The sequence below is a fragment of the Carassius auratus genome, chromosome 28, assembly GCF_003368295.1.
Source record: "Carassius auratus strain Wakin chromosome 28, ASM336829v1, whole genome shotgun sequence".
Lineage (NCBI taxonomy): Eukaryota > Metazoa > Chordata > Actinopteri > Cypriniformes > Cyprinidae > Carassius > Carassius auratus.
Window position 1 is genome coordinate 9243494 of NC_039270.1, and position 71815 is coordinate 9315308.

A 71815-nucleotide genomic window follows, 5' to 3' on the forward strand; every position below is an offset into this window, starting at 1 on the left:
TATTCATTTTATTCACGTATTTGATGTTAAGTGTAATTAACATGTTTATGTAGTACAAAACCTAAAGGTCCACTAACTTTTAAAATCTGTATTTATAAGTTTACAGTGAAGTGTAAAGTTAGCATTCACAGATTCCTGTCACATGTAACGTGTATTATAATAAAGTCTATTTTGCTACTTTAAAAATGATAATAATAATAAATGATAAAAAAAACTTTAATATTTGCGATTTTTTTATTCGACCTGTTTGTCTACTTTAGAATTTATTATTTCATTTGTAATTGAGTAGATTCAGGTCATTATTTGACCATTTGTAACTAATCTTTCCCAATGAGTAAAGTTGACGAAACTAGCATATTTAACATACATAGGCCTGCTTGGGGAAATGTGCATCAAGTTGTAACTACTGGCCGAGCAAATTCAAATACATCACCATCAGCAAACCTTTTCGTGAACCCTTAGTTAAAATGGCAAAACAAACAATCTGATTTTTTTAATTAATCTAAAAGATTATGAGGCCTTACTGATCCATCTGGCTAAACAAAAAGAAATCTTCGCTCTTTAGTTTTGCCAACATTTCCATCTAATACGTGAAGAAGTGATGTCAACAACAGAGCCCTTTACCAGACTCCTTTTTTATTCATTCATATGACTTGTGCCAACTTAAGTTAAAGCATTAAAATTCCGAGAAATGCTCTCTGGCTTAAAATAAAATCATATGTCACGTGTTAAATAAATAATGCATTTTAGTTTTTACTTATCTAGAGAATTCTGAGCATGGCTCTACTGCAGGAGAAAAGATGGACAGTGTTGTTTGATCAAGGGATTTTTTTTTTTGCGTGAGAAGCATGATCCTGGCAATGCCCTTGATGTCTAATGTCACAAACATTTATTTATTTATTTAGCTCCAAAACAAACTGTGTAATAACTAACCACACTTGTTATTTATTTTTATAGTCACAAAATATAGGTGTGTAGTGAGTGAATTAAATTATTGCCAAAAAATTGTTGAGGATCGTTTTTCATTTTAAGGCTTTGAGAGAAAGTGATTTCAGTTATTAATTATAATCTTGATATTATTATCTTGCTAATACTGAACAGAGGAGCAGCTTGGTCACAGCTCTTTACTTGGTGGAAAGAAATGCCAACCCGCCTAAACAGACATTAACATAACTGTATGGCAGTAAAATAACCAAATGTATTGGCATGCAACATGCAACTCATGTGTGAAATTTTACTGGGCACTACAATTATGCTGACCTTATAAATCGGAGTTTTGGAAGAAACAGAGTTCTCTGATACTGTGAGCTCTAATTTATTCCTTTATTTTCGGTGACACTGAAATCATTAACACCTTTATGTCGAGCTTTATATAGTAGCGCAGAATTGTTTCAGAGACAAAATACACTCGAAATATCCATTCTTTGACGCTATGGTTCGGTTGTGTGTGAATTAAAGCGCATTTTCTTATTTTTATTTTTTTTAAGTATACGGAAGTGTTGTGAATGTTGTCATTTTTGCGAGACTTTCTGACGTGAGGTCCAATAAATTTCTCACTTGATTGTAGACACACATCTCCATATCTCAGCTCGACGTTCAGGAACATCTGGACGGTTGTGCGGGGATTTGTAATGGCCAGCTGCGCTGCATAAGCCCGCTGGTACTCCAAGGACGCGATCCTAGGTCCATTTTTTGTCATGTTTTTAAGTACCAGTGTGTTTTAGGATAAACACGTGACCTGTGCGAGCTGGGTGTATTTTGCTTCAGGATTAAATGAAACCGTGCGTTTATTTTGAGCTGCTTTCATTCATCTATAGCCCCCATATCTTAACATCTCAAAATTAAACATCAATATTTATGAAACAATTTATACCAAATCCGACATTTTTAATTCGTAAATATTTAACTTCAACTTTACCACCTAAAGACGTGCAGATTTTATATATCACATCATGTTAGCAATATTTTCATGTTAAGAACTTGTGTTCAGATATAGCGAAATACTGACATCACAAATTTGTTTTAATTTAAAAAAAATTATTGATCGGTCAAATTTGTTTTGATCAGATTATAAATAAAATGACAACTAGTGAGAGTAAATATCTATAGGCCTATGTAGGTAAACTGAATATGTTTTAGATTTTTCATTACATAATGCTACTGCTCTAAAATTAATTCTTTTTTAATTCAAGAACTCTTGTCTACGTTTGAAGTCAGCGAGATTCTGTACAGTGTTCACATTATAACATTTATAAGCTCTACATGGCGACATAATAGAACTAACAATACTACCTTTTTATTTTATTGTATTTTATTTCATTGTGTCTGATAAACATGCCAGTTAAAAATTATACATAATACTACTACTACTAATAATAATAATAATAAATAGATCAGTTAGGCAAATTAAGATATGAAGACATAATTTATTTATTTATTTTTTATAACAAGAAACACTGACAGCAAAGTGTTGTATCTCGGGACATGTGGAACTTTTGGCATAATTTAAACTCCTTTGGACCTGACAGCACCCATAACCCCCCCAACCCCCCCCCCCTCCCAAAAAGGGATAACTCCAAATTAAACATGTAATCATCATTTCCTTTCCTTTGCTCCAGCTCTCTATACATGATCTGTAGAAATATGCTCACAAAAAAAATATATTTAGAAAAATTAAAAAAAAATCATTTCAATGCCAATGCTGTGTGGACTCCAGTGTTTTTGTTTTATTACTATTATTTTTTTATATATTAAGTTATGTATTCTGCAGAAGACAGAATCCATATAGGCTTGGAACGACATGATGGTGAGTAAATAATGACAGAATTTTAATTTCAAGTTCTACTTTGTAACACGTTATAGCCTATATAAGTGTTGGCTCGGGGGAAAGTCGTATTATAACGTGTGATGTCAGTTAACTGTCTGCGTTACTCATTGTAATTGCGGAGTAGTAAAACTGCGGAATTTACATTGTTGGTGAGTTTGCATGAACATTGCTGACATCTACTGTTGACAGAGTGTTACTGCTTACAACTCAGAGGTTGTCCCATTCCGATTTAATTCACACTCTGCTTTTCTTTATGTTGTGTAGTGCAATTTCAGTTCTTTTAATTTTTGAAAGCAACTTTTGTCTAACCCTGTGAGTTGTTTCTGTCTGAGTAGTACAGAGAGGGAGGGAGAAACGCACAACTTGTGGTTTGTAATGGTGAATTCTTGGAGGTTTGCCCTTCACAGTGCAGCAAGGTCACACCGGATTTCATTGTGGAGCCTCTGATTTGAGCACGACTAGGAATTTTACGATTCTGAACAAGGCGCAGTCTCTCGATGACGACAGCCACTGGGGTTTACGGGAAGCCTCTTTATTGAATTGTTCTCGCTCTGATAGGCATCCGGGACATTGGGCGTCTGTTCTTCGACTTAATTGTCTATTGGCGGCTGTAAGCGTCACTGAAATACACAACAATAAAAAAAATCACCCATGTCCATTGATAGAGGTTGTCTGTCCGCATATAAATGAAATATTAAATTCGAAGCGTTATTAAAACGCATTTTTAAAATAATTTAAACTTCGTTTACATGATCAATTTAGTCTATGATGACGCCTTTTTCCCCACCTCTCTGATAGGTCTATTATCTTTTCTTTTTTTGTTTTAAATCATCAATCCTTCTGTAAATTAATTAAAACACACACATATGAGATTCATGCCATTAATAACATAGCATTCTATTAAACGAGTTCACGTGTGTCATGTGTCAAAAAAAGTTCAGTGAGTTTCCGTGTTTAGTAAAGTAAACAACAATTCAAGTTTATTTGCGTAGCGCTTTTATGATACAAATCATTGCAAAGGAACTTTACAGAAAATTAAGTTTCTTCAATATTAATTTGTAGCTTATCAGTGGTGACTGACAGTTTTTGTGCATGTGACTGAAATGTACGGAAAAATCTATTAAAGACGTAATCAAACAGAGGATGCAATCACACTTATAGCAAAATTTGGTAATTCTATGTTGTTTCAGGGTTGGCATCATCTGAGGTCATCTGAGGGGTTGGGATCTTCTCTTCTCTTCTCTTCTCTTCTCTTCTCTTCTCTTCTCTTCTCTTCTCTTCTCTTCTCTTCTCTTCTCTTCTCTTCTCTTCTCTTCTCTTCTCTTCTCTTCTCTTCTCACATAATGCATTGTGAAAAATAAGCTGACATTGTCTTATTTTCAGTCTTGTTGTAGTATTCTCTTTTTACTAGACTTCAGTGTAATGGCTCCACCATGTGGTCGTTGTATGTAACGACATCACTAATTTTTCCGGGTTGTCATTTACTATCAAGATGAGGCCTATTCATTTAGTTATCTTTTTTTTTTGCGTCTTTTTGAAAGCTTCAAGCTGACCTGTCGCTGTTTTTCAAATAAGCTAGTTGATATAAAATAGACATGTTAAATGTTTCCACTCCAGTGGTTGTTGTAAACTGTTGCAGGTGTCAGTGTCTTAAATAGCCTATTTACTTTTCGAAACATATAGGGCTTTATTTCTAGCTAGAAGAAAAACTTAAAACAATTATAAACACTGCACGTATAATGTCAGTACTGTGCCTAATACTAACTCAAATAACTGCAAAAAACACTTTTTTAGCACCTTTTTTTTTGTGGTTTACTGAAAGATTTAATATTCAATCTGATTATCCAAAGCCAGTCCATTAAATTCAAATTTTGGTGCAGCACAAAACAATACTGACATTACTTCTCATATTAATATTTGACAAGAATGCAAAACTTACTGACATCCTAGGCAGACTATCACTGAAAGTCAAATGAAACCTGGCTGCACACTATACGTTTTTTTTTTTAAGAATAACATTTCAATGAGTTAAAAGAACAGTTCCAGTATCTGGTCAAGAACAGATGACTGATCACAGGTGGCGCTAATATGGAGCAGAGTTCAGTTTCTCTTTGGCATATGGATATGGTCTGCAGCATCCTAAATCATAAATGTTCGTATCCAGCAGAGAGGGAGGCTCTCAGTGCATTTTTCCCACTTGTGTCAATAGAGGGTATTGACTGGCCTAATGCTTGTTTCCCACAACTTATTTAGTACCATCCAGTTGTTTGGCAGCAACTCAGAGTGGTATGAATATGTTATTGTTTTATTCTATGCAACAGTGTACCTCAATAGAACTAACTAAGTTAGCAACTTTGTTGGTTGCGCTACAATTTCTCATTGCCAACCAACTAAGTTGCTAACAGGGTACGCTTTTGGGAAACGCACCCCAGATTGACTTTATTGGAAATCTCTAGTAGTTTGGCGTCATGTTCAAATGATATAGTTTACAAATTAATCTGGTTTTAACTTGTGTTTGGTTATTAATTATTCATAATATAGTGTTTGATGTTTATGACTGGGTTTCACATTTGAACGCATAATGCACCATGACACACACGCACTTTCTTTAATGGTTTTCTTTCTGTTTATACTTATATTGTTTATGCACATTGTATTCATAAAAAATAAAACAATACAAATAAATTAAAAATAAACAAATCTTTGACTTTTTTTGTGTGCTTACGCTGCCTCCTACTGTCAAAAGAAACCAAAAGAAGTCGGCATTGGAGGTGTATCGTAGGATAAAATACAATACAAGGTATCGTAAACTAATATAGTGCAAGGTAACTGTTCTTCCTGACTCCAAAGGTCAAAAAGATTAGCAGATAAAAAGGGTATGGTGTATGAGAAGCACTGCAGCGCATGAATTACTCATTTGAAAGTAATATTATTATTGTATTACACTATTCACTATTGCATTTGATTCCTTGCTTTTTTTTTTTTTTTAATTAGCACACTTCGACTGTAATCAATATAAACAACAACAACAACATCACCTCTTTTTGCAATAAGTTCCATAATGTTAATGTGAACGTATTTGTATTTGGATAGAGCCAAGGCTTTTTTTTTTATTGTCTTTTGACTTATTAATTTAGTTCTAAGGCGTCTGTGCACTCATTCCAAAAATGCAGGTTTTTATAATCCCCCGGACATTTTATTAGTTTCCCAATGTTACAGGCAATCCTCTCATGAAGCTCAGTTATTTTACAAAAATAGGTTTGAAATACTTCACTGAAGACAACAGGACGTACATCTGACGTTCATAGCTGAAAACATGCTGCTCTGATCAGATATGTAGCTTAATGCATTTGAACTTGTAATTGCTTGCAGGACTGCCAAGGATCCTTGCGCAGTTGTCTGTATCACCGCCAAGATATTCATACGCATCTTTGGAGAATTACATGCAAAGCATTAATGGTGCGCTTTTTGTGCACAGATGTTACTGAAATTATGTGTTTTGTGATTCACATTAACAGCTCCTTCCTCTTTTAGCCAATCCCTGTGTGGTGCACGTTTTTTTTTAGATTCAAAAGGTAACCGTTTGTCTTAAAAGCAATGGCTGACGAAACCAGTTGCCAGCGAGATTTATTTATTAACAACAGACGCTTTTATCCATGTAACTTATGCATTGAGGTGCAAGTTATATAAAATACAAAAATGCCACAAAAAACTGATGCATGGCTTAGAAGTTCAACATCTGGACCTCTAATCTAGGCTTCTCCAGTCAGCACTCACAGCATGTGCCTTTGTTGAAAAAATAAACTAAAATAATAATATAAATATGTTGATCTTTCCTATTCTTGCTACACCTTTATCTCTGCAGACTAGAACAGCCTATGGAAAGAAGCTGTTAATTATTCAACCACAATCTTGAACTTTAAGAGAGAAAAATAGAATTAGCTCACTCCCCTCTCCTCTCCACACCAGACACATGCTACTTAGAGACGGCTTGGCAGTAAAACTTTACAGCAAATGGAGTGGTTTTGTTGTCATGGCTACAGTTATACGAGTTTGACCGAAGATCCTCTCACCATCTGGAAAGGGCCAGCGATTCTGTTTGTGATTATAAAACTGGAATGTGTAGAATATAGGAAAAATTCGATCGGGGTTCCTTTTCTTTCTGGCTATTTGCAAGAGAAAAGGAGTCGAGGAAGAAAGGCACACGGTTTCTGGGATGCTCTTAAAATGCGTTAGGCATGTCAGTCTGAAAATGTTAAATAGTTTTAGTGCAGCACGCCAGACAAAAAGTAAACAATTGCTCGAGACAGGTGACGTCAACGTCAAATCTTTACAGGAATCATTCTTGAGACGTCGAAGGCCAAAGGCCTCTTCGCGCCGAAGCTATTTGGATTTATGAAAACTTATTCAATTTTTCCAGTTTTTATTCCAGTTGTGAAAGAGGGTCGGCTGGAGAACAATGTAAGTATATATTACATTTATACACGCACTGATTTGTAAGTTGTTTATTTAGGCTATCACCATAGTTAATAAAGGGATTAAGATCGTGAGCATACTCTTCTGTGAATGAAACGTCCCGATGTGTAGCCTACTTTTTAAACTAAATACATTTGGCAGTGTAAAAAATATGATCATATCTCGGTGATAGGCATTCGAGACATTATTGTATCATATTCATTTAAACTTTTTTTTAGATTTGTTATAAACTAATTTACTTGAGTTATAATTTTTGCACTTGAAAAATTACAAAATACAGCACCTACTTTAGCAGAATATTGTACTAGGCTATTTAAACTAAAAAGACATCATTTACAACCAGAATGTTTGATTCAGAAAATATTAAGTTATTTATTTTGATTTTAAAAGCTGGACACTGAGCGTGGACTCTACATTTATCAGAAAAACGGGTTTCGCCCAACCCGAAACAATAATGACATGCTAATAGTGGATTATATCATAAGCAAATAACTAATTGGCTCACAAAAAACAGTCCTGCAGTTGAGGAAGCACGTGGTTTGGCCATGAGGTTCACGTGCTTGTATTGATGAAAGCTGCTATTAAATGCGCAACGTGTCCAGGTCCAGGCCAATACATTCGCAATGGTGCAGGCTTCCACTTAGCTATGTAAAGTTTTTAACAAATGTAACATTTGTTGATTTGTGGCTTGATGTTAATTTTATTCACGATGCGACAAAATAATTGTTTGTTGTGTATAAAAAACGTTTTTATTATCTAAAATAAGATTTTTTAAACGTCTTTATATAGCCTATCTTAATTAACATCTCGCTATATATGTATATATATATATATATATATATATATATATATATATATATATATATATATATATATATATATATATATATATATAATTTATCATTGTTCATCTACAGCATAATGAAAATTAGGACAAGCCCATCTTTCTAAATCATTTCATTGAAGATATATTTTTAGTGTGTTTGCTATACTCCGTAACAATATTTTTGTGCTCTTATTCCTATCTTGTGTTTCTGAAACAAAACATATACACACTAAAACCTTTTTACTAATAGCTTTGAAATATCTGACCCTAGCTAAATTTGACCCAAAATAGGTTGCAATTTTACTTACGCATAGAATCCGTTTTGTTCCTCTTATATTTAAAATATAAAAAACACAATAACATAACAACGATGATAAGTTAAACATAGTTAAATGCACACCATAGCTGCAGTTATGTAATAAACTAAATAACTAAATTAATTAATTATTGACTGCATCTATTATACTAAAATTATAACTATGTTATAATTGTCATTATTAAATAGCGGCAGCTTATAAATTAATTTGTATACTGGGAATAAAAACATTGCGGCAATTTAATCATGGGTGTTGCTTATTTTAGACTCTCATCATCCGCGTTATTTGATATCTATTATTATTTTTATTTTTACTTTTAATGTCAGCAGATTTATTTAGTTAATATTTTTGGTTAAATATTTATTACCAGTATTTTTGTAACAGGTGTGATTGACCTCATTCGCAAAGACAGTGCTAAACTTTAATTCACCTTGACTTTAATTTATTATTTTTCTTTAAATAATCAATACGATTAATACAATTGTCTCCATGGGCTTTTATTCAGACATTTTCCCATAATCTAGTATAGCATTAATTAATATATATATAAATAAAAGATTTGGGATGGAAGCTTGATGAAGCACTTGAATTAAGCAGTTCTGGAAGGGGAGGAGCTTGCCCGTGAACCCAAGTCTCTTCTGAGCTCGCAGTAGAAGGAAATGACCGTGCGCCATACTGCTCGAAAAACCAATAGTAAGGAACTGTTGCCTTGGCCCAAAAAATGATACAGCAATGTCATTCTCCGAAAAATTCTCTGCGGTGATTGTCACACTGTCTGAAGGGAAATCTTTCGATAGCCCGAGTCTAAAGGATCCTTTGCGTTGGGGCGAACGGAGGCTTACGTCCTAACCTGGACTGCCAAGTCCAAAATAGCGGGACCACCCACCGAATTCGAACGCGCTCCAGACAGAAATTCCCCGGTAAGCCATGTCTCTGCCGCGTCACCAGTTTCTCCATGGAGCTGTGAACTGGGATGGAGCGCACTTGAGTCCTGTCCAGATTTCTCATGTCAGCGCGAGCCCCATCAGCGCTTCAGGTCGAAAAGAGGACCCCTTCTATTTTTCTCTGGACCCAACAGGGCAAGCCAGACAGTCTCTGGACATCTCCGCTTTCAGCAGATTCATGACAGATATGGGCTCCCTGAACGGCACTGACAACCATCGTCCAGAACCGAATTTTTACTCCGGACACAAACTCTTATCTCTCCATACCGACACGGATCCAGAGAGTCCGTCGCACTCTTCCCACTCAGACTCCCAACAGTTGCACAGTTTGTCTTTCTCCGCGCCTTCCTGTTCAGAAACTGACAATAAGCCCTTTACGCATTATTTAACGATGGAAAGCACTAAATCCCCAAGCCAGTGGAGTGAAAGCAGAACCAAAGGGAGCATCATCACCACACTGAGCATCAGTCAGAGAAGTAGAGACGACACAGAGCCAAATAATCTCCAGACAGACTTTCCCGGGAGCGATAAAACTCACAGAAAGGGAACGCAAGGTGGGTAAACAAGGTTTAAAAGACAGGAGTGGGTAAAGCAAGCCCATCGAGATTTTATTTTTTCCACTTCCGAAAGCAATTGAAGGGTGTAGCCACTAAGACACAAAGAGAGCCAGGGCTCGAAAATGAATTTATTGCACCGAATTGCCCCAGACAGACTAAATTGCACGTCGTTTCTCAGAACATCAAAACAGCGGAAGGACCCATTGTCAAACCTTAGTGTGGGCCAGGTGTGGCAGTGCATGTGGAACGAAGAACGTCTGAACTGGCGGTTTGGTATAATAACACACTTCGTGTGTATGGGCTATCGAGGCTAGGCCTATCATGCAGGCTAAAGATAAACGTTAGCAGATTCAGAAAAGCCATTTTTCAAACCAATTCACGCGTTTTAAGGACTCTAATAAACGTGTCAGAGGCTTACAATTTCTAAAAGCTACAAGTGTTTAATTTGTTTGCCATTTTCTCTAAATAGTCTATATCTTGAATATTCACTTATTTATTTTATTTGTTTAGCCCGAAATGTGCAGTTGTTTTTACTATGCTAAACGTACAAAATAAAAAATAATTAAAAAAATAAATAAATAAATAATAATAATAATAAGAAGAAGAAGAACTTTTGAAAGTTGCATTATAAATTTGAAAACTTTAAAGGTGACAAGTAAGTGCCCCTTCAGCCTCTGGAATGTGAGGGCCAATAGGCTATTTTTTCTTTTTTCCTTGTTCTTTTTTCGTAGTTTTTTCTTGGCTTCTTTATGAACCAGTTATTGGTAAAATATAATTGGTTAAATTCGCTTTAGTTAAAATAATATTTGAATGAATTTCAAATAGTTTATGCAATTCCTATCAAGCATCGTTCTCTCCCTTTCTGCTCATTTTTTTTTTCTTCTCTCTCCCCCTCTCGCCGACCAACACAGACACAGTGCGCAGTCTGTGCTGCTGACATTATTTCCTGTCATAAAATGTCGGCCACAGCCAGGTAATGGCCGCGAGCGTCTGTTTGCTCACTGTGAAGGGCGACTGTATAATAGCCTTGTCTCTCTTTCTCTTTTTATCTGAAGACGTGACTTTAGAAAACGCTGCAAATGGCTGGCTGTCGGCGAAAGCAGGGAGGAAGAAGCGATGTCCTTACAGCAAACACCAGCTCTTAGAGCTAGAAAAGGAATTCCTATTCAACATGTACCTGACTCGCGAGCGCCGCCTGGAGATCAGCCGGAGCATACATCTCACCGACCGCCAGGTTAAGATTTGGTTTCAGAACCGCAGGATGAAACTGAAAAAAATGACACTAGAGCTCCAGACAAGGGACCCTGGCACAAGTTTCACTGTCTAGTTTGCTATGTAAGACAGTTAAAAATACCGAACTCAACGAACAAATCACTGCGGCTATCATCCGGAGCACGTGGATTGACGCGACTGCTGCTTCTGATGGATTAACGGGAGGAAACGATCAGTCAAATCTTACCACGGTGTTTCACAATATGTGTTCTATAAGACAAGTGTCAGGGAGATTAATTTAATACCTTGCATGAGGATGAACAGAAAAGTGTAACGAAAGAAGAAGATACGTTTTTGGCAATTCGACAGAAGCTTGTCGTATTCACACAAGGCCCATGGACAATGTTTATTGATGTCGTTTAAGTTCTGGTCAAATTTTCAGCGCATTTATATTTAGCAATCGTCGATATTTTAACTATGTTTTCCCATTAGCCTATGAAAACGATTTTTGTAAAAGGTTATTATTATTGTAACTAGGCTATGTTAACTTACTAGGCCTATGTGCGGAAACTCCCGAGTAAAACAAAAATCAAAAAGGGAATCCATTATCAGAGGAGCAGTTACATAAAGCACAGGTACTGTTTTTTTGTTTTTAATATTGTTTCTTGTGTTGTCGTTATATAAGCTGGAGTGAAAAGGCACAGTTTCTTCTTCTGCTGCTGAAGTATGGTTGAATTTATAAATTAAACTGTGATTTTAAGAGTTCCTTTTTTGAAAAGCAGTGCATTTTAAATAAAAGATTGCACTTCGTGACCATAAAACCTTTATTCAGTAGAAAGTACTGTGCACGCTTTGAAAAAGACTTGATTGGCAGTGTTCTAATTTAGAAGGCCTATTGTGACAAAGCGTTTTGAAAAATAAGTTGACCTATAATGGTCGAAACTGAAGTTGTAATAATGTATTTATTATTATTATTATTATTATTATTTACATTTTTGTTTCAGTAAAATTCAAGAATAAATTTTATGCCATCTATAGCATGGAGAAGAAGAACGTGGCATGAAGTTTTCTTTAGTCTTACAATTAAAGGGGAAGGCATTTGGTATTTGTAACAATTCCAAAACTTAAATTGCGGTTTTGAGTTGATTGTGAAATTTTATTAACTGATGTATGAACAGATTTTGGATACGTGATTTTTGTCTTAGAATAAATTGTATCAGAAAAAAATAATTTGAGTTTAATTTGAACAAAACTTTTGGAAATTCAAATGCATTAATATAACGTGTCAAGTCATCTTCTTAACACACTTAAACAAGTCCAAAATATTTTTTTTTATTTAATTAGCCTAACCCAGACAATTAACCAGGTATATATGTTACAAAACAAATAACGTAAGTGCATCAAAAATGCAAATCAAATTGTCCCTGGGAATAATTTAATGGAGCTATTTGAATTTTAGAAGTTAAGGTGAAGTTAGCCTATAATAACCCATCTGGATTCATTTTACGTTCTGCTTTCATCTGCATCTCAAATATCTCAGGGTTGCATTAATAGACCTGTATTTGAATGGCCGAGAAATATAGTGAGCGCTTTCTTGAATGCCTTAAATATGTGCACTCAGAAGAAATAAGCGGATATAAGGGTAACGCATGTGAACGTTATGAATGTTTGAAACTTTTGTATGTTAATTCGCACTGTGAAGGATTTTTATTATTACATTTGTGTTGTGTTATGAGATGTGCTATATTTTTGTAGGTTTCATGAAGATGAAATGTTAATTTATTTCCATTCTTAATTTATTTCCATTCTTTCCGATATTTTTCGGCGCGTAAGAAATAACTCTGAACAGATGCTGGTGTTTCTTGACTTGTTACAGTTCCTCCTCTTTTGTCCAAGCGAGTCTTTGCTTTGGTGAACCGCCATGTTGAGATGGGACAATCCCCAACGTCATTGGCCAGGCAGGGGCCTCTTTTTATAACAGGGGGCAATAGACCCATTTATTGCCGACAGTCTAGAGAGAACCGGACATGCTTGTGAACTTAAATTACTTTATTTCAAGCCACGTCTTTAAACAATTCTCGCTATCTCCTTTCCCCGCAGTGGGTCAGAACTGTTCCAGTCGATTTCTTGAGATTTTAGCTCTAGTGCCCTGTAATACGGTTCCTCAGTTAAGCAGTGCTCTGTTAAAAGACAGCACTGAAATATGAGTGCTCATCTGGTTCAGTACTTTTGGACGCTAGACTGCTGGCAGCCTTTCAGGTCTTGCCTTTGAACACGGAGAAGAGCAAGCTGGTCTGTGATTTAGGTAGTTTCAAGTTGTTGGGCTGGACGTTTAATTTCACAGGAACCTGAAACTGCCTGAATTGCTCCAGTTAAACACACCATTGTCCGTTCAACGTGGGATTAGGATATAGTGTCGACTCCATTGAAAATACTGATTTAATAATCCTTGCCAAGCGAGCGATTCTTACTGATCGTGCTTATGTTATTATTGCAGTCATCACATCGTGTTGTTTCTTTCTTTAAAATATTACTTACACACTCAGTAACTGGCATATAAAAGGTTTTTTTTATGATGAAAACATGGCTACAAGCGTTGGTTGTGAATCTGTTCATCCACAACATTGCATTTCTTTGATAGCTTTCGACCTCCTTTTTCAAAATGGCCCGGTTTTCGATTTATTTATTACTTCACACACAGTGAGTTGGAAGATACAAGTCCTGTTAGGTTTTAAAACACATTTTAAATTCCAACATAATGCCTCAATTATATAGGTTATTAAACTATTTTATATATATTCCAATGTTTTAATGTGATGTTAATCAGTTGTGATCACCTGTAAAATTTTTCAGAGTAGAATAAATACCTTTTCATGTTGTATAAAACACACACATATATCATATATTTTTTAAAAACATATATAAACACATGATCTGTGAAAAAAGCGTTTCTTTTGATCTCACCCGCGTAGAAAGTTGATTATATAGCCTATTTATTGTTGCACTAGATATATTGTGTGTATTCCTAATCAACTGAACAACTGCTGTCTCTCTGGTTTAATTTGTATTTTCACTTAAAGTTTTGTGTGAAGCTTTGTGTTATTGTTATTATTATTATTATTTATTTATTTATTTATTTTTTTACATTTTAAATACAGGGAGGGATAATTTTGCTAAAACAGCAATAAATTGACAAAAAACAAAAACCTTTACAACATATCTTCTCAATTCTGTTGTTTTGGAAGCTATTGTGTTAAGAAATCCACAATTAGTGAAAAAACGCTATATAGCCTCTCTCTCTCTCTCTCTCTCTCTCTCTCTCTCTCTATTGTTATTTTTTTTTTATTTTTTTTTTTTTTTTTTGTCACATAGGCCATATCATATAAAAAATCTGGGGTGCATTTCCCAAAAGCATAGTTACGAAGTTAGCAACTTTGTTGGTTGCAGTACAATTTCCCATTGCCAACCAACTAAGTTGCTAACAGGTTAGCAACTATGCTTTTGGGAAACGCACCCCTGGTTGACAATGATATTTCTCATTAGAGCAGTAGAAAACGTCGTTTTGATGTAAAAAACGTTAAAATCGCATTTGTTGATGATTTGAATTATACACAGTAACGTTTCCAGAGTGCCTGCTTGTGGTCACTAATAGCGTGCAACTATTTTGGTCAATACGCTATCATTGCTGAAATCATCGGTTGGCTTTACCAGCAAAAAATATGGCGAAATTCCAAATTTTTTCGAATTCTTGCTAACATGTAAATTTGTATTACAGCACTAGCCCACTCGAATCAAGAAACTCTCCATGTTGAAGGTGTGACGTGCAGTTTGACCTTCCAGTTAAGGTCCACTCTTTTATACTGAATAAAATAAGAGATGTTTAGGGTAATTATAAATAGTTATAAAACGGTGTTATATATTAAGACATTTTAAACTTTGCTTTGAAAATGATACATTAATCTCTCTGTTGCTGATGTCTTAATTAGGCCTACTTGAAGAAACTTGATGGCAAAATATCAAACATATCCAGAATGTGGACATAATAGGATAAGTTATTCTTGTAAATAGATATTTATTTGCAAATAGGTGTGCTAAGATGCATCTCGGTTAACATTTGTCTTAAAGAGGGGTTGTTACAGGAATATGTTAAATAAAATTGCATTTTCTGTGGTCACATACAGCAAAAAGTACTTAAACACAAATTTCACATACAAAAATAAAATACTTAATACTTAAAACGTGTCTGCTTACCAGTAGGCTATGCCTGTTTTTTCTTCTTCTTTAGATTATCACATCATACATTTTAACTAGTATGATAGTTTGTAGCATGATTCATGGTGTGCTCTTATTATGCCCAATTTTATGTAAGAAAATATAGATCCAAATAGATTACAATAAAGCTTAATGTGTAGCTTTCCATACGTTTTTTTTAGATTATGTTTTCTTTTCTCTAGTAATTCTAACAGAAAGAATAAATTCTTTAATGCACAGTGAATTATTGCACAGGTGACGAGTTGATTTTTTACAGGGTGTTGTTAAATGCTTTTAAAACGGCTAGGTTGTAATTTAAGTGCATAGCCTTTTCCTGATGTAATTAACATTTTAGTGGTTTTATAGATTCTTTAGCGCAACTTACTGCACAAATGTAGGCTATCTTATTATGCAACATGCTATGTTTACCCGTGGTTACGGGTGTTGTTATAAACTTAGCACGAAGCTTAGTACGGGCTATCTAAACTCACATGAAATAAGATGGTAATAGTTGCTTTAATATCTTTTTTTTTCAGTTGTAAAGACTTTTGTAAATGTATAAACATAATTTGCTATTGTCCTTTTGCTGAGGCAGAACAGCATAATTGGCTCTATTCGTTCTTGTATTTTAGAGGCAACTATTTATTGGGGACGGCCAAGACACACATCAAGTGCTGAATTCACTGGTATATTATATTACATTGCATAGATGGTCAAAGACATTCCCCACAGACAGTGAAATCCTTCCTGAAATATCTGCGTTTTTGCAAGGATAATTTAGAATTTCTGTTGCAAAATGTTGCAGAGAGAGTAGAATGGACTGGTGTGTATCTGAATAAAATAAAAATGAAAGTGAATCCTGTTTATTTGTGTGTGTGAAATGAGCGACTGGATGGAATACTACAGCGGAGTCGTTCACGGTCCTCGCCACAGGCAGTATATCAGGCCTATAAAAATATAAGCTGCCTGATGTACTATTTTATTATAGTATTAAACGACCAAAAAAGTTCAAGTAGTTTCTTCCATAAATACAAGGGGATTGTCGCACGGTGGTGTTTAATACCCTCGTTAACAAAAAATGACTGTTAATTTCCCAATAAAGCTGTTCATTATCTCAGCATACTCCTATTACTCCAAGAAGGAAGAGGTTTGCCTCCTCGGAGGTTTAGACGTTTAAACGAGTGGGGGGATACAATATTTTAGCGTAAAAATCGGTTGATTAAACGTTATAAGCAGCCGTCACAGCCTTCATTTGGTTTCTGTGGTGTCTTTCAAAGTACTGTTAAATATCTCGATACATTGCCTAGCTATATTAAATAGTTATTTTCATACATTTTATCAAGGAAATATGATCAAGCTCCCATTCAGCACTAATGCTGTAGATCACGATATAATGCCACATCAATTCATAGACAAAAATGTTCTCTCACTTATTACTGTGGGCCATAACCCTGCATATGCATTTATTTTATACATATATAATGTCAGAACGTTTAATAATTTAAGCTGACATTTTCCCGACTGTTGATATCTGGAGATATATGGACACGCTCCCATTTTGCATATTGCATAAACAAGACAATTTATTTAGATGGGAAATATTGAGAACGCAAGAGGAGGAGAGCTCCGTACAGCCTCTTGGCGGATTGATTTACACCCCATTGACGCTTTATCAGGCTCGCGAAAAAAGTCTGACCAATCACTTCGCTCGGAGCGCACGCCACAGCAGCCCGGCTCTACTTCGTTGGCGAGCGAGTAGAGAGGAGTACCGTAAAGAGGGGAGTAAAGCACATTTCTATTGTACATGTTTTCCCTTTAATGAACAGTGCGTTATATAATGTCCGAGAATGTCAATTTCTGGAACTCTAAGCAACTACTATGTCGATTCTATCATAAGTCATGAGGGAGAAGATCCGAACGCGTCCCGCTTCTCCAATGTACAGTACTCCAGCGCCAGACAACCGGGACCCGGCGAACATCCCGAGTTCCCCTCTTGTAGCTTCCAGCCCAAGCCTCCAGTGTTCAGTTCGTCATGGAGTCCATTCAGTTCCCACGCGTCCAATGGCTTACCCGCGGTCTACCATCCGTACATACCGACGCAGCCAGTGCCTTCAACGGATACTCGATACCTCCGCACATGGCTCGACTGCGCCCCGAGAGCAGAGCCTCTACCAGGGCAGGGACAGGTCAAGATGGAGCCGCTCCTGGGACATCTCGGGGAACCACCGAAACTAGTTGGGCAGCATGAGTATATCTTGGAGTCCTCTACAACACGGGAGATGAATTCTAGCCACAGCGCCGGGTTTGAAGACAATAAGGACATACGCGAAGGCAGCGAGGACAAAGAAGGACCGGATCAAAGTAAGTTATAAACCTAGGAAGTGAACACTCTGTAAAGCGTTTAATGCTGTCATAAAACTAGAACAAAGCAACGGAGAGCAACAGACACCTCACGCAACCAAATATGAGCATAGCATTCTCAACTCTTCGCTAGCTTCTTCTAGTTTTTTGTTTTTTTTATTTAACGAATCTATATTTTTACCCAGATATATGATTTAGCCATGGTACACATAGAATATAGCATCGCTGAGGACTATTTTGCTTTGCTCGGTTGGAGTAACGTAGAGGTTTCACACATTTATAAAACTGGCTTTATTTTCCCCATCATATTGTTTGCGTTTATTTCATTCTTGAGTAACATTTAGTATATTTATTCTCTCTCTATCTCATATTTGCGTATCAGTCACTTTAGTGCGCCAGGTTATTTATTGTTTTGTTTTTTTCTTTTTTGGAATGACTCTCCAAAGCCTCTATTACTTCTACTATAGTGCAAATGTTAGTTTTATGTTTAGTAGCTCTTGGCTAGCAAAAATATTATGTGGTTAAATCACGTTTCATCTGAAACTTAAATTTATTTAGTTCATCTAATTCTATTATTGTGTGTAAATATCATTGATTGTATATAAGCCATGAGGCCATGGTATAGTTTGAGTACCACAAAATATGTAGTACTGCATAAATATGTTTTTAGTGGTAAATCTGGTTGCTGGGGGGATTGTATGTTTTTCCCTGACCTGTTTGCCTGTTCTTGAGCTCCCTCAAGAGTGGGTTTGAGCCGGTGCAGAGAATTACCCATATAATAATTCCAGCTCATAAACCGTGTGAGATTATTCATTTCCAAAGTATTACAACCTGTTCAGAAATGCAGGTTAATTCTTAGGGATTTTTCAAAGATATTTTTCGATTTTGTCCAATTAATTTGATAAGGCCGTTGATTTTAATCCGTGAAATAGACTGCAGCTCTGTCAACTAATGGAATTGTTCGCAATAGATATCCCCAATGTGCTACCCCGGGCGGCTTTCCAGAGTAAACTGTAGGCTAAGGAAATTATGTTGGGAGTTACACGTCCAGCTTTGTGCTCATGGCTGCCCATGAGTAAGGAAAAAGTTATAGCTTTCAAGTATATTAAGTTATCAGAGGAGTCAACATCCCCATTAATCGTACCTGAGTTCTTTGGGATATATGTTGCGTTAAAAAAATCTCAGAGTAAAATACGATTCAGTCCAAATATGAGCAAAGGCAATCCAGTTCAGAGGTGCATTGTCTTTGAAAACGTTTTGATCAAATTGCCTTCATGTAATAAATTAAAGTCTAAACTCTGTGTAGCTAATTTGTGGATTTTGATTAATGTGTATTAATGGAAACGCACGTCTCTTTCCTCATCATATAGCATGACCCTCTTAGTGTTTCATTGTTAGGGATCACACCTCGGTCCTGTCTCTCAAGTCGCAAGTTACACAGACGTGTCCGCGAGGCCTCTAGCTGACACGACACGCTCATTAATCATTTTATATGCATCTCATTCCATCATTAGGAAAATACAGTTGCGCCATAAGATTTGGGATACCGTAGAAACCTGGTGTTATTTCTTGAGGCAAAAGCAATGGGTGTTTCCACGCATAGGAAGGGAAACAAATACAAATCTGCAAATATTTGGCTTTTTCTAACATGCTAGCATGCACCTTCAGTCTGTGTGAGCCCCAGAAAAGTGGAGTTATGTGCCAAACGAATGTTTTTCATTCGACTAGTATGCACTTTAGGAGCGTATAAAGCACCAGCATGGTAGAAATTTTCCCTTGACGTCACTGAACCCACACAGATACGGAAGACGTGCACAGGTGACATCAATTTCGTCATCATAGTGTGTCTCGAGTCGCTGTAACATTCAGCTTTTCCATGTGCATGTTAACAAAAGTCAGCACAACGGAAATTTTTCAGCCTCCCATCTGCATTCCCGACCAAACCACTGAGGGAGAAGACGCCTCGTTAGAGATGCTCTTCCTCCGTAATTCATCCCACATTTCTCCCTAAAAAGGAGATAATCTCATGTCACATGTGACCACATTTTACAGTGCATTCCAGCATGGTTAAAATCCCTGTAGAGTTCAAAATTAAACCTTTCTTTCCCCTTCAGTCCTTTTCTCATTTGATTTTATTTGTCCTCATTGCTTTCACACTCTCTGTTGCAGGGAGATGAATGTAATGGATAATCACAGGTGAAATTAGATGGCTTCTGTACAAATGTGTTGCCTACTGGTGGTTTTACAGTTTAAGCGTAGAGACATTATTTTTTATTATTGCGTATCAAGTTAATAGGATGAAATTGCTTTGCTTTGCTTTCTTTTGTTTTCATCCATCATGGTGTTGGTTTTCATGCATTTGTAAGCGATGGCGCCCCAAGGCACTTTATTTTAATAATATCCAGTCTTCGTGAAGGCTGTAACTTTGAGTGCATTGTGAAATGTGTTTCCTGTTTCATACTGGAATGTGTTTTAATATTACGATCTGCTCTTCTTGTTTTTGACTGTCATTTGCAGACGACCCATCTGCCAACTGGTTACACGCTCGATCATCCCGGAAGAAGCGATGTCCATACACCAAATATCAGACGTTGGAGCTGGAGAAGGAATTTCTGTTCAATATGTACCTCACCCGAGACCGGAGACACGAGGTAGCTCGCCTGCTGAACTTGACAGAGCGACAAGTCAAAATATGGTTCCAGAACAGAAGGATGAAAATGAAGAAAATGAATAAGGACCATCCCAAAGAATAATAACGCAGACTGGAGCCAGGCGTTCAAGCATTTTACAAAGAGTCTTTTAAATCTGGAAGCTGATGCAAGAAGGTTTTACTGCATCAAAGAGAAAACGCACACACGCACTCACAAACCATTTCCCGCATGACTGGACAGTGTTAAGCATATAGAGTATAAGGGAGAGGTGAGATGATGCAGAAGAGGGGGAAGACGTCGTGCCATCTCTCCCTTCTTTTATTGCGTTTTATGACTTAAGCGTAAGAAGCACTTCATCAGGAAATAAACAGATGATAAGGAACTGTTTCAACATAAGAGCAGCAGAAAATTTGTTCTTTTTGTAAAGTTGTTCTCTATAATTCTGCATTTTCATTATTCCTTTTTTTCCACAGACTTGTGCTGATATAAAATGTATTTAAGAAAAAATAAGCCTCATTCAATATACAAGGGGAACTTTTGCTCATGCTTAAGACGTGAGCTCTCTTTTACAAAATTATTATTATTATTATTATTATTATTATTATTATTATTATTATTATTATTATTATTATTATTATTATTATTATTATTATTATAAGAGCGGAATAAAACAGCCTTTAGTACATAGTGTCTACCGGTTATTAAAGTGTGCTATGCTAACGTTTTCAAAAACTTTATTTAAGTTTACGATATTATAAAATAGCTCCTTTTGACATTTATTTGGGCGCAGAGATTTGTATTAGACGCACACTTATAAAATGTCTTGGTTAGTTCGGATGTATTAATAATAGTAATAATAATGTCTAAAATTGCTTTTAAATCTTTTCCGAAAGGCTATAGCTTCTACTATAGTTTCGTTTCAAAGAATCAAACTGAAGTAATTAAACACGAATGAAATGAGTTCTTTCTTTCTTTCTTGCGCGTTCACATATCCCCAAATAATCATTTTGAAAATTAGAGAGCAGGTTCTGAGTGTATGTATTTGTAGCGTGTCAGTAACCATAGAATTAATTCGTGCTTAAACGTATATCATCCTTTAATACAGATTTGGTCGCAGTTGTTTACATACATTTGCGCATGCCTCGTATTGTGTAGTTTTCTTATGTACGTGTTATTGAAAAAGCTAGTATTAATTCAAAGCTGTTTTATATACGGTCTAAGGATTGTTGTTTTAATTTATTGTAAATACGTTAATAGTTTTTTTTTCTCATTTTGATTGAATGTTTTATATGTTGTAAAAAGGATTTCAACAAATAATTAATACTTGAATGAGCTGATAGACGTAACCTTTCATTTTTTCCTATTTTGTTTACAAGTTCCATGTATAGGCTATGTCCAGAATCATGCCCGTTGTCCATTGTCAGTGATGTTTTTTTCTGTATTTTCTCGTATCTTCATATGGCTTTGTTGGTTTAGAGATTTGTTTTGTTTTTGTGATCTGACTTAACAGATATTGAGCGTGGCTATCTTCATATGTCAATTAGCTACTTCTTAAATGGTTAGATACAACAGTTTCCCATTCTTTAACGCACGTCCATTCAAGAAGGCGCGAGCACACACGCACACACATACACACTTTTTGTGCTAGTATCTAACACACTTGTTTTATGGCTTCTGTAAATGTATTAAAACATAAATAATTAGGCCTATATCACTGGACCTTAACCCGTAACATAAGATCCAAACTGTATTTGTACACGACTGTTCCGTCTCCTTATGTGTTATTGTTTTGTGTTGTTAATCTGTGCTATTGCACTGTTGATGCTGGACTCATTAAAAGTTTACACATAGACCACACACGTTTTGTCATTCTTATGTTCAGAGCTAATATGCAGGTTGGTGAAAGATCCCCCAAAACAATATAATCTAAAATGTAATATTTTATGTTTCTTCAAAATGAGTGCTCAGGGTGATGTATCACTGCAACAGAAACTCTCTCGGAATATAAAGGTTTATCATATAATTACAATAAATATGCGTGGCAGTGCATGACGTTTATCTTTGTGTATGCTATTGATAGCTCTACACACGTTTTGTCAAATTGAACTATTTGCTGATTTTTATCATTACCATTGTTGTTGTGTTATTATTGTTATTATTATTATTATAGCACATGTCAACTCTTTACCTTATTTGGCGTGCTTGCCAATAATTGCCCTTTGTTTTTCATTGTTAACAGCCAGAAGTTTATCTCATCCTTTCTGTGGACATGCTGTAGTACTCTACTTTAATGTTTACTCCATTTTATAATGAGAGTCATATGTTGTAAATATGCCATCGTGCGCTCGAGCATTCATCATGAATCGGAATGAAGAAACGTGCAGCTCATATGTGGAAAGAAGAATTGCCGAGAATAACCATGACTCTCACTCATCTTTGCTTCGGCTCTCTTCTTATCGTATTATTTGACTTCCCTATGATATTTGTGGTGTTATATTTGGCTATACCGCATCCTCCAGATGCAAGTTATACATCAAGAAGGATTTTTTGCCTGAAGAGGCGATGCACGATACATTATGCAAACTAAAAGGGATATGTCTAAATGTTTCAGACTCTGAAGTTCTAGACACTCAATAACGTGATACCAGAAGCCCACTGTTAGCAGAGAAAATGCGATGGCAAATATGGTTAAATGTAGTTTTATTGGATTAAAAAGATAGAACAAGATTACTAAAAATTCAATGATTTGACAAAGAATTTAGACGGTCAAAATCCTAGCAATTATGCAATTGCAATTTAGAAGAGAAGAGGACACAGATAAAACAAGAAAAAAAGAAGAAGAAAAAAGATCTGCATTCAACATATTTTAACAATTAAATATTTTTGAAGACATTGCCAGTTGTCCTGGCTCACAGATGTGTGCACAGCCTTCGTCACATATTAATTCAGCTTATGTCTGTCCTGGTGATTCTAGAACTGAGAAGAGATTTTTAGTCCTGCCACACCATCTCTCTTTTTCTAACGCTCTTTATTTTGGTGGTTTGAAAGGAAACAAACTGCAGAAAGGATGTACGCTCGATGCTCGGAGGAAATGGGAAGTCGACTGTCATAAAAAAAGAGAAAGAAATTCAATGTGGTGTGCAGCAATAAAATAATATGACTGTAATAAAACTTTATAGGGTATACATCTCTGAAGGTTAAGAACTAAATGGCTGTAAAGCAAACACTACGCAGAAAAAAAAAAGTTAGAAAATGTGAAAAACGTTTCAGGATTCTAATAACTGTAAGGCAAAATAATTTGCGTAAACACTGTGTCTCCGTTGGGTGAGCCTGTTCTTCTTCTTTCCCTTTCTCGCATTTGTCGTTTATTGTGTACAACGCGTTTGTTCTTCAGCCGTCCAGATTCCTCGCAGAGCAGGGGGTCGGGGTGGGTGAGATCTGGACTTCCACATGAGAGCCCTGAGTCCAATTCAATCGAAGCCTATCCTTTGTTCCATTTCCGAACGTTCCACAGCCCTTATAGCGGGCCATAAACTGCCACGAAAAGGAATTCTGGCGAGACGTCTGGGATGACCAACGTTAATGTGTTTACAACCTTTGGGAACGGGCTCCACTTCGCCAGTTGTTGGTACACATCCGATTGTGCCTTGGTGATACAAAGGCCGACTGCTAAAGAGAAATATTTCATTCTCTCAAAAACAAAACCACACATTACATTAAATCTCACCAACTATAGCTTAGATTCCCTAAAATGTAGCTCGAGGTATCATCACTATAGTTTATTATTTTAGTTTAAAATTCAGATAGATTTGCTTTATTGTTTATATTAATAGCAAAAACTTGTTAAGATTTATGGTCGTGTCATAGTGTGTAGTGTAATGCCTACCTACATTATCAATTATGTGAATACTAATTTCATAAAGCTTTCGAATATATAATAATCTAAATATTTTTGTTTAAAAAAATATCTCTGTAATTGAACTCTATGATCAGAAGCTTAAAGACTGTCAGTATTGACAACTATCCAATGGAAATGCACCATGATAATGGTGATAATGATTACTAGTAGTGTTTTAGTGATGCTTGTGCTAATATTACACAAGCACGTAGCCCAAATGAGGTATGTATGCATGGAAATGTTATTTCGTGGATTTAATTCCTTTCTAACAGTGTGCAAGTAGGCTAATTAAATTTAATACGAGGCCGATAGCATAAGTGTATTTTTATTAGCCTGTTGTTATCAGTGCTAGCCTAGTACCAGCAGCAGTAGGTTTGGTGATGGTAGTATTAATAGCGGTAATACTAGTTGTACATTAAAATAAGCAAATTGTTACCCAAATAAACAATGCATATCACGGACGGAATTCTGTTGAGCCTTATTCTAAATTTTAAGGTCAATACAGTTTAAATATTAACAAAATACTAGTAAGACCGAAGTAAATCTTTTTTTTTTTTTTTTTGGTTTAACATTAGTGTTAGGTTTTCCAACCCTATGTAAATTACTTTTCTAGATATGATGAAAACCACACAAGACTAGATCCAACAAGGGTCGGTTTTAAACGGATTTCGTTTTATAGAGAATGAAAATAAGTACTTAACATCATTGAATTTGCACTTACCGAGCTGTTAATTCGCTCATTCTGTTTTTATGTCCGTTGTTTATAGAACCATTAGCTTTTGAACTTCCGTCTCAGCGCAGCTGCATTTGCTCATGGAGTAACACACAGTTGCCGCTTGATGGCAATGTTGTTCCATCAAAAAAGCGACTGGCTGGTCACCCTCCTCCCCCAAAACCGGAAACACTGGGGCCAAAACATTTGCAGACATGTGCGATGTTACACTTGACTAAAGTAAGGTTCACACAATTTCCCCTCTGTTACAGCTGAGCTTTTGAAAGAGACGAAGAACATTAACTTCAGAGGATTTTTCAATCTGAGTGATAAAGATCCTGAGAAACAAGTAGACCCCTTATACCTTTTTTTCCTCTCTAAGAAATCTTTAAATCCTAGGATACAAAAACTTAGGCTATCATAATCATAAATACATTTTTGTACTTAATTCTGCTTAAAATGTTAATCTTAATAAAATATATTATTAAAAGTATTCAGCTTGGCTTATTAGAAATGATTAAAGCAATTTTAAAAGAGAATAAATCAGTGCAGCCCACTTTATTATCTGCTACATTTTATATGAGACCCAAACATTTTGAAATGAGATGTTTCAGTGATTGTTTTAAATGGCAACAGGATTATATGATTAAGCAGCAGAAGATATTAAGTCACAACACAAAACTTGAGTTAGCAACTGTTTTATTGACAGTAAGAAAAAACAACACGTCACTTGACTATTGCAGCTATTGCAGTGATTCTAGAAATTGTACACAAAAAAGAAACAAACAAACAAATACATATAATAGTATGACATTACTCTGAAACCATTCATTTCATTACTAGATTCACTATATAGGCCTACCGACATATTTATGAATTCAAAATTACATGGAAAAATTACAATAAATGCCTGTCATGCTTATGCATTATATTTTTAATTGTACATCAGAATGTATCATGTGAAATTCTAGCTTTGATTAAAGCAGAATAATAAGCTTTATTGGTCAAACAGAGAGATTCACGCTTGGTGAACTCCTTGATAAAGGTTTAAGTGCAGAACAAGATGTGCGTGACTACCGCTTATATGGAAACATTAACATTCAACATAACTCGCGTGTTGAAATGTAAATATTCCGTAGTCAACATAAAGCTTCAAAAGGATTCGTCACACTGAGGTGATGATTTTGGGACAGACACAGCAGTTAGTTATTACGGACGCAAATAAAGTTGTAAAATGACAAGCACCAACAGCAAATGTGTCATGCAGATTTAAAAAAATGAGAACTTTTTTTTGTGCTTTAGGTGAGCATTTTAATTCAGTGTATGCTTACAAATGACAAATTCAAATATTGGTTGTTACACATAACAAATGACTAAATGTTCATTTTTTTTCTCTCTCCCAAATCAAAACTAATATTATTATTATATATTAAATATTTGTTTAAGTAATTAATTAATTCATTTTAATGTATTTATTTACAGATTAATTTTTTTTTTTTTTTACCATTATAAAATTTCATGCAAGGCACTTTTCACCCCTCGGATTTTGTAGGTAATGTTAATTAGATGTACTAATGCTAAACACAATGGCAGACTGTATGGAAAACAAAACGAAAATTCAACAATTATACAATTATAGGACTTACTATTTCTGCATGGATAAAATCCGGAGTGAAGCGTTTACAGCACGGTCGTAGAACCTCATAAAAACCTAACAGCTTTTTGATGCTCTACGTCAACAACAAACAGTAGGGGCGTTTATGGCATTTAATAGTTTGTTAAACCATTTACAACCACATTTGCCATTACACCTGAGGTGCAGGTCCATTCCAACATCCTCATATATCTGTAAATATATTTATATAAATACAATCATCAGAATATTAAATATTACCCCCTCGCTTATTTTCGATGCGCGCGCCCTGGTCGCTGCAGAAGATTTTGTAAGTTTAAGGGTTCTTTTAAGGTTTAAGTGATGTCTTTAAACGGATGCCAATTAAATCGTGTACCTTTTAAAACTGGCCATCTCGACCCTGACATTTAAAGAAAGGAGACTCGACCTCGTTAGATATTTGTAAATATGCATCACTTTAGGTTGTCTGTGATGAACATGCAAAAATCAATCTTTCAAACAGGTTTGGAGTGGAGAAGTTGAGTGGGGGAGGGACAGAGGCTATGCACTTGATCTGATGCAAAGCGGCAGATTTCTCATTAACTTCCCCGCTTGAACATATTAATGTGCATATTCTCCCCTCCTCTCTCTCCCTTGGCCCCCCTTCCCTCGCGCTCTCTCCCTCTCAGCTCTCTCCCCTCGCTTTCTCTTTTTCTCTCTTTTTCATTCTCTGACTACCTTCATATCAGAATCGCGCAGAGCGGTGTCCGTGTAGGGATGCGAGAAGCCAATGCAACGAGGATCCGATAGAAGATGCAAATGAACGTGAAAACACAGTGCAAAATATGAAACTTCTCATTTGCAGCCGAGTAAATAATAGGAAAACTGGCTGGGAACTGGCACCCTTCACCGGAATTGTGATGCTGGAACTCCGCAGTGGGAACATGCCTAAGGAAGCTCTAGCTAAGTTGTTTTAACAAAGGTGTACAAACGCAAACCGTTCAGTTTTTGGAAATCAAGGCTTGGCTGCTGCATTGATTGTTATACCTCAGTAACTGTGAAACTGGCAACTCTCTGAAGATTCTGCGCTGCATATAAAGACATTCAAACGCAATCTATTCAACAAAATCCGCTCCAACAACAACATCAAAAGATGAGCTCATATTTCGTCAACTCTCTCTTCACTAAATACAAAAGTGGAGACACTCTGCGGCCAAATTATTACGAGTGCGGATTTGCTCAGGACCTAGGGACGAGACCCACCGTCGTGTACGGTCCAGGCACCGGGGCCACTTTCCAGCACGCCCCTCAGATTCAGGAGTTTTATCACCACGGCGCATCCACGCTCTCCGCGGCTCCTTACCAGCAGAGTCCATGCGCAGTAACTTGTCACGGCGAGCCGGGTAACTTCTACGGTTATGATGCTCTCCAGAGGCAAACGCTTTTCGGTGCTCAAGACGCGGACTTGGTTCAGTATAGCGACTGCAAGCTCGCCACGGGTGGCATCGGCGACGAGACGGACAACACAGAGCAGAGTCCGTCGCCCACACAGCTGTTCCCCTGGATGCGACCTCAAGGTGAGTCTCAGTAGACAGAAAAGCCTGGCAACTCGCGTTGTGTGTGTTTGTGGAAGTGACAACAACCTGGGTTAGCCACACGAAAAATATCTCAGTGCAATTTAGGTTTAGAATTGCATTTCCTGTGTGCACGAGAGGAGGGGAGACAATAGACGTTTTTTATCGTTTTATGGCGTTCAAAACTTGTGAATCACTTTACAGTTTAATGACCCTGCCAAAGAAACACGGGAGAGTGGGAGAGAGGAAGAAGAGGGCGAGAGAAAAGCCCCTTCTCTTCTCGCTGTGTCCATGTGTGAGACTTTGCCCCACAGCTGATCTCTCACTTCTCACTCAGGTCAAAGTTTTACTGCAGCCTTTAACGACTTACAGTGAGCCCTGGGTTTATTTCACTACACTGTGGTCGTTTCACAATGATTATGTCATTTATGGCTGTGAAATTTGAGAAATAGTGTAGACTGCTTTTTGACGACTCTACTGCGGGGTTAGTGTATTAGTGTCGTGGTACTTATATTTGTAATGCTTTTACATTAGGCTGTGGAGAGTCTCCATGGTACACTAAAAGCCTGCCCATAAACTAATAATGTATCGCGATTAGCCTATTTAGGTTCGTTTCGCGTGGAAGTTGCATTTGTGGAATGCTGGTTCAAGAATATGTCTGAACTTGATTGTAAAATTAAGATTTGGCGCGTTTTGTGAGCTCTGTCTAACATTTGTGAACTTGTTTATTGCCAGTAGCTGCCGGACGGAGGCGAGGCCGCCAGACCTACAGCCGCTATCAGACGCTGGAGCTCGAGAAAGAGTTCCTCTTCAATCCCTACCTGACACGCAAGCGACGGATTGAGGTATCACACGCTTTGGGACTGACAGAGCGACAGGTCAAAATCTGGTTTCAAAACCGTCGCATGAAATGGAAAAAAGAAAACAACAAGGACAAGTTTCCAAGCAGCAAGTCTGAACAAGAGCAGATTGAAAAAGAGAAGCGGGAGAAAGAACAGGCATCCGGGACACAGCCAGCCGGCGAAGACTGCGACAAGGCAAAACAAATGTAAAGCGGATGCGTTCGTGCGTGTGTGTGTGTGAGTGTGTGTGAGAGAGAGTGTGTGTGTTATTGTGTGTACGTGTGTCAGTCAATCAAAACGGCGAAGAATAAATAGGGAAAATAAAACAGGACAATGTCGAAGAGAATAACGGTGTTTGCATGGGAGGTTTGTCTCACAGAGACAATTATTCAAGTCGAGTGGTTACATCTTTCACTCGAGGGAGGAACAGGAAGAAAAATGACTGGGACTAGACGAATACACTTAATGTGTTGACCACAGAACTTCAGGAAGACGAAGGACAAGAGGCATTTCTACTTTTTAACTGTTGTTCAGAGAGTATGATAGTGTTAAATCTAGTCTCCTTTCTTTGTGAAATAATTATCGTGAAACTTAAGTTTCTATTGTTAGGATATTGTCATTAACAATTACCTTGGCAGCTGTATAGTTTTTAAGTTAAATGGTGCACTTTTAACTGTTCCCACTTATATGTTATGATGATGACGTAGAAATTAATGACTTCCAACAACATGAAACTGCCTATTTATGCCGTAGAATCTCTTTTTACACGTCTTTGGTTCTTCTTAAATCGATGGTATTTTTGTTGTCTTCTTTTAATGGGGTAAGCATGCGCACAGTGGATTATAAAAATGAATAAATGTAATAAAAAAGAACTTTGAAAATTACGTCATGTGACCCATGTTTACTATGAATCTAATTGTTGTCGTTCACCGTTACTGAAGTAGATGACTATATGTTTCTGTTGCTATTCTTGACTGTATTCTAGAGTCTAAAACTAGAGGAATCCGGCAGAAACTGGACACAATAAAGTTTACAAGCGACAATCCCTGGCACCATGTATCCTCGACATCATTTCTCGTTCATGTGCGGTTCCAAGGTCCGCTTCAAATCAAAAACTTTTAGGTTACCAGACAAGATGTTGTTCATGTTAAAACATAGGCCTTAATTCCAAATAATCCATATAAGCGTAAAAAACTAAAAAAAAACAATGTTTTCGCATTTGTAAATCTCAAAAAACGTCATGTAGTGTTGTCTGATGTTTGATTTATATTTAAGTGAATTAAAAGAGAGGCGGCATGTGAAACCACAACTGAAAACCCTCGTAACTACTTTGTCAGACCAACACAGTAACTCGACACGATATAATACCCCACTAAACAGAAACAGACTATGCATTATCGTGAATCTACATCATAAAACCAGATTTAATCTAGCTGGAAGTTGTTAAATGTGGGTATTTGAATGATGGGAGCACGTCATTTCAGGTGAATTACTGTTGTAAGAGTGTGTGGGCTTCTCAAACATTCAGAAAGAGTCAGTTCCACGACAAGATTCAGAGCTCTCGCGTGAACATGTTTGCTAACTTTGTATAGGGAAACTGTTTGGGGTGCACTGAACCAACCCGTCGCCATGGAAATGTCTAGTTGGTGGTGACTGTTCAAAGCCATAGGGATGCTTTGAAGCAGAAACTAGTAAGGGCCCGAGTCATCATGCTCTTGACACGGGCACACTGTACACACAATTGCAAAAATGCAGTAATGAGATTTGGTAATGCGCAGGAGCGGTGACAAGAGAAAATAGTGTTGAAAATCAATACAGAAATAAATTGGTTTCTTGTTATTTGTGTGGTGGCCTCCCAAACAGGAGGCACGTTCCTAAATCTGGACAACCTGAAGTTTGTACAACCCACAATTATTTATGGCTTGGCACGGATTTAGGTGATTACAGAAACCCTCTCAATCGCCTATCGATTGGTGTGTTCTCCTTTGCGTTTGTGTTGAGTGTAGGTACCGTTGGCTGTAAGTGAATAATTTAACAAATTTATGTGGATGGTCAGCTGCGAAGCCCTTCTCCGCATTAGACGGGGCTCTGGGAAGACGCGCATCCATTGGAGGATATTTCGTCACGTGCTGCCCATCACGTGGCCCCAGAGGAAAAAGGGGTGATTTTCTGTGTAAATCTAGACTGTAATTCTGTAATATATCATTGGACCTCTTAAAACCGACACTAAAACTTCTTGGCATATAAATCACTTCTCAAATTATGAGTTCATTGTATTATGCGAACGCGTTGTTTTCCAAATTCCAAGTGGCGAGTTCAGCCTTCTCTACAGGCGTGTTTCCCGAGCAAACTTCTTGCGCTTTTTCTTGCAGCTCGCCGCGGGCCAGCGGCTACAGCTCGGCTTCTACCGGTGCACCGGTCTCCTCTACATCTTCTGTCTCCCTGTCGAGCATGTACACTAACGGTGCTAGCCTTTCCAGCCAGACTCAAGGCATGTACCCCACTGCGTATGAGCTGGGAGCTGTTTCTTTGAACATGCACAGCTCTCTGTTTGACCACCCGAGTCTGGCCATGGTGAACGCTGGCGATCTCTGTAAAGCGCAGAGCAGTGGTAAAGAGGAGCAGAGGGGCTACCATCAAAACAACGAAAACAACCTCCGAATCTATCCGTGGATGAGGAGCACAGGTCTGTGAAAACGGAATGTTTCTTAAGGACAGGGGTGTGCGTCTGTATGTCTGAGGGGGAGGGAGACAGATTAAAGGGAGCGACCGAGTCATTACAAAAAGTGTTCTTTTCCTCAGATCTTTTTTTCATGCCTGATTAGTCGCCATTATTTAAGACACGCTAGTACGTAGTTGTTTGTGTTTGTGGAAAAGGGAGGGGACGGCATATGATTTTTGATGAATTATGTTAAGCTTTAGCAAATAGGTTACCCAAGATTCTGCTGAGATTGTGTGTCATGGTTGCATTGCTGTGTGTACACATGAATCCATTTTTAAGAAGCCTAAGTACGCTGGCAATCACTGGAGATAAAAATCCGCATGTTTTCGAGTTAGAGGGCGGGGCCTTGTATTTCTAAGGCATTTTACAGCTCCATCGACCTTTGTTTTAAATTACTGTAAGATATTTAACAGTGTCTGTGCGTGGACATGTGTGTGTTTTATATATGCTGCCTATATAATGTGCATGTGTGCCTGCACGAGTACGTGTTTGAAATTTCACAAAACACAGGACTCAAGAGCCAGTTCCGCTACTAATTATTCGCTCAACACTGGTTTTTAACAAATCGTCAGCTTTTCGTAGGAATAGCACTTTTCTCACATAGCCCCCACACGTCCCGGCTGACGTCGCCTATTTGAAAAGGAGGTCGACAAGTTCTCTTTTTAATGATTTTCTGCGCCTCTCAAGACACTCCCCACGAGCACCGACGTTCCTATCAGTCAACTGTCAACCAGGGGCGCTTCTTCTCTTGTTAGCTCCCAGTGTAAAAATACAACTACATAAATAGTTTTGAAACAGATACCTCATTAGCAAAGTTGTTGACATTTCCTGGCAGATAGTCCTTGCGCGCCTTTGGTGTAGGTATACGTTTTCGTTCTGCGTCGTAGTTTTGTGTGAAATGCCAGTGTCATTTAAAAATAATGCATGGGTCATAGTTAGTCTAACTGTCTCTGTACAGAGAGATACGACATTTTAAAACATTTCCATTTGAATAATATCCGCAGCCAATCGACCAAATTTCGTTTGCAAACATGGTTAAGTTTCTTATAAACAGTGGAAATCTATTGTAAGCGTTTTATTTATTTATTTATTTTATTGTTTAAGAAAGATCAGATTAGACCACTGATGTCCTGCTGTAAAGGCCACATATTTGGTCTTTTGATACGCCAAAAGTGGTGTAGACAGACGAAAGTCGGACCTTTCAACAAACCTTCACAAGTCTAGGCTAAAAGCATGTAATCACAAGAAGTAATCCTTTTGCCCCAATACATTTTAACGTATCAGAGCTGGGCCTTGTACCTCCAAGCACTGGGTTTTATGTCTTTTTTTTTTTTTTTGGCTATAGGGCCAGCTGCCTTTTCAGTTGATTTTGTGCATTAATATTTCACATAGATGGTCTCTGTCCCTTGCTTTATTTCTCTTTCACTATTCACAGACAGACACACACATTCACACACCGACCAGATGAAATTCTGTTTCCATGTCTATCATTCAGGAGCCTGTATACGTCAGAGACCCTGCACAGTGACCGAGTACAATGCTCTTCCTTGTTTTAACTCGTATAAAAGCATTCGTTCTGGAGGACACATAATTTATGCACTTAATTCATAACTCTTAAAGAACGAAACAGCTGTATATTTTTATGGATTCCAGTACTACTAAACTTGTATTTCATTCTCTCGATTTCTCTCAGCGCTTCTGCTTTTCACTCGATTTTTTTTTTTTTTTTTGCTTTTGCACAGTTTGTGCGACTAGTATCAACAAGAAGTGACACGGTGGTGCCGACAAGACGGAAGTAAGATACAAACGACTGAAAAGTGCAATAAAAAAGTTAAAAAAGCACAAGATCTCAGAGCAGTCCCCATTTGTCCACAGTCTGCTGAAACGGAAACGCAGGGACCGCAGAAAGTCACTGACCGTGGATGGGCAAGGTTGGGAACGTCTAGATAGATTACTTTTCTTTAAACATGCAGCTTAAAGATGGATACTTAGCGTAGATGGCTTCTTTATCTAGATGGATAGACGAACACTTCAGCGCTTATGTGTAAGGGAACTAGATCAGGTTGTTGACTTTGGTCATGTTTAGAAGGAAGTCTGAACGCCAGGGCTCCTTTAGAGACACGACAGTGAGCAAGCCAGTCAGTTTTCTTTCAGAAGGGGTATTTGTATACTTTGATTTTGCTTTTGAATTACAGCCCACTTTTATATTTATATTTATATATAAACCTAATGCTTAAATAGTGGTCAAACGTATGCTCCAATTACATATGTGTGTTTTTTTTTATTTTGCTTTATTTTTACTATAGTTTGTGACCTAAATCTAAGCAAAAAAAAAATAATGCAAAAAATAATTTAGAAGTATTTAAAATGTTTGAGTTTTTTTTTTAAGTTTCAGGACTTAATCACTGTTTGTTATGTCATGGGGTTTCGCCTCTGCAAAAAGCTAAAATCTCGCTTTTAAATATTTATAGTCACAAATCTCAGATTGTGAAAATGTTTTTGTATAATCACTGGCCGCTTTGTTTATGGTACCACAATAACACCCCTACAAGCAGCAGTATGGGTTTTGATGACTCCTTTTCTCCCCAGCGTACAATATTTCTGACAACACTAAAATAAGTCGAATCTCTTTTTTAACATTCACGCATTGGTGTAAATTTTTTTACCTTAAAACTGAATTTTTTTTTCGATCACTAACTATATCATGTTTAAATGATTTTTATTGAATTATAAATCTTTCGATTTCATTCAAACCAATGCATATTCACCCTGGCTGAACTGTTTTAATTATTAATTAATTTATATTACATTATTATTATTTTAGTTTTAACCACCGATTAAGATTTGAAAACTTCATATTATTCTTTACTAATGTTGTTGATATGCATATATCCATGTTTGTTGCTCTCTGATCCTCCTTTCGCATTTCCACAGGTGCAGACCGGAAAAGAGGCCGTCAGACATATTCCCGCTTCCAGACATTAGAGTTGGAGAAAGAGTTCCACTTCAACCGTTACCTTTCACGACGGCGGCGCATTGAGATCGCACACGCCCTGTGCTTGACCGAGCGCCAGATTAAAATCTGGTTTCAGAATAGAAGGATGAAATGGAAGAAAGAGAACAAATCAACGGGCCACTGCTCTCCTGCTGCTGACCAAATCGGGGGTGACGAGGAAGAGGAAGATGACGAATAGCCACGCAAGTGGAAACATAAAAATAGACTTTACTAGACTATACTATCGATTCCACCTGCTTTCTCTGGGGATACACTGAGTTGGAAAAAAGACATGCTACTTATAATACTGTAGGTAAAATGTCACTGTCGTCTACCTATGTAACTTGTGTTTAAGGTGTTAATGTGTTAGACTATACTATAGTAAATAGTAATGCAAAGTAATTATAAAACGCATTTTAATATAGTTGTATACGTTTAATACTCCTATGTAGCCTAAATTATACATATGAATAATATTAGTGGTTAATAGTACTGGATCATATTTTCACATATTTGTGACCTGTTATACTATCGGCCTTTTCACTGTGGGGTCAAACACAGAAGGGAGCAAGCTATTTTTAATGATTTCATATTTCTATATATCCCTATTCTGTATCTATGTGTAAATTTCTGTCTGCTTAAGCATTTTTCCCTGTTATGTTTTGCGCAAGTGTTTAAATAAAGGAACTGTACAGCTGACTATAAGATGGTTGAATTTTGCCTGTCGGGGAATTTTCTTTCTGTTTTCTTTGCTTGCTCTTCGTTTCAAATTAAAATCGCAATAATGTTGAGCAATATCCCTGAATATGGTAATATGTGGAACATGTATTTTAATATTTTGTAAAGACCCCGCATTTTTAAAATGTTGCCCTAAAAAGCCACTCGAAAATCCGCCGCTGCTTGGTGTTTTACATGACAACAACAACAACAATATTAATAATAATAAATAGAAGTTATAAAAATGGAAACAACTTTGCCTGCATATCTACTTTTATGGTTATTCTATATGAGCTACTTTTTATTCAATATCAGTTTAAAACATCATACATCGATACAAGGTCTTTAAAAATAATAATAATAAAAATAATAATTAACAGTGTATTACTAATATGTTAGTAATATTCTAAAACAGCTTATATTAATATACTTTTATAATATTTAGGATTACAATTGTTTTATTGTGGACAAAAGAATACAATTACAATATCAACAACAATAATAAAACATTTTAAACGTTTGAATTTTTTAAATATCTATAAATTAACTAAAAATGTGGTAGATTTAGTAGTGATCAGTGGAATGGAAATTATTTCACAAAGTGCAAAGCACCAAGAGCCAGAGCACTGTTAGTTTATTTTAATATTAAAGTGACATTGTCGTTTTTTGTCGACATTAATACAACAGTTTTCGTTTATTGTGACTCAGTTTTTCCCTTTAGGTCAAGCCGAGTGCTTGTAGAGAAGTCACAGTTTCTGTATCGTGTGAGACCAAAAGAAGGCGTTTATATTATGGGGTTGTAAACTAATGTGTTTAGTGCATCAATAAAAAGCCGGAAACGCCATAAAAGGGACAAAAAATCCGCAGAATGGGAAAACGGTCGGCCTTTTCTCGTTTAAACTTTTGGTGACAATACCTTTTCCGATTTAGACAAAACTAAAATATTATGAGTGACCCGTATTTTTAATTAATGTGTTTATTTTGTTTAAAGCAAATCTCCAAAGTCTTCAATGCTATTCCCTTTATTGTGTTTTTTTTTCTTCTCGAAAATGTGCAATTTGTCGCATTGCGATTTGTCGTGCATCTGTAGTTTAGTGGTGTATTTCTCGCTTGATCATTGCACTATATTGTCATAACGTCACGCTTAAAATGTATTATTATTGTTGTTGCTATTGTGATTGTATTCTTTTGTCCACAACTAAACAATTGTAATTTCTATCTATCTATCTATCTATCTATCTATCTATCTATCTATCTATCTATCTATCTATCTATCTATCTATCTATTCTATCTATTCTATTCTTTATTTTATTATTTTTATAAGGCTATTATTTTTTATTTTATTATTGATATTATATAAAAAAATCACTCTTATGCTTTTCTTTTGGAATCGAGATTTGTATTTTTCCAATATTAATCAAAATCAAGAATATTAATTGTAATTATTTTTATTGGCTAATTCTTTTTTTCATATTGCTGTATGATATTATGGATCTGCTTTTAAAGTAGCTAATCCTCAGCTCCAGGATTAAAAAATAAATAAAAAGAAAACATGTTCTCTTTGAGGTAGACGTTTTATCCAAATAAAAAGTGACTTAGTCACTCAGCATTTTATAGCACCTTGAACCAATAACATGTGGTATCTCTAACTTCCTTGATTCGCCACATTGTTCTGGATGGCTTAAATTTTATATTAAGTCTCGTTCGTGCTAAATTGCCATAAATTATGAAAGAAAACAATTCTAAAATCAAAACTGCACTGTTGTTATATTTCGTCTTCCTAAACACAAATATCACATGCTCCAGCCTTTATCATACCCGTTTATGTAACACGCTTTTTAGTTAAAGTATATCAGTGCGTGGAAACAAGTACGAAAATACGAGATGTTCCTTGCATGCGATTGTATAGGGAAAAAGATGGCGACTGAAAAGCTACTGCTGTTGAAACAGCCATGAAGAAATGCAATAAATTCCTTGTTGTTTTATGAAAATTTACAACTTTGTGATAGAACTTTATGAGTGCTTGGGTCCTGGGATTGGCCGAGGATGGTCATGTGGACGAGTAACCGTGAACATGAACTTTTTATCATTTCCCAAGTGGTTATATTGCAGCATTCTTTTGGCCGCAGCACTTAATGTAGCTTCACTGTGCTCCTTAAAGGTTCTTGCTCTATTTTTATAGAGTATTTTGACCAACACTGAAAATGCAAACAGTCGGAGAGCATTGTTCAGGCTGATGTTCTCAGAATGAACATGGAGAGAACAGCCTCCTCTCCGCTCTGCTATGCTAATGTGGCCGCCTGTGATTGGGATAACCACTGCGATGGAGTCTTATTGAGATCTGGACACGCAGTAGGGTCTCATCTCATTTTTCATACGGGGGTCTGACTCCCGTTGACTAACGCGGGTGAAACGGATGGAAGCTGTGGTGCCTCTGTCATTTTCACTGCTTCGCTCTAATGGCGGGACCAAGAAGAGCAACAGGACTTACCGAGCGCGAGCTACGGCGAGAGGTTTGCACCTCTCTATACTGGTGCTGGCTGACGAATTATCAACAAAGGTAAGTCTGTCATTGTCTCGCAGCCGCATCGTTTCTCTGAGGTAAGAGCTCGACCAAGCCTAATCATGTGCATTGGATGGACGTACTCTACTTCTAAGCTGTAGCCTACATGCTTGACTTGTTAGTAAACACCTAATCTAAATCCAATTATTCATTTCCGTCTTGGGTGGAGCAGCGTTTCGATGCCTTTCCTTGCATTTTCTTCTGGTCAGCATTGGGGTGTTCAGACCTCATGCATTGTGTGTGCATGTACAGAGATTCAGACGTGCTGATTTCGGGTTTTTCACTGCATTACTGTACTTATGATATGGAGCACAGTCATGGCTGCGGCGACAGGGCGAGGTTTGAAGAAGCTGCTGTCTCGCCAGACGGATTTTTGCCTTATGTCCCTGGGACAATTATTTAGTGAAATGCTCGAGATATTTATTCGGTGCCATTTAATTGTATAAATGCGATAAAATGTAATTCTTATCGCCCTAAATCACTAACTAATAATAATAATAATAATAATAATAATAATAATAATAATAATAATAATAATAATGATAATAATAAAGATAAAATAAGATAAATAAACTTAAAATATAATAAAACTTGAAGGCCTCATTTGAATCGTTAGGGTTATGTTCAAAATACCCCAAATACCCAAAGGTCTCCATGTGTTTTTTGCACAGATGTCTTTCACTTCCAGATCAGATGAACAAATCTTCCAGGTTGTTCTATCAGCTGCTGTGAGAGGATGGTAATGATTTTGGCATAGGCTTTTCTCTCTCTCTCTCTCTCTCTCTCTGTCTCGCTCTCTCTCATGTATTCCATACCGTCCTGCACATTTGTTACGTTCCTAAAAACATTATTGTACACTTTCTCACATGCTAATTTTCTATAACACTGTATAGTGTGGACTGTATGGATAACGTGGGAAATTAGTTATCTCTCTCTCTCTCTCTTTCTCTCTCTCTCTCCCTCTCTGTCTATCCCACTGATTTTCTTTTGGTAACTTGTATGTAATTAATAAAATGTTTGGAATATATCACATGTTTGAGAACTATCATCTCTGTATCTTTCCCGAGATTGGCAGTCTTACATAACATACAATAGACTGTGAATAACTTAATATTCAGTATTTTACCAGAAATGTATATGTGCATTAACCTGGTCGGTATTTCCTAATTTCATCTTCCTAGGTGCATGAATCTGGTCAGCTTCTTGTTTTTGAGAGATGCTGACACAAATCCAATGCACGAGACATTTCCCCGCTATCTGGCGCCATCTAGTGTCCATTCTTGCATTTCACCAACCCAGACTACTTGGACTGGAAGGTGTTTATTGCACTGGGTATGTGTGTGTGTGTGTGTGTGTGTGAGAGAGAGAGAGAGAGAGAGAGAGTATTTATTGCAGTGCGCATTTGTTTGCAGTATTGTGTGTGTGTGTGTGTGTGTGTGTGTGACGTGACGTGACGTTTTATGGCAGTGTGTGAATGTGTTTTAGTGTTCTTCTAAAGCACGTTTTATTGCTGTGTGAGTGTTTGTGCGACTGTGTGCGCGCGGTATCTTTTCTTTACCTTTTATCAAGTCACACCAGCATTCACCACTCACCAGCATATGTGCGCTTTCGCTTTTAAATATTAATAAAACCTCTTAAATGTTGTATGCAGTAAAGCACACGCGTTGCAGCCGCAGATAACAGGAAAAGCAGGGAGGGGTTCTCGGCCCGGTGGCAGTGAAATGTAAAAGAATGTAGGGGCTGTAAATTCTCCTGGCTGCTCTTGCTGCTCTTTGAAGTGTCTGCGTTTGGGGAAGATTTGTGGCACACACACACACAAACCTGAGGCCTGAAGGGCTTATTCCTTCTACTATGCTCTCTTGCTTTTTGTGGGCTAATGCATCCAGAATATCAGGGTTTGAGTACTCCTAGGTTATTTCACTGTAAAGGGAATGAAGTGCGTCGAGGCCTGGGTGCGAACCGACCTGTGCGCGTCCTAGCCAAAACCTACATCCTTGACCAGTTTTTAAAGTCATGCTGACCTTTTTATTTCTTTGGCGTTCTCTCTTAAGCAAGTAGTACATACTCCAAGCAATAAGTGTTTATTTGGACTGGTAGTGGGCATAGTAACCGGAAAGAAAGAAAGACAGAGAGAGAGAGAGAGAGAGAGAGAGAGAGGGAGAGAGAAAGGGAGAGAGATTGAAAGAGGGAAAAGTGAGAGGGAGGAGGGACTGCTTGGAGATTGTACGACTCCTGTCTAATGTCGTAAAGCGCGAATGTGTGATATGGTTTGTCTCTTGGTTTTTGTGTATATTTGACGGCTCTGCCGTTTTGCACCTTAAGTACTATAATTTGTAAGCAATTCCAGTCACAAGACACAAGTTTCCATAATGTAAAAATTACAGGCGCTCTCCTTTTATTTGCATAGCTCCCGCATTGAGTTCAATGATTTATGCTATTTCAAAACATGGATAATTGCAGGCCGGATTTTAAATCACTGTTAACATAAATATAAACAATATGTTTAAAGTAGCTTAAAGTGAAATAAAAAGAGTCTTATTCTTTGATCGACCTAACAAATATAATCATCACTATTTTTTGTTGTAAAATAGAGACTAGTCTTTATAACCATCCACATTCTCAGAAATGCCGTGTTATGAGTGTCTGACAGAGCTTCTGAAAATCAATAAGGCTTTTATCCATTAGGTCAATGATGTTAGTGAAACCTGATATGGATATAGAAATACATTAAAAACTGTATTTTCAATGATTAATGAACACCTCCATTTGTTTTGTATTTTGTCTAACTTGCAGTTCTCGGATTTGATCATTTCGACGCTCTTGTATGTCTTAACGTCCTGTAGGCTACTTATTGTACTTTCCTCTGACTTTAGCGTGTGGGAGAAGAGCTTTCATAAATTAATGTTGGGGTACACTTTAAGACAAGAGTTTGCCGATTTCCCTCACCTGGCTTTTTGATAATAAAATGCATGCGCATTTTTAAATGAAACTTGATTCCCCAGATTGCTGTAAATATTATCCTAAAATATACAAACAGCACATATAAATAAAATATATTATTCACTGACCTTCCGGTATTTAGGGGAGAAGATAAACAGTGAAACCGTGAGCATAATTATCATAGCCTACCATAAATACGAAGCGAGGAAATAATGTATACTCAAATGAAATTAAAGCGTATAAAGGCAGCATAAATTATATAAAAGTGGCAACCACTGTCTTACCGTAAATTTAAAGGAGGCTTTAAAGAACTTTAATTTATGTTAAAATATATTGTACACGAAGGAGAGCCGGCATTTGGTGTAAAGCCTGCATGATTATAACACATTTAACAATTATAACAAATGTCTGACACCAGCATTCAAAATAATCAAGTGAGCTCTTTATATTTTATTAATATGAAAATACTTTATACAGTTTTAAATTCATATACATATATATATTTAAATCACCATAAAAAAGTCAATGAAAATAAAAACCCTCGATATTTTTTTCCATATAGGCTACATTATATAAACTGACTAGAAAAGTGTAGCTATTTATAATGTTCATTAATGCACATTTGACATACATATGGTCCATACTCGGGGACATTTACAAAATGTTATAGAATACATGACAAAAAAATTAAAATCAAAACACGTAGGTAATATGGGTGTAAAAATACCAAACTGGGTGTAAATTTGTTCACTTTAAGTCCTTATCAACAAATAAGTAACTTGCGTAGATATATTCAGAAAAGTTGACTTTAGTCCATTGCAATCCAGTTGTCTCGGTGGATTCTGTGGGTTTTCGACGAAGAAGACAATACCTGTAAAGACAGAGAAAAAATAATGACGTTAATAATAAAACTTGAGCTTTTTGGAGAAAGACTTCTCACACTTGTATTTTGAGTTATGTTTAAATACTGTGCTATCACAAACTACGATGTCTTGGTTAAGAATTGATAGAACTAATGGCAGTTATTGCTCATTAATAATTAACAAACGCTGACCTGGCCCATCTCCCCCTTGCTCATTTTTACAAATGGAAACACAATAGATGCTTTCCGTTCGCAGAAAACTATGCAGTGCGAAAGGAAACGCAGCATCCTAGTCAAAGGAAACCGAAATGAAAGTAAAATGCATGCAACCCCCACTGCGTCACCTTTAAAAATATCCACTTGTTGTGCCGCAAATGGTTTATTGGTCGTATAGCGACAGGATACCCGGCCACCATAACTGTACTTTTGGTTAATGAAAAACACACACGCTCGACCAGTGCAGCGCAACACCAAACACACAAACTACAACACTGTTGCATTACTTGCTGACATTCTCAAACCAGTAAGTTAACCAAAGGACGAAACATCTTGTGCGAAATTCTGTCAAAAAAGTCCAAGTCTGTTTTATACTCATAAAAAATATTAAACAAAACTCTCTCTATCTCTCTCTCTCTCTCTCTCTCTCTCTCTCTATATATATATATACACAAACACGCACATACACACACATACAAATACATAGTAGACTACATATTTTTTTTATCTCATTATGTGTCAAAATTAATATTTAATCATTTAGAAGATCACTAAATATTTCATATATACACCAACATATATGTTACCTATTGGATTTTGTCGAATAGTTTTGCTCAGGCTCATTTACTTTGCATTGTTTTTGTATAGGCTATGATTTTCTTTACCACGTCGTTAACTATTTATAAATCACTACGAAATTACAGTGCTGAAAAAAGAGAGGAAGCCGCGATCATCATTATGTCATTTTATCTATTGTGACCTACTTGTGCGATAGTACAAGGCCTAGTAAATTACCTATCTGAAATATAAATAAGGATGGATGAAATATTATCAAATGTTGTAGTACGGAATAATGTGTGTTTGGAAAATCTCCAACTCCGGGGCTTGTATGTTGACACTCTGCTCTCCAATGGTATGATAGGACCAAAGACCACTGTATGTGGGGGCACAAGGTGTCGATGTATTCAATTTAGCGTTTTAAAATTCCTATGTGATTCCTATTGTGCAATCTCATTGGAAGTAACGGAAAGGAAGAGGGGATTAAAAAAAAAATCTAGATCTCTGCTCCGGGGTCCCCCGGCGCGTGCAATCACAGCCCCCCTCAAGGGTGCTATTTTGCAGGCACGTCCACTCGCTATTGGTCAGTGGCTGGTCAGATGGTACGGTTTCCCTCTGTCCCGCACTGGCACATAGCCACCCAGAACACCCCCCCACCCACCCCCACCCCCAACTAAAACCCAATCTCCGATAAACTACTAATAGCTAAACCACTTGGACTATAAAACACAACAAATCATAAACCAAGCAAAAGAGCCATACCCTCCCAATGAGTTCCTATTTTGTAAACTCAACTTTCCCAGTGACTCTGCCCGGAGGACAGGAGTCGTTCTTGGGACAGATACCGTTATATTCCTCCGGATACACAGACCCTTTACGACACTATCCCGGTGCTGCTTATGGAGGTCCCAGTGTCCAAGAGAAGGCGTACCCATCCTCCTTTTACCAGCAAGCGAACGGTGCCTACGGCAGGGCAACCGCCGCCGGTCCCTGCGATTATGCGACAGCAAGCTTCTACAGGGAAAAGGACCCAGCCTGCGCCCTCGCCAGCATAGATGAACACTCCTTCGTTCTCAGTCAGGATCATCGCAAGCAAGACTGCACGGGGTCGACGGGGAAAAGCATCTACCTTGAGGCCGACGAACAGAAGCCGTCAGCGCCGGTTTATCCTTGGATGCAACGGATGAACTCGTGTAACGGTGAGTTCATGTTGTCTTTTTCACCCTTCATTTTTTCTCATCGCTAATAAAGACGGAGCTAGAGCGTGCTATACGGGACTTACAGCTTCACTGTGCAATGCCGGAAGCCCATTCAGTGCAAATACGCTCGTCTCCACCATAGTGTCATATTGAAAGCAAAGCCACTCCTGTAAAGTTCTGGGAAATCTCCCATATGTACTGAACTTGCTTTTGAGGGAGGACATTAAGAAATATGTTCACCGCAAGGCTCATATCATTTAAATCACTAGAGAAGCTTGTCTAATTCTAAACAGAAGGGATGTTGCATTACCGTACTGTTACAAAATGACCATTGTTGTTTTGACACATCTGTTACTGTTTGTTCCTTCTTGGGATACGAACAATAGCGAGTACATGGCAATATATAAAGCACGAAACATATGATTAGATTATGCAATAGTTGCAATAGAAGCTAAATGCTCTGTGCATTTTCCATAACTTGATTTGAGTCGCTGCCTAGCACTGTTCGTCATCAGTGCTAAAAAATAAAAATATAAAAAAAGATCAGCAGTATGGACCCCTTTGTACACGTAGTCACAAACACAAGTTTGACAAGTGCTCAAACTATTACTGGACCCTCTAACGTTTGATATGAAGCATATAAATAGACCGGTATCTTTTGTTTATATCTGTCACGAAAATAAGGAGAATCACATTTCCTCTGTATTTTTCCCCTCATCGCAATACAACTGTTTTTGACCTCCCAATATGTCTGCACATGTGTTTACATGAGGACAAAATAAATAAAAAAATCACCATGATAAACATGTTTAAATATGGTATAAACACATAATAGAATAAATGTGTGATTTTGTGGACTGTATTGTAAGTGCATACATTTCCCACTGCCTTGAGTGTTTCTTGTCATTCTGTCGCCCCTCGAGTTGTTTTCTCCGGACGCATTTATCATTGTAATAAACACGCTGTCGGTGTTAATGTTTGACTTTTCTCTTTTATCTCATGGACAGGGACTTTCGGAAACGCTGGCCGAAGGGGTCGACAGACGTACACTCGCTACCAGACGTTAGAATTGGAAAAAGAGTTCCACTTTAACAGGTATCTGACCCGAAGACGCCGCATCGAGATCGCGCACGCACTGTGCCTGACAGAACGTCAGATAAAGATTTGGTTCCAAAACCGGCGAATGAAATGGAAAAAGGAGAACAAATTGATCAACTGTTCACAAACCAGTGGCGAAGAGGAGGAGGAGAAGAGGACAGAATGAAATTTTGAACGATAAAATCCCCCCCCAAAAGAAAACTATTGCATAGAGGGCACCAGACACCACTCTGTAATAACACAAATGAAGACTGTCCATCATGTTAGCAACTGTAGCATTCCTGTTAACTCATAATTGTAATTTCTCTTGTGAATTATTTTACTTTTTTGTACATGATGTTTAAAACATGCGGTTTGTGCGCTCTTACTCTGAATTTAGATTTGCTCTTATAACTGAAATGTCCATGTTGAACGAAGCTATTTGAAATGTGTGTCATATTCGTGTTTATATTTAAGCTGTGTTAAAATAAAAAATAAATTCCCATTGTACGGAAAACGTTTTTCTATCTTTCCTTTTTTTTTTTTTGTAAGGTAAACGTTCAGACAGTATAGGTGCTAATTTAATAAGACTGCATGGGTGAAAAGCAGTTAGAGATTCTAGAAAACCCTACTAGCTTCACATCAGTCTATATATCACATATATAGCACGTAAGCTACATTACTTTTTGTTTGTTTTTCAATAAAACAAGCAAATCTTTCCGCATGTCATGCATGCTTTACCTATATGATGACGGCCGATCATGTGAAATGACGAATCCTTTTTTTTGCGGTACAACACCTGTATGCATTCCATGTATTATTATTTTTTTTTGTCAAGAAAACTAGTTTAAACAAATTCACGGTTGACCATAGGTGATGTAATGAGATATACAGCCTTTACCGCATCTTTAGCCCGAGGGCGAGGCGATAACCATGCACTCTTCTGCGTAACTAGTGTGAAATTTCAGTACCTGCGGGATAATATGTAAATATCTGATACATTTATTAGTGTGCATATGATATTTTAGTACAAATACTGGCCACGTGTTTTCCTGATTTCATTTGACAGGTACAAAGACCAAAAAAGTTTGCGTTAGGGATTTGGTTACGCTTTTTGTACTACTAAGAGGCCGAACGTTGCCCACTTGGTTCCAAAATACTTCCTACAAAGTGAGAGGTGAGAAGGTTCAGCAGGTTTTAATAGATAACCAGAAGAGAAAGCTGACCTGTCGTGGCTGGTCACTCACCCTGAGAGACTATACAGCCTGGAGGGATAAGCGACAAATAAACCACATTTTTCAGGTGGAGGTTCCTAATTGCCTCTTAAAAAATTAACCCCAATATCAGAAATAATTTACATAATAGAAAAAAGTAATAATGCATACATTTTCTACACGCAACGTCACAATAATAATATTTATATTTGGAAAGGAGTGTATGCATGCATCTGTTCATGAGCGTGTGTTCACAAAGCACAGTGGATGGACTTCATGCTTCTACGCAGCCTAGAATATTATGTTACTTGTTAAATTCTGCACTTTTCCGAGCATCAAAAATATATAAAATGTCAGCGTAAATGTTGACCTGAGGAATTTCAACGGTGGTTTCCGTCTTTAACGTAATCAAATGTGAATGGAAGTATAGTACAGATTTACATCATGCACATAGGTTACATGAACCAGCAATTTGCGTTTTGTCAACAAACCATATATCATCTTAGATCATAAATCACGATTTCGAATTCCTTATATTCATCATTCCATAGAATTTGCTGCGTGAGGAGCTCATCTTTAGTAAAAAGTCACATCGCTTCTGGAGTTTGAAAAAAATACATCTGCGGCAAGACTAACGAAGGCATATATGTTGGAAATCAGCGAAACATAATTTATTTGAATATCACCTCTTTAAACTGAAATTAATATAGTATATATATTTCATGCAGTCAGTGTTATCATTAGTGCTTAATTTTTTTATTATCATTATTCTAACTTGACCTAATGTAGCTAAAATTTGAAATTAGTAAGCTACTAAAGTAGCCTATGGTTTTGCAATATCACAGCCGTTATAATTTGAAGAACTGTATCATAATATATTTTATTTACATGTTAAAATGTAATTGTTTTATTTCTTTTTTGTTTTATCCGGAATGATGTGGCAGTTAACTGTATATTGATATCTGTATATCAAGTAGCGCACGCAGTAGACTATAGATTCTGGGCAATGTCTGTATGCGTTAAGAGTCGCTAAATACACTAAACGTTATTAATGTCACAAACAAACTACAAAGAAGATCAGTTTTATTCCCATTTAAAAGAGATAAAACTAGCGTTAGGCTCTGAAAATATCTTTCCAGCGTGCAATAAATGTTATTCCCAGTAGGTGACGCTGTCCGCTTACATGCAGCACATCCCTGCAATGGGAGGAACACGTTGACTCGAGTCTAACGACTCCCCGTCTCGTCATCATTTGTAACCATAGAGCATGAATTACCTCTTGAAGTCATCAGTGAGAATTTACGACTGGTCAACAAAAGCACGTGATTCTCAAGCGCACCCCCACCCCCATATTTGGCCGCATACATAGCAAAAACGAAGTACAGTGCATTGCTATAATTCATTAATACATCATAAATCGTGAAGCACAGCGTTATAACGACCAAGATCTACAAATCAAGCCCTCTAAAACAACCTAAATGAGCTCTTACTTTGTAAACTCGTTCTCAGGGCGCTACCCAAATGGCCCTGACTATCAGTTACTAAATTATGGAACTAGCAGCAGCGCTATGAACGCCTCGTACAGGGACTCCGGCACCATGCATTCAGGCTCTTACGGCTACAACTACAATGGAATGGACCTAAGCGTCAATCGTTCAACCGGCACTGGCCACTTTGGGGCGGTTGGGGACAACTCCCGGGTCTTCCAGTCTCAAGCCCCGGAGACGCGATTCCGGCAGCCGTCAAGCTGCTCGCTCGCGTCTCCGGAGCCGCTGGCTTGTTCCAACAACGAAAGCCTTGGACCCAAAGGCTCTTCGCCCCCTTCAGACCAAAACACCACCACCGCGGGTAATAATCTAACCAACAACACACATTTCACAGAAATCGACGAGGCCAGCGCTTCTTCTGAGACCGAGGAGGCGTCGCACAGAGCGAACAGCTCTGCACCCCGGACACAACAGAAGCAAGAGAGCACGGCAACCTCCACTACCTCGGCGACGTCCGATGGCCAAGCTCCCCAGATATTCCCCTGGATGAGGAAACTACATATTAGCCATGGTACACAAGTATTATGTTTACGTCTCTTTGTTCGCTAGCGAACGCGTATTGTGTTCAGCGCTGATTTTCAATCAAGTGCGGCGCCAGTAACAGCCTTTATTTGAGATTTCTGTGAAAGTGCCATAAATCTATCAAGTGTGGAGCCTAGCAAACTGTAGAAGAGAGAATGGGAGCGGGGTGGAAGAGAGGGCAAGGAGGTTTACAAGTTGTTGTTTCTGTGAAAAGTTCAGCTTTATGGTGTGTGGGAATGTGATTAGTTCAGTGCTGGAGAACCGGTAATAAAACGGAGAGAAAAGAACAAGGGATAAAAGGCGAGAATAGTGGGTTGGATGGATAAACAAGCGGCGAAGAAAAAATAAAATAACTGAATGCATATAATAATAAATTCGAAAGTTTGGGGCTGTGTATCACATCTAAAAAATACTGAGGTTTTAAGAAGTAAAACGAAACAAAAACAAACGTCATGAGCCTACAGTGAGGCGCTGTGCAATGTGCCATTTGGTGATTTTCCTGTACGCATTCAGTTGTAAATCGTGTCACTCATGTGTACCTATAGCAGAAAAAAAGTTGTTGGAAACTGTTGTTGAAATGATGTGCAGGTCAATGCTCGCTAATCTTTATTCCCCTTTGCGTTTTGTCCACATTATTTAGATATGACTGGACCAGACGGCAAAAGGGCCCGAACTGCATATACCCGCTATCAGACGCTAGAGCTGGAAAAAGAGTTCCATTTCAATAGATACCTCACCCGGAGGAGGAGGATAGAGATAGCCCACGCTCTATGCCTCTCAGAGCGTCAAATTAAGATATGGTTCCAAAACCGGCGGATGAAATGGAAAAAGGACAATAAACTGAAGAGCATGAGTCTGGCTACCGGAGGTAGCGCTTTCCAGCCATAGTTGTACCCCAAGTCCTACTACATGGTGGGCAAAAGAAAATCACGAGGAAAACGAGATGAAAAATAGGTCTCAAAACATTACTTACAGAGTACTGTACATCGCGGCACCTTTCGGCATGTTATGGATGTTTTAGGCATTTTAAAATTCTACTGTGGTACTGCTATAATGAAACGAAAATTAGTGTTCACATGTTGTTCTTTTAATACTATGGTGACTATCATTTTGGCAAGTAAATAAAACTGAAGGGGAAAGAAGCTAACAATATACTGCCTGATGTTCTTGTTATGAATATTGTTTATGTGTCAAGTGCTATGTTAATGCTTTCTTGAGAGTTAGCATGTGAGCTCTTAAATGTTATAACTTATTTACCTATACACGTGTATACCTTTTTGAGTTTACAGCTCAGAAACGCATCTGCCCTTGTATGAAGTGAAGCTCTAGTTTAGTGGTGACTGCAGTAAATTTAGCAGAAGCCTCTGTATATTTCATGGTCCTCTGTTTAATCATTGTCTAAAAAAAATCACATTCAATTTGTCATGTGTTCAAACTCTTCTATTATTTTTGAGAGAAAAAAAGGAAATGTGTAAATAGTCCTCACTAGATTCTTGTACCCGTTCATACGTGTGTATAGTTGTATTCCAAATATGTAATTGTATATTACTGGATCATGTTTATGTTCCAAAAAGGATGTACATATTGAACATTTTTATTGTGATCAGTTGGCTATTTGTAGAAGGCAGAATGAACGGCAAACGTGTGGAAAACGAAAAAAATAAAAAATAAAATATAAAATAAAAAAGCAATGTCATGTCGAACTGCCTGTTAGCATTTTGCCAAGAAGCTTTTTGTATTTGTTTGTAGTTTAAATTGGAGTAAAAAAATAAATAAATAAAGTTCCTCATATTCAAATCTAATACTTTTCTTGAAAGTTCTTCAATTTACACACAATCGAAACCACCAATTATTGTCAAGGGTTGACAGTTATCGATTACACACTCATAATATTCTCTCAAAATCAAAATACTGCAAGGTCCTCTAAACGTTTTGCTACGCCACAGTGCAGATCCTTGAACTGTATACTGACAGTTCACACTCATTTTTGACACTATAGCAAAAAGCTGAAATGCCCTTACTATTAAGCGAAAGCAGACATAAGGAGAAATATTTACCTAAACCGGGCGCGTACACAAATTAGGACCTTTCTATTGCCTAGTCCCGCTAATTCTAAACAACACACACTTTCCATAATGTATATATAATTCACAAACGCTCTACTATGTATACCCCGTGTATTTCCGAGTCCTAGTAAACAAGCACTGAAACTTTAAACTTACCATGCGTGCCAAACTCCCCTCTACCTCTAAGTTTTGAGAGCCGAGTGGAGGTCCCCGTAGTGTACCAACGGCCACTTGCCTTTTGTAATTTTGCTTTTCCCTTTGCCCAAACTATACAAAAAGTAGCTATGACATTTACATGTCAAACGGATGAGCGTTTTATCTTGAAGTTAGATCGTAAAAATCGCCCAGGCCACAGATAGATACCCCTTACTGGCTCTCAAAAGTCACGTGGGGTCCATAAACTTAGTTTTATGGTTTTGGGGAGTTGACAATGTACTATATATTTCACATTCTAGAATGCAAGTGACGGTTTAACTGCTTCGAGGGGATTCTAAAGGGTCAGTTGTGAGAGGAAGAGCGTACCAGTAGGCCACTACAGTGCCAGTGTCAGTCGGTGCAATGTCTCTCCCGTTCTACTCACTTGGAGGCGGAAATATGGATAGTGGACCGTGCAGAGTCAAAGTAAGTTCAATTTAAGGCTGCATTGGCCGGTGATTTGATCTAGGAAGAAGTGGGAAGGAAAGGAGGGGTATGTCTCAAGTAGATGTGTCAATCATTTTGTTTCTGTGAGTGCAAGAAGATGTCCTTAGATAACAGTTGTGTCATATGCTAACGCGTTTTCACAAGGGAATTAGCATATGAACTTTGGTTATCCATTTTTTTTAACTTAAAAAAAAAAAAATAACAGTGTATATTAAAAGTGTGTGTAGCCTATGTGTACATGTATGTATGTATGTATATATATATATATATATATATATATATATATATATATATATATATATATATATATATATATATATATATATATATATATATATGTGTGTGTGTGTGTGTGTGTGTGAGAGAGAGAGAGAGAGAGAGAGAGTGAAAATAATATATTTAAGTTTTATTTATATATTTTTATAGTTGTTGGTTTTACATTATATGGCGAATAATATTGAAAGAAAGAAAAGAAAACCATCTCTCTGGAACTCTCTCTTTTTCACACACACTCACACACACTCACACACACACACACACACACACACACATAGACAACAATGTGACAATATGCCTCCCTAAGGTTCTACAAGAAAAGCTTTGTTCCTTCCCCGCCCCTGCATTTTCAAGGGAGGAAGCGCGCAAGGAACACACAGTTGTTATACTTTTTTAAATGGGCAACTGCAGCAAAGTATTTGGTTAGACTATGATATAACTTAGTTTATCAGACAAATAGCTATGATGATATAGAAACTCCTATGGTACAATTATACTTTCTGAATAAATATTTTTGATTGTTCTGTCAGAGCACTATTATCGCCGAAGGTCAGTTCGAGTTCAACTCAAGTATACAGTTTGAGCATATCATTGGCTTATATTACACTCAAGGCAGCGCGAGAGACCTCTTGATATATTTTTTATTTATTTTATCCACAAAAGTGAAACTAATACTTTTTTTCTGTTGTTAATTGTCATGTCCAGTAAATCAAACTACCAAACTTCGCCGTCACTACAGTTAGAGCGTGTAACTTGACTAGGCTCAAAGCATAATAATGCAAAACACTAATTTTAAAACGGTTGAACAGTTCCTAATATTAATAATCTTTAATAATCTAATAATTCAATGGAAATTAACACAAGTGATACTTAAGCTATTAAAACTACCATCTAAATTGCATATTTAAATTGCATATCATAAAAACTAAAAAAGAGAGCATGTAGCCTATGTATAAGTAACACAATATGTTGGACATTGATTTTTGGGACCGGCTTGAGGGACCTTTAACTTAATTAAAAAACACTTTGTAAATTAATCGAAAATTAAATACCGTATGCTTATTTTCTTTATCAAATACTTGTTTGGTTCTTTGCTGCTCCTCTGCATTTAACATAAACATTCCCTCCAACATAATAAATGTTAAGCTTTCAGGGTGTTTTACAGCCTACTTTCAATGAGTGTTACAGATTTTATAGCCCTCCATTTGGCATTTCTGCGTGTGAGAAAGAAGAAGCAGGAGGGAGAGAGAGCGCGCACACAAGAGAGAGTAAAGGAGAGTTTGTGTGTGTATGCGTGTGTGGGTATGTCCGAGCAACAGAGTTAGGAAGTTTCAGGCCGTAAACAGGAAGGCGAAATTGTGGTCGCGAGCATGAGTCGAGGGCTACCGTTTCATTTTTCACCAGCTTCCTTTTTAATGATATGAGTGGGGAGGGCTCTGGCCTCCGTAAAAAAAAAAAAAGAAAAAAAAGTGCGCATTCCTCTAGAAAACCACTTAAAAAGACAGGCGTCCATACAACCACAATCGAGGGCCATACTTATAGCATACAATGCAAATACAAAACAATGCAAAATGAGGAATAGCAATTTCCTTTTAGTGTTTATATGTACTGTGAGTCGCTAAGGCGACTGGGCGTTAATTCTAGGTGTGTTTGTGCGTCAGAGAAATATTTGCAGGGTGTGTGTGATACGTTTTGACACAAACTCAGGGGATCAAAGACTAGAGTCTCTGAATGTGGTCTGTGAAAGTTAGCCCATAGACGTGCGACTATTTTGGTATAACTGTACTTTTTATTGATGTAACGAGGTTTACAGAAATTATTTAACAGAACTTTTCAATACAAAGTATCCAGCATTCTATGTCCATTGAGCATCTGGTAACAACCAAAGATCAATTTCTACATTGATTTCCATGACGCCTCTATCATGTAGACGCAGCAATTTCGAACGTTTAAATAGCCATTTTTAGATTTACGCGTTTTGCATATTGATAAGCATATCTCATCCATAATGCATAGGGACGGGATCATCCAGGGGTCAGCAGACGGGCACTGCTGCGAAGGCACAAGCGCAAAACAATACAACTAGTCCATAAAGCTAAATTAAGTGATGTTTGCCTAAACATTTTTTTAATACAGTTTTATATAATTGTTTCATATTTTTTTTTTTACATAAGTTTAAAGTTTTCAAATTAAAGCATAGACCAAAAAAAAAATATAATAATAAAAATTAAAATTCCTACAATTTAGTGTGGTGTTTTCTGCATGTTCTGCTGGCTTTCTTGACACTTTATGAAATTCAGAAAAGAGGAAAAGCAAGGGCGAATAGGACTGGCAGATGATACAAGCAGAATTTGAACTTGCGTCGCCCGCTCGCCATATCCGGGCAACCACTAAGCCACAGCTTGATTATTCATATTACCCGTTTAAGACCGAATTCGATAATACAAAATACCTGATTAGATACTACAAATTCTGCAAATATTTAGGCTGTTTAATTATGAATTAACTATATATAATAAAAAAGCATTAATTTACACAAACAGTTAAACCGTCTCGTTATAAGGTTAAAAAAGACCCTGCTTATTTTGTTCAAATGTTTTACATATGCATAAATCAAAATTAGACTATGATAATTTAAACATAAAATTACACAACGAACAACAAATGTATTATTGTTAATATAGCTATTTGCAATAATAATCTCAATATTTGGTAATTGTATTAGCCTAGAAAGAAAATTGAATTGGGGAATAGTTCGAATTAAACTTGAAAACATACCTAAAGTGATTATGATAATTTTATTATTTTTAAACTATATTTAAAATATTTAAATTAAATGTAAAGAAATATTAATGGCAAATAAATCAAATAATATATTTTACTTTCCCGCATTTTATTTAAATGATCAGCTAGAGAAAATATATAGCCTATTTACGTGTCTTATGTGAAAGTTAGCATATAAACCGTTTGTTTTATATAAATAAAAATGCGTATGATATACTTTCTCCTCTAGACGTTATGCACAAGTTCGTTTTTTCTCAGCTGTAACTCTCCTTCGTCACCAGCAGAGCCCGCTTTAGACCAAGATCATGATGTCTGGGGCTTTGGGGTGCTTCTTGTCGCCCTGTTCTAAAGCTTTTGAAACATTTAGAAATACGCGCTTTTAATTATAAACACTGAAAACGTTCCTAAATTCCATCCGACAGATTTAGAGTTTTTGAGTGATGTGAAATGTGCTAACTAACACTTTTAAGCATTTTGCCAATAGAAACTTACACTGTGAGGCAGCCTAGTTCAATGCTTTTGTCGTAAATCAGGAAGCATCAAGCTATTGCTCAGGCACTAGATTGTCTCGTTCTCCCTTCTCTCTCTGTCTACGTTTAATCCAAAAGGAGCGAGAGAAGGTGAACGTAGTCTCGTTAGAAGTGGCGCGAGATTTGGCGAGGTCAAAAAGTTCAGGGGTCAAAAGTTTACGTAGTGCGTGACTCGGTCGTTGGCTGCCGACTCACTGCGCTTGACCAATCGCTGGATGTCAATGGCAAAGTAGGAGAAGAAGAAGGAGAGGGAGTGAGGGGTTTCAGACTGTCTCTTTTGAAAAGATTAGAAAAATGACAGAAAGAGCAGAGCTGAGAAGACCGGCTTTGTAACAAAGCACATTCCCGCGAAAGGGTGTGCTGGGGAGAAAAAAAAGACAATCGATTCTTGAGGTTAGGGCATCAAAAGATCTGATGTTGCTCTGCAAACCTTTTATAAAATGTAGCTTATTCATAGATTCATTTTATTATATTGCGTACATGTATTTAGTAAGAAGGCAGCTTGTTTATTAGACAAATAGAAATGAGGCAGTCAAAGGCAAATATAACAGATTGATTTATTCGTGTAGCCTACGTTAGAAACGTGACTCGAAAAAAAAATCATTAATCGTTAGCCTACCTGTCAAAAATACAACAATGTCTTGTTTAAAATACATTATTAAAAACATATTATTTAATTATTTACTCTATACTTTATCACTTTTCTAATATTTTAAGTCCAAATATAAATTTAATATAAATATAATTTTTTTATAAAATAATTATTTTAACTCTACACATAAAGCTTGGACACGGTTTCTGACGAGGTTTACATTTTTATGTCATAATATTCACGTGAATGTGAGAAATAAGAAACTTATATTTATGCAATTTGTAATTAAAATAACAAGCTTACTGTTCGTGAGTGAGCTTGTGATTTTGAGTGCGCTGAATGCGTGCTCAAAGCCATGCAAATCAAATATTCTCTTTTTCCGATTTCGAAAAGAACACAATTAGTTCAGCGGCGCCATAACTTTTATTTTGTTACAAGGCCAATTGTATTCCCCGTTTTTGTTTGTTTATCACATTCTCCTTGTTCGAAACGGAAGACCACCTGCGGTATTTTGTTTACATGTTTAAAATGTAGACAAGTTGTGAATAAACAAAGGAAATTTGCTTAAGCACATTTCCCTTTCTTATGAAATTCAAATATAGTAACTCAACTCATAGGCCTATATAACATAATCCACCGATCGTCAAGAATAATTTAGCAACAAAAACTAAAAGTAAGAAAAACTAAATAAATCGTATATAATATGTAAAGATTTAAACATGTAAATAATATATATATATATATGGTATTTACATGTTTAAATCCTTACATTTTACAAGGCGAAAAGATTGTGACGTTGGGATAAGGTCTAGTTTTAATTTTTTATTTCAGAAACTGAATACTGATTTTAAAGGCGTGTTCGGAATATGTTGAAAAAGCGCTGAGAAACTGGGCAATTGATAATTTGGCCATGAATATAAATTTTTAGGCACGAACATTTGGTCTAATGGTGGTGCGTCAGGATGATGTGAGGCTGAACGACTTGGTTTTCTCAGAAACAACGTACGTAAGTGGTGAATAATTATATTAGAAAACTCGTCCCATTTGGAGTTCAGCAAGAGTTCACTGAATTAATTTCCATTCCATCCTAGCATGTGCCGTTGCTGGGCAGTGTTTTACCCTCATTATATATATATATATATATATATATATATATATATATATATATATATATATATATATATATATATATATATATATATATATACATATATATATATATATAGTAATTGTTGTTATCGCCCCTTAGCAGTTTCCGTGTTTCAAAATCTAGCGCTTTATAAATCTATTTAAATATAATTCTAAACAAATATATACATAAATGATTTATCCTACATGATTTTTTTTTAAAAAAAGGTTGCTCGTTTTTTCGAGGAGGCACTTGTCGTTACCCTTTGAAGCAGATCAACACAACGTGTTTTAACTTTTCGTACAATTTTTTTAATTTTTTTATTAGGATATTTTTAGTTAACGAATTAAGGAACTTTTAACATATTCTAAATTGCATAGATGTAATTCTCGTTTCTAAACGAATATTTAGCTGTGTGTGTATAATAAACATTCGTTTTTATCATCTGGACTTTTAGATACACGCTGAACATCTCCTTTAGGGTTCTGAATACAACAAATAAAGAATTGCTCTGGTTGAACTGATTTGTGGGATATAAAGCCTTTTTGAATGACCCCTTTCTCGAGCCATTTTTCTTCAAAGTAATGACCTGGGCACAATTCAATATGTGCGAGCAAACTATGCATGCATTACTATAGAACTTAAGAGTGGGAGAGACCCAGAGAAGGGGTGAACCGGAGGTCAGCGCGTCTAACAAATATTAAAATGTACTGGGACTCGTGACACGCCTCGCTGTTTAACAAAGACTGCCAAAGTGCAAGATTAATATGAAAACTTGAGAGTCCACAACAAAATGCCTTATATCGCCCAGTGGTATTGTAGAGCTCACAGCGGCTCTAGGCTTACGTGCATTTAATTTTTAGTGGTTTTGGGACAGAGAAGGCTGCGTTGTGTGGGGAAAGCCCCTTGTTGTTGCCAGCAACAAAAAGCGTCAAAACGAAAAAAATAAGGCACGATTACTCCTGCTGTCGAAGTTGGTGGCTTGGTGCTTTTTCTTTTCTTTCTTATTGCTGCTTTTTCTGAGCTCTTGAGTCGGTTGAATGTTTTCATGGATGTTTTAATGTCCACATCTCTGTTATCGTCGCTTGATGTTAAAGAGGAGTTCGGGGGACCCACGGAAATGAGAGGGAGCGGAGCACACAAAGGTATCACGGCGAGGTCACGGGCTAAACCTGTGGCTTTGGAGAAAGGAGTGAGGGTGGGAGGGTGGGGGGTTCAGATGGAGGGACTCACAGGAACGGTTGAAACGAAAAGAAGGGCTTTGGAGAGGCGACAACCTCTTGCAAAGACTGTGCACGGCAAAGGAGTGAAGATATGGGCGAGAGACCATACCGAAATGAGAGGTGCAACGCTCAGAGTCAAAAAAGTAAGTAAAGAAAAAGGCGCTTGATTTGCATATTGCCGCGTTCTCTTCTGCAGGTGTTTGCTTGGGTGGACCACGTGCTCGCGCACACTGTGGCGAGAGTACGGGTCCCCCCTCCTATCATAACGGAGTTATGACTTTGAATTCAAGCCCCACGGAGTTGCACTGTTGCGTGTGTGGGTTTTATATGGTGAATATTTACCTTGGCTATAGTCTCTGAGCCGCGGCTTTGAATGCCTGTCGGTGTACACATTAACCCCATAATGAGGCAGATGGCTCGAGGTCCCCATGGCTTTTAGAAGGAGATGGCTCACGGGGGTGAAGGCGAGGTCGGGGACTTCAGGGGGTGAAAGGGTTAGAGTGGACACCAAGGCTGAACTTTCTCCTTTGCTTTTAAATTTGCATCGATAAAATGTGAAATAAGGTAGGCTATATATGTTACATGCGAAGTAAAAGCTGAGCCGTCTAATCATTAAATTATTAGCCGTTTTCATGTTTTCCACTCGGACATGGATACTAACGTGCTTCATTGCGAGGAGGTCGGCACGATTATTACCAAGCAGAACTCAAAATGAATTGAGAGAGAAGAAAAGAGTCAGGCAAATTGAAAAAAGGACTGAAAATGGCAGAGGCCCATTTGAAAAATTGCCAGAGCTTTGACTGCCAAACGCTAGGGGTGCTACAGATTTCTTTGATATGATACAATTATTTATTATTTTAATACAGATTCAAACTGCTCAGTGAATGAAAAAGATTTTCAGTCGTTTGAGAATATTTCGATACTATTCGATATTATATTGATACAAGTTTTGAAACATTTCATTCGTTTATACTCTGGAGTCACTTTATAGTCTTCAGTAGCCTACATTTTTTGCCCGTGCCGCAGAAGAACAAAGGTCCTCCAGAAACCCTCCAGATTTAAATTAGCAAACTATATATATATATATATATATATATATATATATATATATATATATATATATATATATATATATAATTATGCATACACACACAATCCAAAAATAATTCATATTTTTTTAAAATTACTGAATCAATATTTTAAATGTACATATCATACAAATCGAAAATATTCATTTAAACTGTTAGCTGTTTGACATTGTTTTAGTGTTTGATGGAAAATTATAGCGAATATTACGAGTAATCGTGAAATGGTGCTTGTTTATTTGAAATATTTAGGTACGCAACGACAATTTCGTTGGACACAATATTAATTTTACGATGTTGGTCTAGTGAACTTTTTTATTAGATTAGTAACTCTAGTAATTTGCTTGTAGTACAGCTTTCTTTTCGTTAAGGTATGAAATGTGGGAGACGGAGCATTATGTATTGTATGTTTATCCCTCATTTTTGTGTAGATTTACTGACGTAACATACTCCTTGCTGCTGTATTCGTATAAGGTCGATGATTTTTAATAGCAAGTAAACTGCAGTATCGAAAAATTAAAGGAAAAAAATATTTTTCCCAATTTCCCCATTTTCCTTACTTCTACTGTAGAATTAAATAAGGAAATCTTACCTTTTCTGTACATCTAAAAAACAGCCTTGGAATATCGGTGCATCCCTAAAACAAAGAGAAACTCCTTAGAATGAATTAGAAGTTCTTTATTTCCGAACGTTTTTCATGAAATGAGTGACCGAGTGTGTGGCGAGAGAAACGCTTGTTTAAGGAGCCATAAAATGTTTGCTTGGTGTCAGGGGGTTAGAGAACTATTGGTATTGCCCTATGTGCATATTTTATTGTTTTATACCCTCTCACCTCGCTATTTATTCGCCGTTTGACTGGTGTTTGCCGGCAACAAACAGAGGTGACCTGCCATAAAACCCACATGTTTTATTCCGGTGGCTGCTTCAGCTTTCTTTGACCTTTGTTGAGATCTGTCGAGGTCGCATTTACTTGATGGCCTGTGCGCGCGTTGTATGTTAGACATTAATTAATTATTTAAAAAATCATGTGTGGCGTGAATAAATGTTGTATAGTTGTATAAGTCTTAGTCTGTAATTGTATGTTTTATTAATTTCCAACGACAATCTATTTTTTTTTTCTTTCGGATTTTAAACGTTTTAACAAAAATGAGCACATCAAGAAGACAAAGGTGTGTGCTTCGACCGTTCAGTATACAACGGAAGAGACGAAGAGTTTGAGTTCAAGGGTAGGAAAATTCCATTTCCCTCTCTGAGGTTGTGTGTTTAGTTTCAATGTAGAGGGAGAAATGCACGAGAAAAACTCCAGTGTTTACCACAAACCATTAGCAAAGTTTATAAAGGAAGCACCGATCCATTAAGCGGAGAGACAGATTGCTGATATCCTTGGAGGCAAACTGTTCCAGGTGCAACACTTGACACTGGGAAGGCACTGTCAAGGTGAGCAGGCTCTCTCAATACCTGCCAAGAAGATACCTGTCATCTATATATACCCTGTAGATCCGGATTTGTGTAAACAGACGCACAGTCACAAATTCGTATCTAGGGGAGTATGTAGTTGATGTACATTTCAACTTCAACGGGCTAAGAAGATGACAAAATAACTGTCGGTTTGATTTTAATGACTGTTTGGTAGTGGAATACTTCAGCAAGAACGAAAGTTTTTTTTTTTTTTTTTCAACAACAATTTTTTTCTTCTTCTGTAAATTGTGTTGTAGAACCGAAGGGCGCTCATGATGTCACAAATATTTCCTGAGACTTTTCAAGAATTTGAAAATAGAAAGATAATTCGAAATGAGCAAAATAATAATAATAATAATCTGTAGGCCTACAGACTTGCACTGATGAATGATTATCTGAATGCGGTGATTTTTAATCATTATTATCAGTAAACATCGAGAAATATGTGTTGCTGGTGTTAATGGTGAATTGAGCACATATATTACTATTCAGTGTGTGTAGATTTGGCACAGAGGATAAACGCGCTGTTTGGAGGAGAATGACGGCAGACACCGTTTAAATGCAGAAGGTCTCCTTTGTGATTTAGGAGGCTTTGTAACCTGAATTAGTTGATGAATTTTCTATCGATCTTAAACAAGCCCAGATTCATCTCTGACACGCTGCTCACGCCACGACCATTCTCTCGGCTTATTAGCGAGTGCATTTAAGAGCTTGGCCAAAGGAGAGCTTCTTGCATCACTTTCCCCTGGTACCGCTTTTCAGGAACACTGGCCAAAATTAAGCAGGATTTCTGTTTCTCCAAATCTGAAACGGCTCTTTGAAGAGGTGTAGTCATGTTCTCAATGTGCAGATGAACTGAGAGGGACTGGGGGCGTGACTTTCTGTGGGGCTGCTAGAATCCAGCATGCCTTTTCGCCGTGTCTGCTTTCGCTTGTTATTGTTTTGATTTACTCACTATCTCATCAAGCGCATAGGAACGCCTGAGAAAGTATGGAATTTTGGACTGTTCCGAAATGAGTCGATGAGCGCGGTCTAAACTGACTAATCCCATTTCCTTATCCGGGAATCGCGAAGATCCACGCCATTGGCTGACGATGTCACATGGACCCTTAACTTTGTTCACTTGACAGAAAGTAGGAGGGTTCTACCAAACAGGAAAACGAGTAAAGGGATACATATAAATTTTAGTATATTTTGTGTGCAATTCAAAGAAATTAATGGCCATGAGTTCCTATTTGATCAACTCTAACTATGTGGACCCCAAGTTTCCACCATGCGAGGAATATTCCCAGAGCGACTACCTACCCAGTCATTCTCCGGACTACTACAGCGCCCAGAGGCAAGACCCCTCGTTCCAGCATGAGTCGATCTACCACCAGCGGTCGGGCTGCGCCGACCCACCCTACTCATCGTGCCAGGGTACGGGGCAGCCTGCCGCGGTCATCTCTCCGCGAGTTCACGTTCTACCCACAACCGCACTCTCGACCCCTCTCCCTGAACCAAGCCATCACTGCGACTCGGTAACTCCGAGCCCTCCGCCTGCCTGCGGTCAGACTCCCACTAGCCAAAACACTTCAACGGTCACTTCAAGAAAAGATCCCGTGGTATACCCCTGGATGAAGAAAGTCCACGTAAACATCGGTAAGTGCAGCTAAACTTCTCTTACTAGTGTTTCCGTGCGCAGACAGCTCAGCCACTTTAGAAAGCCTAATGTCCGGCGTTAAATCTATTGCTCCCCTTATGAAGTTGTCCTTGGTCGAGATTTACGATCGTCTGTTTGCAGGGCAATATAATTACGCCCTCCATAAATTTTTATTGCACTCCTTCTTTAAGCTCTGTCGGGGTCTATGCAACTTTCTAGTTCTAATTTCTTCCCGAGAAGAGGTTTATGAGTTCTCATGTAATCCATAAGTTAAGTTTTATGTTTTAGTAATTTGATTTTAAGTGACTGGACGGATCAATGTGTACTTTACACTGTCACTTAACTATCGTTAATAAAAAAAAGTTTTATGGGTGCTAAAAAATAATAATAGCTATGAGGACGATAATAAAACAGTATTGGCAATACAAACAGTCGGACTCTTTTATAAACTATTATTCCGCGATAATTAGTGCTTTTATTCATTGCGCTGCCGTGGTGTGCACTGAAAAGGGGGCAAACTCCGTGTTTGTAAAATCACGGCTTAACATTAGTCGCTCATAGCCAACTAGATTATGCTGTGCCCTCGTAGTGAACTGCTGAATATGTAGTTTTTTAATGAATCATTATTTAAAAAATCGTATATCCCTATTGTTTTATCTTGTGCTGCCATTACTGATTTATTCTGAGCAATGCATTCTGGAAAACAGTGTCACTGTCCCGACAATACGCCATTGCTTGTCTTAGACAATGGCCACTTTTTTTGTTTTGTTTACCATTTTTGCATAACCGAACCTTTAAACAGTCACATTGTATACTTGCAAATACGAGATAGACATATAATTTGTTTAATGTTTAAATAAATTTATTTCATTATAGGCTATTATTATAGCGTGTGTGCATCTGATTGTTCATGAACTGGAGTGTACATATCTACGTACGTGTGTATGTGTTTGTGTGTGGCTGTGTGTGATTGTGTTATACTCTTTTGTAACTTGTCGCTCTCTGTATCCCAACAGTGAGCCCAAACTACTCAGGGGGTGAACCCAAGCGCTCACGCACAGCCTACACGCGGCAGCAAGTCTTGGAATTAGAGAAAGAGTTCCATTACAACCGCTATCTGACTCGCAGACGGAGGGTGGAGATTGCACACACACTATGCCTATCCGAACGACAGATTAAGATTTGGTTTCAAAACCGGCGCATGAAGTGGAAGAAGGACCATAAGCTTCCCAACACCAAAATACGCAGCAGCTCTGCCAACAGCAATTCAAGCAGCGGCCCGACACTGGGAAGCAATCAGAACCGAGCAAGCGGACCTCCGCCAAGTCTATAGCCCTCCACTGTTGCCCAAAACACGTACAATTATAAAATCTAATTTTCTGGAGTGTAGAACGTGGATTTTACCCGCGTTGTGTCTCCCAACTCTCCCCTGCACTCTAATTACAGGGATTCAATAGGAGGAAGATGTGGGGGAAAGGAGCAAAGAAATTGTTCATCTTTTATCAACACTAAAAATGGGTGAAGACTCGAACTCAAACGCTACTATAGATGGGTTGCCTTCCCAGTCTGGTTCCCATTTTTATCCCCCCACGCCTCTCCTGCTCACTCGCCCCTTCCATAAGCACAGAAGGCGGCAGATAGTTTTCAGACTTGGTGAAGATGGATCCGTGTTTCATCTTTAATCACGCCAAACTCGGCCCCATTTGTCATGTTTACTCTGTGGTACAAAGGATGAACCGTAGGCCTGCCCATTACCTCGACGTCTAGCGTTGTGCTTAATAAATGAGTCGCTCTGTTTTGTCAAGAAGCCTTTTCTAACTCCCTTTATTCCCCTGGCTTAAAATAACTAGCCGAGTGTTTTTCAACTGATATGAAGTTTTGTATTTTGTAGCAATTAGGTTATTTTGCATTTGCTATTTGCATTTCGAATGCAATGCCAATGGGACAGGGTTTATTGTGCGTGTGGTCCATTTGTCGCTCATTTAAAATACAGGGACTGGTTTGCCTCGCCTGTTTAGCGCATTTCAGTTTAAGAACAGCAAATTACTTATTAGTTGTTATTCATATTAAATATAATATAAAAGTTCAATGAAGCTGGACGGCTAGATATGCATAACCAAAACCGGTACAACGCAAAGCATTTTAATGAGAGCACTGCTAAGTACTATTTGAATTACCTCAATTGTATTTTTGTTTTTTATTCTTTGGTCTTGTTTTATGAAGTGATAAGTTTAAGTTCTTTGGACTTAATGGCAAATATCTGCAATAGCTAATATCAGCATTTGTAAGTTGAAAAGAAATTTAAGTTAAATGTGGCCAGGGTGTATAGAGAAAGGTGCGTATATTGCATGAGTAAATACACTATATTTTCGTTTATTCTTTATTATGTCACTACCAACCTTGTTTTGCTTTATGGTACATAGACGTGCACATACAACATTTCTTTCTTTCTTTCTTTCTTTCTTTCTTTCTTTCTTTCTTTCTTTCTTTCTTTCTTTCTTTCTTTCTCTCTGAATTGTATTCATTTTATATTATTATTATTATTATTATTATTATATAATTTTTACATTCCAAAGATCAGTTTTCTCGCTGATGAATTGTAAATTTCTCCTCTTACATGTTTGTATTTGGTCTTCTTTCTGCTTTTACCTTTCACTGTTTACCTTTGTTACATGTAAATAGCTCTAGAAATTTAATAAATGGCGGAAAAGTATAATCTTTCTTCATGTGTCATGTCTTCTTGTGGATCTTAAAGCTAGATATGCTTATTTTAAATACATATTTCTTGTATGGGTGGATACTATCGTCCTCTGTTTTGTTAAAAAACACAATTTAATTGAATTTGGCTTGCCACTGCGGATTTTCGTTAGGCTTGTAGCACTCGCCTGTCTTGAACATCACTGCATATCTCTCCAGTGATTTATATCGCTGCATTGCGAGTAATCCTGGTACATTACGCCTTGTAATCTTATTCTAAATCACAAAACCCTTCCTTTCTGTCTCGTCTCTCCTTAATTTAACGGTGCACAAACCCTCTGCTCAACGATGCCATGAATGCGCCTAAAAATATGGATCCATGTTCGAAAAAAAAGCAGAAGTTAAATAGTTTCTCGGCTCGTGGGCTTTTAATGCTTTAATGAGTGTAATTCTTGCACAACAGTTTCGCGACTGTTTGCCAGCGCAAGCTGTGTGTTTTTTATATTACAAAGGAGCGGGTCGGTGCCATAGCTCAAACCCTGACAACCAAATAGATAATCAAGAAGACAAATGGCTTCTTTTGGAAGGCGCAGCCCTTGTATTAATTTTCATTTTCTTTTCTCAGAGCAGGTATTGAAAATATAGAGCCGGAGAAAATAACATTCCGTTTGCTGGCGTTGAACTTTACACAAAAGTATGGCCTTAAATTGGTCTTCTCGCATTCCGTGGCACCGAGAAGATTTTCTATTACTTGCTTGTTGATATCAGACAGGCCTTTTCGCCACACAGCCCACTAAAGCCATTTGTCTGTTTGCCCCCTTTTATTTATGAAATGCTGTCTTAAAACTTCACGTCAAACATTTTAAAAGGCAAAAAATGCGAGGCAGTAAAATAATATGAAAACCATAGTTGAAAGTTGAAATAGTTAAATGTACACAGTTATGTACGTATTTGTTTTTCTATAATATAGTTGATAATATTTTGTTTTATTGTCCAGGCTAATACTGATTACAGTGGCATAAATATTAAAGAGTTTTTAATATATATATATATATATATATATATATATATATATATATATATATATATATATATATATATATATATATATATATATATATATATATATATATATATATATATATGTGGGCCCAATTTTTACATCCAACTTAAATGTATTTTAACATGTGTCGCTCAAAGGCTACTCGAGAACATTTGCGTGTGGCATCTATATAGACCTTGGAATCCTATTGTTGTCACACACATTTTATTTTCTAAAAAAAAGCCATACTGATTTGAATAGGAGAGAACAGATTTCTTTTGAGGGCCTCAAAAGTTCACCACCATTATTTGCAGACAGAAGCCTAAAGAAAAATGTGAGAATTATACAGAAAAATCATTAATCACAGCTTCTCTTTAAACAAGTCTTCTCTCCTATTGTCATTCGGCAGCACAACTGCTCGGACCTTCTGCTAGGAGGGGAGTGAAATCTTGAAGGGCACTTGAAGACAACCCCCCCCCCCCCATCTTCTATTCACTAAGTCATGCCACAAGAAAACTTTTTTGGCGAGGGATGTCCCATGAAGAATCTATTAAAAATGTTAGCGCGAGTGAGAATCTTCGCAGGACGAGAGATGGCCGCGTTTAAGGTACAGTACTTTTCTTTTATTTGCAGCACTTTTAGTGTTTTGAGTTTTATTGCTTTCTCGCAGTTGGGTAGCAGAGGCACATTTGTCGTGTTGCGCCTCGGATGGGTTTTATGGCTGCTTTTACAGTAAGGGTAGCTTTTGGGAACCGGTTGTCGTGTGTTTATGATAGCTTCTAGGTGTGTGCCATCACAACTACAGTGGTAGATGTTTTCCTTTTCGTCTTTGAGTAACGCATCTGTAGCATTGTCACATGGAGTATTTGTGGGTGTTGTTGCTTAAGTAGTATGGATTGCAAAAAAAAAAAAAAGCGTCTGTTTGTCCATTCTTGTGCGCGTGAACACGCATCTGTCTTATATCAACATTGTGAATATGCATGAGTTGCAATGTGCCACATACACATACACATGTAAGACACCCAAGTCTCCTAGCTGTGAACATGTCATGCTGCCCTGATGACTGTTATTAATGACACTTTATTTCTTTTGCACTTTGTTTGTGTGCGTGTATGCCTTTCAGACAGAAAGACTCTTTCTCCAACCTAAAACGCCTTTTTATTCCATCAGAGAGCTTGGGTGGCACACAGGTGCAAAGTGGCCGGTTTCGAGAATAAAATATTCGATGCTCTGTTGGTCAGACAGGAATGAAAAGCACCGAAGAGAATATCTCGAGAGCAACTATTTGCCTAAACAAACGACTTGTATCAAATTGCTTCAATTGGATGTTGTGTGCTTAGATGAGCACCAGTGCTCTGATACGGGCTCACCGCCATTTAACCCCTGCAAATCAATCTTTTTGTGCGTATTGGAGAAAAGGCCAGTGGTTCTGGTTTAAGGCTTTCGCCTCCCTCTGCGGACCTGTGTGACATGAAGCGTGGCAAAAAAAGACAAAAATATTGAAACTGATATTGAGGGAAGTTGAAAAATCGATTCTTGCAGCAGGCAGTCAGAATGGCAGCAATGGGTTCAACTGGAGGACACGTTTTTTTCTGACCGATTAGGTCTGTTGCGAAGGCTCAGACTGACCCTTCTGAAACCCTTGACCCGACGCGGACAGGACAGCGCTACGTGTTACATGGTCAACAAAGTCCCAGGGCGAGTTTGTCATAACAGCGCGGCCGGGGCACTGTAACCCGAGGGCACCGTGCTATCTCTTCACTCAGACAGTCTGGTAAACTCTCGGGGCCCTTAAAACAACAGCAGCCGTGGCCTTGCAAAGACCCATCCTAAAACATCTCTCTCGTCTTCTGGTTTGAGCAGCTTGTGAAAGGCCCCAATAGTCACCAATGCGTGTCAAGACCTGCAGAATGCACACCGCGAGATTACTTTACGATTTCCTTTCTATGTGTTTCAGTAGCTGTAACACTGTGAGAGAGGCCAAGAGGGCCTTCCGCTCCACAAATATGACGACTATTTTGTGTGACAACGCCTCGCATTGTATCATGTAAGCCCCCTCCTTCTTGCTCTCCTTGTTCTGGTCTTTACTCCCTCCTTCAAGGTTTGTTGGAAAGCTCGGCGCTTGGCCTTGTAACGCTGATGTGATGGTGTGTTGCCTGTTTTAGCTCACGCCGCTAATTGCGAAACAAATAGCCCTCGTGCATTGCTGAATTATTATTGTGAAAAGCCACGGAGCGGAGGTCAGCACCGCGTAGTCACAGAGATATATGGCCCGCGCACGCCAGCTTTGTGGGCCTGGGCTGAGAGCCTGTTTGTGTGTGTGTGTGTGTGTGTGTGTGTGTGTGCGTGTGTGTTTGTGTGCATTTTAAAGAGACACATATTAAGTAAGGCAAATCACCATTGTTAACATTGGTACCAAAAAGCAACCCCTCCCTTTTCTGCTGCATAACTAATCTACTATTTCATCAATATTACTGTACTATAACCGATCTCTATCTACACTTGGTCTACTACAACCGTTTAGTAAATATGTTTAATCTCTTGTTTTGAAAAAAAAAAAAAAAAAAGCAGATTAGGCTTGCATTTATTTCTTTAACTCTCCGTATCTCTCCAGCCGGGCTCCTCTTCATTCGATATTAATATTTAACTAACTGAATGGTTGCTGCGATACAGATTCCATTATTTCCTGAGATAGCGAAGAGTAATGAGTGAGCTCACTAAAGAGGAATATTCAGGTGCTTTATTTGTTACTCTTGGCTTCTGAAAACGTGACTTCTCATTTAATTTGCAAACTAACAGTTCAGGCACGCTGCAGTTATTCCTGATGCAGATCAAAATGATACGGTTCGCTGATAGCATGTGGAAATATTATTATTTTGAATTAAAATGATTGTTCTTGCTAATAATAATAATAATGATTTAAGACGCTACATTTTAAACAATATTTGGGCTAATCTAAATCCTTTCCCATTGCAGTTTCACGACAAACGAACCTGATACTTGGGTTTACCTCAACAAGCAGCTGTCCTGCGAGTCTCACTATCAAAGAATATAATTTTTTAAAAAGGCACTACGCCTTCTGCCGCTTTTGACAGATTTACAGTCCCCAATAAAAGAGGGTATGCTCAGTGCCGTAAATCAATCTCCGCCGCTCTGTATAAACCTAGCCTTTAGCTAAACCTTCTGTTTACTTAAGCGCATGTAAAAATCTGGGAAATTCATTGACTGATTTTTCTTTCCCCTTTATAATCTGAACTCTCTCTTCTCCAATAATAATAATAATAATAATAATAATAATAATAATAATAATAATGTTTATACTGTTGATCTTGCTGATGCACTTTTAGTAAATTACAACTATTAAAGAAATATCAATGGATATATTACTTGCATTGTAAAAATCTGGGGAATACATAGAATATATTAATATACTTAAATAATTTTAATGTAAATAAAATGTTAATATAATCCCTATCCCAGTAATTTTAATATAAATCCAATACTATTTTCGACGGTTATTTTAAAGATTCGGTTTCTAGATGTTTGTTATTTGCAGATGATTTGGCCACTATTTGAAATACGGCTTTTAACTCTATTCCCATTTTCCTAAAAGACATGCATGGAAAAAAAAAACAACAACAATCGCATTGTACTTTCAAATGATTTTTATTATTGGGTACTTTTTTAATTTCTGGTTTGAGCATAACTAAAAAATACAGACCTTTATAAAAAAAATTTTTGAAAAAAAAAAAATATATATATATATATCGTGATTTATTATTTCACGTATTTTAAAAGCATACGTGCAATCCTTATCCATGGGAATCATACAATTTAATTGTATTCGTACAAAGCAGTTAACAGAGTCACAATCATACATGCTCTAATCTTGATAGACTTTAATGCTTAATGTTAACATTGATATAATTCACACATAGTTCAAATACAAATACATCATATGCATTTGTTTGTATTAACACAGCCCAGCCACAACTACCAAATGAGAAAATGCATGGCCTGAACAACACTTTTGCAAAGAAAATTGTAGAGGTTCAATTGCACATAAAGCTTATCTTTATTGCATTTACATTCTTTGGCCAAAAGTCTAATTGCATGATAAAAACTGCTGCGACGCTGGCCTCACTTTATTCGCGCGTCTTATTCGTTCCTTCGAGCTGTTTTGACTGAAATTAATTTGGGAAAAGACAGTTCAGATTCTTTGCTAGACTTCTTCGAAGAACAACAGCAAGTCAGCCTATTGTTTGACCTTCAAAGTCTCTGTAGTGCTCCGTTTCTTTTGACTCTGCCCCAGGTCTATTGTTTCCGTTTTTCCTCAGTGCTGTGCAGAAGGGCATCCTACTATTGTTGCTTAGGTCTCGCGGCAGGGTCTCCAAAAGAGATCTTCTCCCCTTTATCTGTCGCATGCTACCTGTCTTTGCACAGCCTAAGAACTCCAGAAAATATTAATAACAATATTAATATTAATAATAATAATAATAATAATAATAATAATAATAATAATAATAATAATAATAATAATAACAATACAAAATAATAATAATAACAGCTTGATACCTGGATATAGATACATTTGGGCTAAATCAAACATCTACAACTCTACCAACTTGTTACAAAAATGCTCTCTGCATTAGAAACATTCAAACAGTTAAACTGACTTAATTTCGATGAAATGTCATAAACGCGTGGTTGTAGTGTTAAATAAGCTGGCAAAGAATCAGTGATGAAAATTGGGTATGTGATATCAGTTGTAATGCCAACAGCCATTCATCAGAGTGCTTGTTATCGTAAGAATTTCTTCACACACACAGAGAGAGAGAGTCTATTTTTTATTTATCATTATTTAATGTATATTCAAAGTAATGTTGCAAGTAAATCAAAAAAGAAATCAATATAATATTAAGACAATATTTTGGCTTGAAAATGATAGCAAAGTAATAAAAACTAAATTAAATATGAAACGCTGATTACAGATGTAAGCTATTTCACAGGAACATGACTGAATACGCAACTAATATACGTTAAAAAAATTGCTTAATTAAAAAAAATGTCTGTAATAAAAATACTTAGGAGTATAAAAGACAGAAAACTTGCACGTAAATGAACCCATTATAATTATCTATGCATACAATATAGGTTACCATTTACCACATATCCGCTCGTGCCGTAACAAACTTTTTGTCTTTACCTTTGTCCTGAACAGTATGAAGATTTTCATTTTACGAATAAAAAGGACAGAAGAGCATGTAGTGTAGCGGTGGAGTGTTGGGTCATAGTAATCCCGCGAGCGTGCAAGCCATGGTGCCCCCATCCCCCTCCTGGTCACGTGATTCATTAAATAATTAATGCAGTGGTTGCAGAATAGATATGTATTCGTCAGGAATATCGCAGACATGGTCTCCTAGTGTCTGACGTGAAATTCAACTGTCCTTTTAAAAACAAGCCCTATAGCGGAGCGAAAAAAAGCACAGGCAGAGACCCTCGCAGAGGCTGCAATAAAACAAATTTGGACGGGGGAGCGTCTCACCGTGTGAAGCTTGTGAGTATACGAGGAAACGGGGAACGCCACTTCGACCGCCGCCACCGTTCCAGGCTTACCCGGCTCCTTGCATTTATTTGCCGTTTTGTGGTGTTGTGGTAAATATCGTCCAGAAATACTCATCCTCGCCATCCCTTGTCATCATGCATGTATGTATCACAAACCCATTCCATCGTTTAAATTCAGCTGCCAACAGGAGTGATGCGACATGTCATAGCATTACACCATGCTCTCTATTCATATCATGTATATATATTTTGAAAAGCAGCGTGTTACTCTTCTTTTCTTCACCGTCCCTGGTAAACCATCTTTCTTCCTTCCTCTGCATGTCCCCCTCTCTCTCTCACTCTCTGTACCGTCTTTTCAGTCAGCTACTTCTCTTGATTTATAGTGATATGTGTGTCAGCGGCAGCGGGGCTGCCATTGTGTATTTGTGAGGGAGTTGTGTTGTTTATAGCCGTCTTCGCGATAAATCATTTCTCTTTGAAAATGATGGGCGAGCGACGCTATGTGCGGGAACGAGGAAGAGATACCCCGGATTACCGTTTATGCTCGCCGCCTCTCTGTTTTGAAAACGGCCCGCGAACCCTTCGCTTTCGCCCTCTCCCTTCATCTTTAAGCCCCACAAGTTGATTATCGCGAACGATTTACGACAATGGATCAGCGACTAATATGAAGGCTAAGTAGCTGCAGGTCTTGAGTTACTGAATATGCAATTACCAATTAAGGGAAGATTTGTTTAAATTTGGCAAAACGGGAACGCCTCGTCGCCTTGTAAATCTCATAAAAGTGTCCGCGCCCGCCAGGAAACCCATAGCCAGGGGTCTCATACCTGGACTGCAGCTGTTTTTCTTCATGGTGTAAAAACCTAATTGGAGCACTTACTGAGCAGAAAGGGG

The 71815-nt window shown here is 37.4% G+C and overlaps 7 protein-coding genes across 8 annotated transcripts; all 7 read left to right on the forward strand.

Moving 5' to 3' along the window:
- Nucleotides 1–8620: 8620 nt before the first annotated feature.
- Nucleotides 8621–14488, forward strand: hoxb10a (homeobox B10a). The gene is made up of 2 exons (XM_026207645.1): nt 8621–9944; nt 11003–14488. The coding sequence occupies exons 1-2, from the start codon at nt 9374–9376 to the stop codon at nt 11272–11274; spliced, it is 843 nt and encodes a 280-aa protein (XP_026063430.1). The 5' UTR covers nt 8621–9373; the 3' UTR covers nt 11275–14488.
- Nucleotides 14489–14601: 113 nt separating this feature from the next.
- On the forward strand, nt 14602–22279 carry LOC113046721 (homeobox protein Hox-B9a-like). The gene is made up of 2 exons (XM_026207646.1): nt 14602–17771; nt 20289–22279. Exons 1-2 carry the CDS (start codon nt 17258–17260, stop codon nt 20522–20524), a joined length of 750 nt encoding a protein of 249 aa, XP_026063431.1. The 5' UTR covers nt 14602–17257; the 3' UTR covers nt 20525–22279.
- A 4388-nt stretch (nt 22280–26667) lies between these two features.
- LOC113046722 (homeobox protein Hox-B8a) lies at nt 26668–29944 on the forward strand. Of its 2 annotated transcripts, none has more exons than XM_026207647.1 (2): nt 26668–28221; nt 28954–29944. In XM_026207647.1, the coding sequence occupies exons 1-2, from the start codon at nt 27798–27800 to the stop codon at nt 29268–29270; spliced, it is 741 nt and encodes a 246-aa protein (XP_026063432.1). In that variant the 5' UTR covers nt 26668–27797; the 3' UTR covers nt 29271–29944. The 2 variants fall into 2 exon arrangements, with proteins under 2 accessions (XP_026063432.1, XP_026063433.1); XM_026207648.1 differs by having other exon boundaries at nt 28957–29944.
- Nucleotides 29945–31218: 1274 nt separating this feature from the next.
- On the forward strand, nt 31219–35492 carry LOC113046723 (homeobox protein Hox-B7a). Its single transcript, XM_026207649.1, has 2 exons — nt 31219–31746; nt 34717–35492. Exons 1-2 carry the CDS (start codon nt 31323–31325, stop codon nt 34974–34976), a joined length of 684 nt encoding a protein of 227 aa, XP_026063434.1. The 5' UTR covers nt 31219–31322; the 3' UTR covers nt 34977–35492.
- Nucleotides 35493–42585: 7093 nt separating this feature from the next.
- Nucleotides 42586–45410, forward strand: LOC113046729 (homeobox protein Hox-B6a). Its single transcript, XM_026207654.1, has 2 exons — nt 42586–43833; nt 44841–45410. The coding sequence occupies exons 1-2, from the start codon at nt 43404–43406 to the stop codon at nt 45095–45097; spliced, it is 687 nt and encodes a 228-aa protein (XP_026063439.1). The 5' UTR covers nt 42586–43403; the 3' UTR covers nt 45098–45410.
- Nucleotides 45411–47445: 2035 nt separating this feature from the next.
- LOC113046727 (homeobox protein Hox-B5a-like) lies at nt 47446–49132 on the forward strand. The gene is made up of 2 exons (XM_026207652.1): nt 47446–48182; nt 48834–49132. Exons 1-2 carry the CDS (start codon nt 47603–47605, stop codon nt 49079–49081), a joined length of 828 nt encoding a protein of 275 aa, XP_026063437.1. The 5' UTR covers nt 47446–47602; the 3' UTR covers nt 49082–49132.
- A 9545-nt stretch (nt 49133–58677) lies between these two features.
- On the forward strand, nt 58678–64341 carry LOC113046728 (homeobox protein Hox-B4a). Its single transcript, XM_026207653.1, has 2 exons — nt 58678–61619; nt 62637–64341. Exons 1-2 carry the CDS (start codon nt 61196–61198, stop codon nt 62951–62953), a joined length of 741 nt encoding a protein of 246 aa, XP_026063438.1. The 5' UTR covers nt 58678–61195; the 3' UTR covers nt 62954–64341.
- The last annotated feature ends 7474 nt before the right edge of the window (nt 64342–71815 follow it).

Coding starts and splice junctions, on each gene's coding strand:
- LOC113046727 (XM_026207652.1), top strand. CDS start 47,603: ATGAGCTCTTACTTTGTAAACTCGTTCTCAGGGCGCTACCCAAATGGC. Junction 48,183..48,833: donor GAAACTACATATTAGCCATG/GTACACAAGTAT, acceptor CACATTATTTAG/ATATGACTGGACCAGACGGC.
- LOC113046723 (XM_026207649.1), top strand. CDS start 31,323: ATGAGTTCATTGTATTATGCGAACGCGTTGTTTTCCAAATTCCAAGTG. Junction 31,747..34,716: donor TCCGTGGATGAGGAGCACAG/GTCTGTGAAAAC, acceptor GCATTTCCACAG/GTGCAGACCGGAAAAGAGGC.
- LOC113046729 (XM_026207654.1), top strand. CDS start 43,404: ATGAGTTCCTATTTTGTAAACTCAACTTTCCCAGTGACTCTGCCCGGA. Junction 43,834..44,840: donor ACGGATGAACTCGTGTAACG/GTGAGTTCATGT, acceptor TCTCATGGACAG/GGACTTTCGGAAACGCTGGC.
- LOC113046728 (XM_026207653.1), top strand. CDS start 61,196: ATGGCCATGAGTTCCTATTTGATCAACTCTAACTATGTGGACCCCAAG. Junction 61,620..62,636: donor GAAAGTCCACGTAAACATCG/GTAAGTGCAGCT, acceptor GTATCCCAACAG/TGAGCCCAAACTACTCAGGG.
- hoxb10a (XM_026207645.1), top strand. CDS start 9,374: ATGTCTCTGCCGCGTCACCAGTTTCTCCATGGAGCTGTGAACTGGGAT. Junction 9,945..11,002: donor TCACAGAAAGGGAACGCAAG/GTGGGTAAACAA, acceptor TTTTATCTGAAG/ACGTGACTTTAGAAAACGCT.
- LOC113046721 (XM_026207646.1), top strand. CDS start 17,258: ATGTCAATTTCTGGAACTCTAAGCAACTACTATGTCGATTCTATCATA. Junction 17,772..20,288: donor CAAAGAAGGACCGGATCAAA/GTAAGTTATAAA, acceptor TGTCATTTGCAG/ACGACCCATCTGCCAACTGG.
- LOC113046722 (XM_026207647.1), top strand. CDS start 27,798: ATGAGCTCATATTTCGTCAACTCTCTCTTCACTAAATACAAAAGTGGA. Junction 28,222..28,953: donor CCCCTGGATGCGACCTCAAG/GTGAGTCTCAGT, acceptor GTTTATTGCCAG/TAGCTGCCGGACGGAGGCGA.